We start from the raw sequence: 72,089 nt of genomic DNA on the forward strand, positions 1-72,089 counted from the left end.
TGTATGATGTACTTAGTAGTTGCAGTGGTATTCAAGCTCCACAAGCTTTTTAAGAATTCAAAGTCACCAAGGCAAGTCAGCATGTAGCTACTCTCTAAGGATGAGAAAGCCAAACTTGCTAACAAGACCATCAAGTGTGGCAGAAGCTGGAAGCCCATAAAAGCAGTGAATGAAAAAGGAGAGTCCAGGAAACATCAGGACATTGTTGGAGTGATCTGTCAGGGACAGCTAGAACTTGGAAACTGTAAAGCTAGGACTTGGTAAAAATGCAATGCCAAAAGCAGGCAAGGACTCATGGGGCAAGAGCAACTGCCAAGAACACAGGTTCCATTTTTCAGAGAGAACACAGCTGCTACGCAACGGCAATGTGGGCGGCATCTAGAAGCCACAGGGGCTAACTGCTAGCAGGCGGGTAATTTAATACAGGAAATGTAAAGACATAATAACAGAGGGAAAAGATCAGGCTGTTGGAACATCAACATTTTCCTCAGTGGCATTATTTAAGATATGATGAAAAACTATATGTTTTACAGTACACACAAAATGACAATTTAAAGTCAACAGATTCAATATTACTATCTGCCCATAGTCTCAATAATTCACAGGATTAGGAGGAACAGGAGGAGCGCTGCCAGAGCCCTACAAAATGACCTCCAGCAGGCCACTAATGTGCATGTTTCTGCTCAAACTGTCAGAAACAGACTCCATGAGGACGGTACGAGGGCCCGACGTCCACAAGTGGGGCCTGTGCTTACAGCCCAACACCGTGCGGGGCGATCGGACTTTGCCGGAGAACACCAAGATTGGCAGCTTCTCCGTCGGCGCCCTGCGGTCTTCACGGATGAGAGCAGGTTCACACTGAGCACATGTGACAGACGTGACGGAGTCTGGAGACGCCGTGGAGAACGTTCTGCTGCCTGCAACATCCTCCAGCATGACCAAACCGGTCATGCTGGAGGTTGATTTCCCAGAAGTGTGATTGACTTGGAGTTACATTGCGTTGTTTAAGTGTTCCCTTTATTTTTTTGAGCAATGTAGTTCACTGGAGAGGTGGACTGGCTGACAGGGTGGAGTGTGGGTGTTTCAGGAGGGTAATTAAAGTAAAATGTAAATGTGTTTCATACTTTCTATTATACTCTGTGAGTGTGTGTGATGTACACACTTCCGAAAGGACAGGGTTGGATAGGATTCATGCATTTTATAGCATTATGTTTTGAAATTAAGGAACACGAATCCACTTAAATCTGTTGAGGTACAATTTACACCCTGCGACCCCTTGAACGAGATGCTGCATCCAAGAATTCATTCACAAATATTTAGTGAACAATTTAATTTATGGAACATACAGTACATTCATATAGATGGATAGAGGAGAGGGGAAATATGGCTGTGTGTTTAAGTTTTAGTTATACAATAATTTTTTGGTGCGGAGGATTTTAAGAGCCGAGTGAAAAACACTGTAAATTGTGACCATAGACCTGAACATGGATTCTGAACACATTGCCTTACAGGACTGTTGAAGGGACGCTGAATGCTCAGCAAGGCAGTCTGCAGACATTTTGGTGCTCCAGAGTAGATTTGGGTTTGGAGCCCCCTCCTCCCACTGAACACACCAACACCAATGCCATCACATTATCCCACTAAAACCGTCTCATCACAGCAAATACAACAAACATCAGTGGTTAAAAGACAAAATTATATATATATTCTAATCTAATGAATAAAAAATACTTGTCAAGCAAGTAAATAAAGTTTTAAAGACTAAAGATTAAATAAATTACAATGAATAATGAAAATAAATGAAGAAATGATCACTTTTCACTGGAGGGAGCTGGAGTGCTTGATTCAGTGCTGCATCTTCTTCACCTACACCTGCACTAAAACATACAGTCCATCAATACTGTTCCACCACAGCATTGAGTCCTTTGTTTCAGTATACTGCTTAGTGTCTAAAGTAGCATAGTACAAATAAACTACAAATAAACTTTGATTAATTTGACTATGACCTATATTGAATTAGTAGCAAGATGTAACTGTAACATTGAAGAATAATGCTACAATATCAATAACCCAGGGACCACAAATAATTGGCTGAAGTTTTGTCTCCCTGAGTGGTGTACTGTACAGTACATGGGAGTTCAGATGTACCCTTCTTCAGCAGCTATAGGCGGCTTCTGCAAATGTTTCCCGAGAGCATTATTGTGGCATTATTTAAGATATGATGAAAAACTATATGTTTTACAGTACACACAAAATGACAATTTAAAGTCAACAGATTCAATATTACTATCTGCCCATAGTCTCAATAATTCACAGGATTCTATACTAACACTGCATGCTATGCTCATACACCTAAGTAAGATATCATTCCTATTCTGCTACCTCCAGAGCCTATCCTACTAGCATGACTTGTGCCTTCATACTTTGGCAACATTATCTTTGCTCACAAACCACAAGTACACACCAGCTACACACAAATACCACTACCATTCTTCCTCCACTGAATCCAGGCCCTGCTAGTATGACTTGTGACAATATATTTTGGCAATGTTGTCTTTGCTCAAAGCCACAAGATACTATACAAGACCACCAATACCGTTCTTTCGATAGCACTGTCAGCTCAATGAAATAAACTACTCACTGATTACCTGACTATAATGTCTGGCCTCTGGCTGGTACACCTTATTTCTTGTGGAATTCCAAGCTTTGCACCCAGATCTACCTGCATTTCCCAGTGCCTCCCTTTATTGAACACGCTTTAGCTTACCTATCTGTGCCCTTTCCTCCCCTGATTATCTCTTCTCTCTAACAAAACTAATTGTTGCCTTATTTCCACTCTTCCCTGCTCTTACTTTTCTCGATGGCAGCAACCAAGCACCTTAGTACCTGGTTATGCCTCCATACCTCCCTAAACTACTCTTACAGCCTGACAGAATGTTCTTTACCGTTCCTGCCACCAAACATCCTCGCCTACTAGGGATGAGATGAAAACTCGGCTAAATCGAGTACCCGGTAAGGATAATGTACTTTTGACAAGTACAAGTGTCATCTGAGTAATTGTGTCAAAATCCATGTTGATGAAGGCTTCTAACAGACACTTGCTGTGTCACACACAAGCTCCACACCAAGCCCCACCTCCTCACAGACTGCTGCAGCTCTGCTGAGACACACTCTGTCCAGCAGCTAAAGGAATGAATAACAACTCACAACTCTTCTGGTTATTATCAGGGATCGGATCGTTTCAATTAGGTTTGAATAAAATATCTTCAGTCGAATTACTCTGAGAACTTTGCCCTTACCGGACGAATCGCAAGTTACAGCTCGAAATACTGCTTCTACCAGTTTGTTTTCTATTTGGTTCATCGGCTCGCACTTACCATTTGCATTAATCACCCAGCTTCCCACCATCAGTTTATTTAATAAACCAATAATACCAGACTAACGATCTCCCCACCCCTCTCCCCCGCACACTCACACAGACAGACATACACACACACACATTATTTGCTAAACAAAATACAAAGTAAAGTATATTATTTTCATTGTATATTTTACGATTAGCCAGACATTTTTTCAAACAATAGCTCAACAATAACAATAAATATAGCAACTTTTCTGTAAAAAGAAGTTCTGTAAATAGTTATCTTATTCTTTCAATTAAAAACATTGCTCTGAAGCTGAATTCTAGGGCTGTTCTGTAAATTGTTTTCTTATAAATAATACATTTTGCAATTTTTGATCAACCCATATCAATCTCGCTTAAATAAAGAACTTCTGGTTTCTCCCCTCCCGCTTATGGATTAAGCCCCGCCCCATCCGTGTACGAATACAGATACAGATAATGCTGTACTCGCTCATCCCTATTACTTACCCACTGTTTGCTGTTCTTTGTTGAACCTTCCAACAAAGTCTCTCTTCTCTACACTTTCCCAGTTCACCCACTGTCCCTGATTACCCTGCCCAATTGACCAAACATATCTCTCTGCCTCCTTTACTTATACCTCCTTCTCACAAAGTACCTGATCAATCACTAGCTTCATTCATCACAGCACAAAACCTATATGACTCGCTTCCATGCACCACAGGTTCTTCCAACTAAGGGCCTGATTTACTAAGATCTCATATAAAGGGTACTAAATTGCGAGTTCCTTCCAAAAGTTTGCAAATTTTTTTGCACCCGTTTTGCAGTTGATTTACTAAGAGTAATTGTGTCATTGAAATCAGATGCAAATCACTGTATTTAAATGAAAAACACAGAACGATCGCAAAAGGAAATCTGATCCTATTGAAATTAAGAAATATAAATATAACAAGAAAAAAACGCTTTATAGGAGATTATTAGCAAGAAAGTCAATACTGTGGGGAAAATAAAAAGGCAAAAAAAAGGCTTGGTAATAAAACGCCAGCAAATAAAACAGGATGGATTGTGGATGAGATCCTCTAACAAACACCGATCAGCAGCTCTAGCTCTTTCTGTGATGAGCAGGTAAATTAGTTTCATTCAGTGCCTCGCAAGTGCTCGGGAACCTTATGAAGCTACCTGTTAATTCTGCGGGACACATTCAGTACCTGTGACAGCAAACCTGAATAATGGGACTGGGTGGGATATGCAAGCAGCGATACGCTGGAACGACTCAGAGGCAGGAAAATGCTGAGTTGTAAGAAGTTTTGACATTGCTAGTATTTAGTGGCTCCTTGTTATTGGCTGTCAATCATCATTCAGTTCATTCAATAACTCAGAAATGTAATCGCTGGACAAACGATATGTCTGAATAAATTTATCTCAGCTCAAAAATGTTTCCACGGGTGTAAAACCACATTCTCAACATATTCTTTAGTTTCTCTGCCTCTCCTCACAACAATAAGAGCAGTCGTCTCTCCAGATCTGATTAATACATGCCTTTCAGTCATACTAAAATATACACGCAATCACTTCTCCTATATCTACTTTCAGGTTTAGTAAATATCGTTGCGGGTGCTAAATTGTTCTATTTGTATGTTCCCTCCCAGTATTTTGCACCTTCAAGCTGAAATGCCCAATATTACATATGCATGTAGGCAAAAGCGCAAAATGGACAACGTGTGTTAAATTATACATTTGAATGACGCAATCGTCACTGCACGTCGTTCGTAAATCTGCTTGGAAATTTTTTTGTGGGTGGTGTGGGGTTTGCATGTGATTTGACACATGGAAACCTTTAGTAAATCAGGCCCCAAGTCTTCTCTTCTCTACACTCTCCCAGTTAACTCAATGTCCCTGCTTACCCTGAGCAATAGCCCAAACATATCGCCTTGCTTTCTCCTAATGATGCTCCTGATTAATCACTAGCGTCCCTCTTTCTGCGGGCCAGCCTTATTCTACATTGTGCCCTCTGTGCTCAAACCCAAGCCTACCCTTCCTTACTACACCCTACCCACCACCTCTGCCTGCCTTACTGCTGACTGTGCCTCATGAGGTGCCTGCCTTGCATTCCAATTCCATCCTGAAACTTTGAGCTGGTGCCAACTTTTTCACTACCTCATCTTTGCTTCCTGCCAACTGCAACTCCACTCTTATTTAGCAGACTTAACTTCCTCTGTTAAGCTATACATTTGTAATTGGAGGGTATCCTTCCTATACAATGCAACACTACTGAGGCATTGAGGCCCAACCACTTTCTAATATATTAACTAATCAGTCTCCAGCCTTGCTATCTTAGAAACTAAGCACTCATATACTGTCAGTGGAACCTTCAGAAACGTTTCTTCTAAGCTACCTAACATTGCTCATCTCATTCATGTACTATCTCCCTAGACTCTTAATTGGACACAGAGGAAATTTCTTCCTCACCTACAAAAAACACCACTCGTTTTACTTTCATTTCAGCAATGTGATGCTGCGTGATTTATTCGGCTTAATCAAAAACTTAGCCCAATTTAAATTCTACTACAATTGCTTTGCACAAGCTGCAATTGTGGTCACAAACACCTCCCCCAAACTAGAGCATTTATAGATGTATAAATGCTCTAGTTTGGGGGAGGTGCAGCCTGTCCTGCCAGTACCACACAACCCAGATCATCCTGATGTGCCACCACCCCACATACCTGAGACCTGCTTGTCATACTCTGGCCCCAAAGCAAAGGGTGGAGTCAGATGTGTCTTTGTACTTAATGCCATTTATAATCGGCCAAATGGTGAGGAGCATTTTTTTTTTTCTTTAGTTTAGCTCGGGCTTTGAGTTGCCTTCTTCCCCGCAGCTCATCAGTGTCAGGATCTCTACTTGTCCCTGTGTGTTTTTCCCTCTGTTCCCCCCCCCCTGATCACCTTTTCCTCATGTTCCTGTTTCTTCCCCTGTTTATTTTTGTCTGTCATGTGCTCTGTGTTTTGGTCTGTGTCTGGAGGGTAGTAAGTCCGTTTACTCATTTCTCCATTCTCAGTTCTGACCCCTGCCTGTCTTCTGCCTGCTACAGTTACTACCAGTGTGCCAGACTGATACCCTGTGGTACTTACCGGCCATCCAGAATCAATCCACGGAGATCTGGGTATGGTTCCAACAGCCGGCTTGGACCCGTCTGCTTCAGCTCCTGTTGGTGAGTGCTCCTGATGGCAGCTCCCTGGCTAGGATAACTCACCGAACCCGTCCTCTGTTGCTGGTCATGTCCAGAAATCACAGCCAAAATCTCCAGCTGTATGTTTTCCACACACCAAAGACTCCTCTGGTCCTCGGTCATCCCTGGTTCGCCGAACACAATGTTCACATCGATTGGGCTGGAGGAAAAGTCACAGACTGGACCCCCACCTGTCACTCCTGCTCCCTCAGGTCGGCTGTCCCGCTAGTGGATTCTCCTCCAAGTACGCCTGAGACTGTCCAGTGTCTGTCCTCAGTACCCCAGGAGTATCAGGATCTAAAGGAGGTGTTCAATAAGGAACGCTCTCTCTTGCTTCCTCCTCACTCCTCACTGCTATGACTGCTTCATCAAGCTACTCCCCGGTGCCTTGTTTCCCTCTAGCCGTCTCTATAATCTCTCCCGGCCGGAACGTGAATCTATAGAGAGATACATCTTGGACTCGCTGCCGGAATAATCCATGCCTCTTCTTCGCCTCTTGGAGCGGCCTTTTTCTTTGTGGCCAAGAAGGACAAGAGTCGCTGTCCCTGTATAGACTACAGAGAATTAAATTACATCACTGTCAAAAACAAATACCCTCTTGCCGCTCATCAGTTCTGCCTTTGAGCCGCTGGTGGATGCCACCATATTCGCGAAGTTGGATCTCCGTAATGTTTACCATCTCGTCCGAGTTCGTGAGGGAGACGAATTAAAGACGGCCTGTAACACTCCCTTGGGACATTTCAAATACCTGGTGATGCCTTTTGGATTAACCAATACTCCTGCTGTTTTTCAGGCCCTGGTCAATGGCATTCTCCATGACTTCCTCAACCGCTTTGTCTTTGTCTACCTGAATGACATATTAATCTACTTGTCTGGTATCTAGGAACACTGCCATCATGTCCGTCAAGTCTTGCAACACCTTCCGGAGAACCAGCTATTTGTTAAGGCGGAGAAATGTGAATTCCAAGTTCCATCAGTCCAATTCCTGGGATTCCTTATTGAGAGAATGGATCCGGAGAAGGTCAAGGCGGTGACTGAGTGGCCAATACCCTCAACCCGTAAACAGCTCCAGCAGTTTTTGGGTTTCACCAATTTCTACCGCAGAACCATTCGGGATTACAGCAAGACAGCTGCCCCCCTTACCAGATCCAAAATAGTTTTCATGTGGACTCCAGAAGCTGACCAGGCGTTCTGTTCCCTCAAGGCAATTCATTCTGGAGGTGGATGCCTCAGATACAGGTGTGGTGGCGGTGCTGTCTCAATGCTCTGGTTCAGACTCTAAACTGCGTGCATGCGCCTTTTTCTCTCGCTGGCTCTCTCCCACTGAACGGAACTATGATGTGGGGAACCGTGAGCTGTTGGCTGTCAAGCTAGCCCTTGAAGAGTGGAGGCACTGACTCGATGGGTAGGTGCCCCCTTTCATCCTCTGGATACACCACCATAACCCGGAATATATTCATACAGCCAAGCGTCTCAACTCCCGTCAAGCCCGTTGGGCGCTGTCCTTTGCCCAGTTCAACTACACCATCACCTACCGCCCCAGCCATAAGAACGCCAAACCCGACACCCTTTCCCGTCAGTTTGCTCCAGATCTCAGCCGGATCCTAGAGGTGGACCTCTGAATCGTCTGTTCGTGCTTCTCATAGGCCCCCTGCTTGACTCCTGCAACTCCGAACCGGTACCTCATCGTCTGTGGTCCCATGTTGGTCTGGACTTTATCACTGGGTTTTCCCCATCTGACAACAACACTGTGATCCTAAAGTAAATCCACCAACTTCGTTCCCTTGCCTAAGCTACCCTCTGCCTGTGAGACCGCCGACCTCCTAGTCCTCCACGTTTGCCGCCTCCATGGCATACCAGTGGACATTGTCTCAGACAGTGAAACCCAGTTCACCTCACAGGTCTGGAAAACCTTCTGTCTCACCCTCAGGGCCACAGCCAGTCCCTCCTCTGGCTTCCATCCCCAGTCAAATGGACAGACGGAACGTCTAAATCAGGAATTAGAGGCCATCCTTCGCTGCGTCTCCGCCTCTAACCCATCGCCTTGAAGCTCTCTACTCTTTACTCTTTTCTGCATTCTCAGTTTTGACCCCTGCCTGTCTTTTCCGTGCTGTAGTTACTACCAGTGCTACCAGTGTGCCTGCCAGTCTGATACCCTGTGGTACTTACCTGCCGTCCAGTGTCAATCTACGGAGATCACCAGTCGACGAGTCTTGGCAATCCTGTGTCAGTCCACAGGAAACCACAAAGTCGACCCTGCCCGCTGTCCTGTGTCGGTTCACGAGAAACCACACAGTCGACCCGGCCCGCTGCCCTGCGTCAATCCTCGGAGAGCACCTGCCTGCCCGCTGTCTGTGTGACCCCGTCTGGATCCAAGCTACTCCGGTGTGGAGCGAATTATGGGGACACTCTCACTTTCTGACCATCTCCCCCTCCAGATTCTTCTCAGGTTCCCCTCGGAGGATCCTGGGTAAAACGCACACTAAAGATTTGCAAAACTTTTTTTCAGGGAATGGTTAGAATTGGGTAAAAACAAATTGTCTCAGTTTCAAAAATTGGAAAAACTAAAACAGTTTTCATTTTCTCAGGTTTTAGTTTCAGCTCTTGAACCAAATGATGGTATTCCCAAAATGATTTCCTTGCGTACAAAATTTAATCTCTGACACTAACAATCTCAGATTGAATTCATATTAAACACACACATAACTTTTACCTAGTTAATGGTTACTTTTTTTATTGTTAACCCATGTTTGTATAATTAGGTTGACTCTGTGTGTGTGTGCTCCAGGCTGCTTGCATACTTAACAGCAGATGAACTTCGAGGTTGGCTGTCAGAAACCACCTGTATGTGACGGACATTCGCTGACTGTCTCAATAGATTGCTCATATTTTAGTTTTTACATGCTTAAGAATTACAGCACTTGTTGCAAAGCACATGTCAGCATCGACTGAAGGGAAGAGTAAACACACTTTTGAACGTTTAAGGCCGATATACACATTTGCCAAAACAGCTCCGCTTATTATTCTCTATGTAATAAACCCAAACACCAGTGGTGGCAGCTCCCAGCAACACGTCACACCATTGTCATATTTTTAGCACAGTTCAAATGATTTACTTTATAAGCAGTAAACCTTACCTCTTATATGTACCAATGACCGGCCAATGATGTTCACTGTCCCAGTCTCATTTGTGCTGACAGCTGACAGATTATTTCAAAATGTATTGACTGATTTGTATATTTTTGTGGGATGTAATGATTTCATTTAATTTAAACACAGCATCACAGCATTCTATATATAACTGCAAGTCTAAGTAACCTGTCAGTTCCTCTTCCCTTAGCTATATTGTATTTTGAGAGGCCGTGTAAATAGTCTAGTATGTCCCTTTTCTGAACTCAACTTTTGTACAGAGTTTCGGTATCTATCGGTATCGGCAAAATCAGCCAACAAAATTTTTCTTGGTATCGGAACAGTAATTTGTGGTATCACACATAACTAGTGAGAAGTGAAGTGAAACAGGAGGTGGGCAAGATGAAGCAGGAAGGAGCAGCAGCAGCCTAACCACTAGGGAGTAATGGTCTGTGAGGTTAATATTTCTCCTGTCTCTGCTGAACCCTAAAAAAAAGGGGGGGGGGGCACATTTGTGGTTGGTGTAATGATGGGGGGAGGAGGGTGCAGGAACGGGTCACCTGGAATGGTGGAGTGCTACATTGTGGCCGTTCCACACTCATTACACAATTTACAATTACTGCTACCTATCACCCAACTCCCCAAGAGGCCACCATTAGCACCACGGCTCAAATGAAGTGGATAATTGTATCTCTCTATGGCCTATCATGAGACAAGACAGTCAGACAAGAGGGGAGGAGGGAATAAAGAGAGACGGACCAAAAAAAAGACAATGGGTGAGAAAATATTGAGACAGTGGGAGGTGTGTTGTAAATATTATCCCTTGGACTTTAGTAATGGATAGGTTTGCCATGGAATGTATTTGCTGTACTTTGATATTGGTCAGAATGCCTTAAAGTACACTGCAATGGTAACAGCTACTGTAAGTCAATGACAATTATATTGCAGTCTTCATACATATGTATATGAAAATGCAGGTATAATAATTAAGGGTATTCCCAGTCAACAAATCTTTCTTCAAAGTAATTCAAAATGACATGTTGCAGAATTAGGCTCTGAACACATAATCGGGAGCAGAATTACTTTGCATTGGTGTGTAAAGAAAAAAAATTCTGAACTTCATTATAGAGATAACTTGGGTGTTGCAAACAGCTTGGATGTTATGCCTCGACCATTGCCAACTTCTATTTCTCTTGCGTTGTCTGTCTGTGACCGTTCTGCAACATAACCAGAAAAGCTTTGATACACACAAATCCTTATTGATCATTGAATTTCAAAGGAGCTAGTTATTATTTTAGTAGCTCCTTGTCTTATATAATTTACTGACTAAATGGCACTGCACACCTGAACCTTTTGCCCAACATTTTTGTGCGGACGACTTATACCATTTATCGTGTGTTAAGATCCTTTTGGACTACAATCTGTGTAAATAAAAAAGAACACCGCAAGTCCTCAATCTGCCCACACTTGCAGAAATCCAACTTATCCTGCCCAGATTCTGTGAAACAGTGGCACCATCACCTCAGCAGTGGGAACATGTACAGTAGCCTGCGGGGCCACACTGCACGAGTGAATGCACCCACCCCCAGAGGCAAAGAGCATTTTTCTGGAGAAATGCCCCACTTGTCCTCGAGTGGGCCCCCCTAGCATCCTGTCAGCCCTCACATTGAGGGTCCCTGAATCATGCCAGGTACACAGAGATCCAAGATGGCGCCCCACCCACATCCTCACATCCCCCTGCCCGTTGAGATAAGCTGTGACTGTAGTGTTGTCTGACTAAACCAGGAAGTTGAAGTGACATCCATACTCCGACCACGATCCTCCATCATGTTGTGGCCAAGCATCCTGCCCCATCCAGTCAGGGACTCATCTGTGAACACTTGTGTGTAATGTGGGACACAACCTAGTCTTACCCTGCCGTGAAAAAGACTGTGAGCTCTAATACCTGACATCCTGATGCGCTCAAGGAAGCAGCCATAGTCTGGGTGAGCTGCTAACATCATCCCCAATGGTGTCCCAACTGTCACCGCAACAGCCGCCTGCACACGCAGAGCCAACTGGAGCACCTTGATCGTGGGCTCCTTTGACAGACACGCGTTCATCCTATGAGAGTCCAGAAAAATATTGCATCTGCTAACCCGGCTACAGTGCACTTTCTACAGATTGATCGTGAAATCCAGCTGTGTGATATGCTTGCTGTTTCACCCGCTTCGTAATCTTCTCTAAATACGGGTCAAAGCCAATAATTACCACTATTTTCTGATTATGTGCCCTAACTAAAGGCTAATAATAATAATTTTTTTTTTTAAATAACATTTGTGTTGAGGCTTTTAATGAGGATTTTAAAGTTAAATGGTGTTATAAAACACTATGGTGCCTCATATTCAAATGCAAAGTTTAGAAAATACATCAAAAAAAGTAAAAGTTATTGCTATTAGAGCCACTACCAGATAATGGTGATAGTACAAGGTCCCTCAAGTGTCACAGAGGAAAGGTGCCATCTCTCTGGAGATCGCCATGTAGCTGCTGGGTGTAAGTGTTAAGGAGCCGTGTTGATCACAAGAGCAGCGTCAATGTCCTGATGGGCAAATGACAGTTACCATTTCCACACGAGGCCTGCCACTATGCATGTTCATTCAAAAGAAAACACTTTACACATAGGGGTGGGAAAAAAGAGGTTGTAAATACAAAAGTGAACAAAAATAGAGATTGATCTCATGGCATCTTTTGAATGCTAAATATAAGATGAAGGCCAATGATTTTAGAGCAAGCCCAGAAAGACTTGTCAAACTTTGTGCCATTGCTATCCTTTGTCTTAGCACTGTTGTCATGTAGGGCCTGTACCCACATGAAATATTAATTTTGCATAATAACTTTCAAAGGGGAATAAAGCATAGACTTAATTATTAATAGCATGTGTATTCAAGGCATCTCTCTTTTTTCAGACACACCAAAATATTCCCTGACAGTTGCCACTCCAAGAATAGAGAATTCCCATAATGCCACGCAACAGCAGAAATGGCATTCATTAAACACTGATGCAAGATCCATGAAACATCTAACCTACATTTCACAGGTATCAATGGGAAATTCTTTAATGCTCTGCACTTTCTGTATTTTTCCTCAGCTACAAAAAGTCCCACATGCTCTTGTTATTTAGAGACTATTAAACTGACTCAAATGCAACAGCATTTTTTTTAATAGATGTAACTCCAGGACATATAGGAATCTATCATGAAAATGACCCAAAGAACATATTTTGCCAGCTGTAAACTTTACGGGGTTTATTTCACAAGTTCACGTTTCAAGCTGTAAAGCACAATATTTTTTTTCTTTTATTCAAGCTTAATTATGTATTGATGCTTTTTGGACAGTGGAACATTACTAAGCTACATTCCTTCTTGAAGTTGCATATTTACACATCCAGCAGACACACAGCAACAATAGCATTCATTTGGAGTTGTGTGTCTGATGAAAGTAAGTGGACATAGGAAAGCATTACAGTGTTAAAATGTTCTACACAGGGACATCATAATCTGGGGGAAAGAATGGGACTGAATACCCACGGCCCCTTTGGAGGGGCCCTTTTGAAATCCTGACATGATGCTGGAACAGATTAATGAGTGCCCAATAAAGAGAGGGTGGTACCAAAAAAGAAAAGAAAGAAAGCAAACTGAGAAAAAAAATTACACCTAACTCATCTCTTTCAAAAGAAAGGTGAGATCAACTGACAAAGTTAAAGAATGGTTTATTCTTATATCAGTAGCTGTTTAGATAGAATGCTGTCAATCAGGAATTGAGCTTCGAGCATATTTGCCCAGTGTAATAACTGAATTACTATCATATATCAATCAGCGTCATAGCCACAATATCATTTGACATATTATGGAATCAATCAACATTACCTATCAAGCCTTAACATTAGGAAACACATGGTCCTGAGTTTCAGAAAAGCCACAGAGAGTGGAGCAGCAGCTGGTACCTCATCATCCTAATGGTAAAAGCCTTTACACACCGGGGGCATTATTTTCAATGTATTTTTTTTAACTGTTGTTTTTGTTATATTACTTTCACACAGATAATGATCCCAAGTTCTTGCTGAGGATAATTTTCATTTAAATGCTGCACTTGAAGCTTGAAGCACACATTCCAAGATATTTGCAGGTGAGCAGACAGAGCACACAGCTTTGTCTTTGTTGGTCGGCTCACCTGATCATAAGGGAGCTCGTTTATAACCACTGTGTACACACAAACAGGGCCTGAAAGACACGTGCTCCCCACGCAAGAGTTGACATTTATAAAAACAAGTTTGGCTGGAAAATCTGTCTACCTGTACTCAAACTCTGACCAATGCGTTCACACACATTTTGGATACAGGGAAAATTGGCGACACAGATAGTAAGCTGGTGAATTGAGGCCAGATTGTAGAAATCAAGAGCCCTATTTCTGTCCCCAGCGCAGCTTGGGCACGATCCAGTCGCATTGGTATTTTCGTGCAGCACAAGTGGCTTTTTCCAGCTTGCAAGTTTCAATTTTTGTGGATCAACATTACCCGGCTATGCCGAGATGGAGGGAGTGGCCCAAAATGGGCCATAAAGATGTGCAGGTGCAGTGCAATTTTATTGTCTAAATTGCGCCTTGCACTTCCACCAGCTCAAACCAGGTCTAAGTACAACGCAGCTGACGGAGGGCTATTTTTGTGGCTTCATTAGGCAAGAGCGTACATGAACAGACCTATCCAAAATCACAGACAGGTTTGGTGCATGTTCAACATTTTTAATCCTTCTTAGATTAAATAATTCAAACATGATTTTTTTTTTTTAATACAACCTTCCGATTCAGTTTATCATTTAAAAAATTAGGCAGACTCTTTTCTATTGTCTACAACTACAAATTAACTGCAATTAAATTACACATAAAGGGTAACTATTCAAACGCCTTACATCATAGAAGCGCTTTCTCCACTGGGCAGCGGTTCTCATAACATTAGGGGCAGAGACTTTTATAATATTTATTACCTCTTCTCAAGGCAATTTAACATCATCAGCCCATGCAGGCCAACTCATAGTATCATAAATTTGTTGATTACGAGCCTGAACCTCCCAGAAAAGTACACGAGTTTCCTCTTGCGTAATGTTTGGCTGGCTGTACAGGTCTGCTCCTTCTTCAGCCATTAGAAACTGACAATATGCTGCATCAGCGGATCAAAGGGAATGAGAGGAGCTGATTTGATTGGCCATGATTGAAGTCGGATGTGACAAACCTTCTAATTATCTATTCCTCCTGCTTGACCACTGCACCGCAATGTGGTAGAGAAGCACCAACTTACCAACACCAACACCAACAACGAAAATGGACAAAAATAGGGCCTGAAATATAAGAGGCCTCATTATACATATAACGATGCCACTGAAACGTTTATATACTGTGGCCTTTTCCGCTGTGTGAACATGGCAACCTAATCATCACCCTTCACCAATCACCAATTTCACGAGTATAAGAACTGTAGTGTATACAACTGTGCTGTCAGGTGCACAACGCAATTGAGACTATTGCTGCTATTACTGCAGCGGCAAAACATTGCCACATGTGCTTTATATCCTCCACCTCATCCACAAGCACCTTGATTTCAATTCAATTCAATTTTATCTATATAGTGCCAAATCACAACACAAGTTATTTCATGGCACTTAACACATTATAGTCCTTAAAGCAGAACTTTACAACATTATACAGAGAAACACAACAATTCCCACATAAATTAGGAGGGAAAAACTCCTCTTTAAGGGAGAGAAACCTCCGACAGAGGGAAGGGAAAACCGACCAATTGGCCTTCTGTCTCAGAAAAGTGTATATGTATAAACTTTCATAAGTTGATTTACATTGACCATCTATAATTGGTCTGCACTTGTATTCACACATTGATGGTACACCATCGGAGGCAACTTGGGGTTCAGTGTCTTGCCCAAGGACACTTGGGAGGAGGAGGAGCTGGAGATCGAACGACCAACCTTCCAATTAGTGGGCAACCCACTCCACCATCTGAGCCACAGCCACATGACCATGGTTGCTCATGGTCATGTGGAGGCTTTTCCATGTGTGCACATCTCCACATGGATTGTGATCTATAAAGGGAGTGCATGTGCACGGTTTTATGAATCTGAATATTTTTTTGCGTACGCCATTTTCAGCTTTTGTGGGTACATACACTTTTAACATGGATCCTATGCAGTGTTTTGTTAATGAGGCCCCTGTCAAAACAAAACTCCTTCTGTCTCAGATCGTGTGTCTGCCTGTTGGTCCAGCTGCCTGCATCATGCCTGACTGATGTGCCCTACAATGCATCACGTTAAAATATCTATCTGTTAAGTATTTTTGCATTTAAGTGTTGTTTATTTGTCATGGCCCCAGTGTGTAAAGACCCTAAAACATGAGTGAAGTCTTTTGTTAAGGCTTTTATTACGCAGTAATGCAACAGTAATGTTGAGGTTAGAAAACTAAGATGTTTTTTTTTTTTAGCTTTGTCTTAGTCTGATACTCAGAGCAAACCTTATGTAACTATAGTAAAGCAATAGCAATTGTAGGCTGCAGTATGTTGAGAAAGGAGGGATGTGCAAACTTAAGATCGTGACAGAATATCACTACTTGTTTAAATGTGCTATGAAAAGTTCAGTAGTGGCTGCCCTAACAACCACTACTTATTATTTGTACAACTCAGTATTTGTAAGAAAAAAGAGGATGTCTGTCATGGATTGAAAAGAAGCGGGCCAACAGAGGCTGCGAATGTATAGGGCCAGAATTTTGTAATTCGTCCCTGTTCCACAAAACTGTGATTACAGAGCTGGATTAAAACCCTATTAACTCCTAGCTACTTCTTGTTTTTGTCAACATTTTTATTTTTTTTCAGGTACTGTGTGTGTGTGTGTGTGTGTGTGTGTGTGTGTGTGTGTGTGTGTGTGTGTGTGTGTGTGTGTGTGTGTGTGTGTGTGTGTGTGTGTGTGTGTGTGTGTGTGTGTGTAGACAGAAAGGCCAAGGTCAGTTAATTTGAGGAAATCAAGTGAGGCACTCTGATGAGAAGAAATGCTATCTGCTATACAATGCATATCTTATTTACTGCATTTCTGTCCCATTTCAGCATGTTTTGCCCAGAGCCTGTTAATATGCATGCTATCTGACTGCACTAACGGGCTGTGGAGAGTTGCTGAGGGTGAGCAGGCAGAGCAGGGTAAGGGGAGTAGCCACGGCTAGACAGACCATTTTCAGTGTCAATTTAAGAAATTCCCGCTGTCAAAATGAGAGGTGAAAAGTGAGTGTACTTCCCATTTTCTCTCAAGATCTTTTAGTTTAATTCAATTGGACCTTTCAGTACCATATTATGACACACAGGATGCATTCACCCTATTGCATTATTGGAAGAGTGGAAAGATGAGGATGCTGATTCTTTAAAGCTATTCGGCACAAAAGAAGATAAAATCAGATAAAAAGCAGAGTGTGTTTTTTATTGTGTTCTGCTCTGTAAGAGAGGAAAGGATTAAGTCGCTTCATATTGCTGCCTGTCTGTGTTCAGGGGACAAAACACAAGCTAACACATTTAACTTAACTCAAATTACACCTATATTTAACTTAACTCAAATTACACCTATATTTAACTTAACTCAAATTAGACCTATATTTGACTTCTCTTCGTGCTCTCGAATTGATGACACATCAAACTTCCCCCAGGAAGTTACCAGAAACAGTTTTTCAGCCGCACCAACCACCAGGGCTTATTAGGGCCCGAGCACCGAATGACGCGAAAGCCCTATTTAATGCCAGGAATTATTCTTTTTTTTTTTGTTCTGGCAAATCAAATACCTTTTTGGCAGATTTAAAATGGTCAAAAACTCATGAAACCTTGCACAAAATTCAGCCCCAGTGAAAATGTAAGTATTTCATGGGTTTTGGCCATAGGCGTCTCAAAATAGCTCGCTAGCACCCTCTAACGTGAGAGCTCAAGACTGCTTTCACTGATATTAACGAAATTCGGTGCACATGTGTATAACACCTCTCTTGGGACCATGACCTTAACTCAACAGGAGGTCTGCCAATTTGAATTTAGTGGCCATTTTGGCAATTCGCACGTGTTGTATTTTAACAAACTCCTCCTACAGACTTTGATGTACCAACCTGTCATTTTGTCTGTTCTATCTTAAGACTTCTGGGATGAAAAGTTATATAAAAGAATTTGTTTTCATTGAGCGGTGCGCCCGTGGTGTGGCGGCCATTTTGAGCATCTCACCAAGACATTAAAGTTGTTGTAAATCTTATGTGCATGGACTGACCTCCTCCTCCAAACTTTACATGTTTGATAACAGTGAACCTGAAGCCATAGTGAACCTGAAGACATCTGCATAGTAATATTTGCTTATTGTCATAGCGTCCCTTGCTGGCAACAGGAAATTACACTTTTTATACTTTTACATCGTTTTTTTGAGCTTGTTGACCAGATCCATATCAAATTGGATCAGAATGGCCTTAACATGTTGATGATGATATATTGAGAAGTTTGTGCATTTTCGTTAAAGTGCATTGCCTTGGCGATGCGACAAAGTTTGATGTTTCACCATGACACAGGAAGTTGATATTTAAGGTCAAAGGATGCCCCAAACCTAATGAAACTCTGCACATAAGTCAGGCACCAAATTTGTTCACATTTTTGAGAATGTTAAAGCTGCCAAAAAGGCAATATATTTTTATGAAGAATAAGGAACGAGAACAATAATTTTTTTTCAACTACAAGCAGTGATCTGTTGCATGGCCCCAGCCCGCTGGCTCCCCGACGTGCAGCATGCGAGGGCCTGCATATAACTGCTTGCAGTTTTAATTGTTTGCTATTTCTCTATGCTGTTCTTTTGTCTCTCCGCTCTACCCTCATGCCAATAGGTAATGGCAGATGGCCAACCAAACATGAGCTGTTGGTGGGGCCGACAATCACAGAGCAGAGACATGACTTGTTGTTGTGATTTAGCTCTATAAAAATAAAAATAAATTGAAAATTATTATATTTTTGGCCCTTCCGCTGTAGATATATGAAGTTTCATATGAAAGCCTTTTCCTCAACATATATTTAAATGGTAGGCCATCTAACGGCCATGTTTTTTGACTGAAAATGTGAATCCCCAAAAATGTGGAATGTTGAAAATCACGGCAAGACAAAAGCATCAACTCGAGTTAGCCACATATGAATAATAGGTCAGAAGTAATCAAAACCCCTTCAGTACCAGCAATGGCAAACCAGCGAATATCTTCTTTCACAGGAATTGTAATCATTAGGCAGTCTCTAATTCCTTTACAATTAGAGACTGAAGTTACATTCCTTTAATGATTTACCTTTTTGCCAGAGATTTGTAGCGACTGTGTAAAAAAAAACAAGTCTTCCAAGATAGCTACCCCTGTGCACTCCTCACACGGGCTTTCCACACAGAAAAAAACAGAGATGCCAGGGGAAAGATAATAAAATGACACATTCCCTTACTTAGTAGCACCACATGATGGCTCCAGGCACTACCTTTGTCTCAATCACAGCAATGACTAAAATCAAGCATTGTAACGTGACACCCTTGATTTCATGCAATGCAGCAGATTATGGATATGAGCTGAACGCTCAGCTCTTTTCGGTGTTCCAATTTCCCAATTACAATTTTCTGCTTTCATAATGACACAAAGTATTCTCTTAGTCAAATCAGTGACAGTTATTTATATGAGCAGTAATCACTCACCCTGCACTGAAGTGCCAGAAAAGAGAAATGTTTTTTAAAGTAATGCTGAAAAACTGAAGGAAATACTAAACAAATGTAATTTGTCTTGTCTGGCTTTCAGACTGTCCATCTCTAAGAATATGGTTCAGCTGGCACGGAAGAGGAAACAAAAGAGCTGTTTCAGACAGCTAATTTGGTAAATAATCCATAACACTATGTTCACTACCAGTTACACTTAGAATGAAACGTTCAAATAATCACCCCTCCCCCTACAACCAGCAGCTCATTCCTTTCTGTCTTACATTTCAACAAAACAGGACATGAATGTCTGACAAGTAGGCTGTCATCCAAGAGATCATTAAGCACAAGGGTCGAAGTGCCATCTTCAGTGCCATGGCAACAGGGTTGCGAGATGAGATAAAAACAATGCAAGGCAGGAGGCAGGAGACAAGGGTGTGTGTGTGTGTGGGGGGGGGGGGGTCTCAACGATTGCTATTGATTAATGGATCATTCTTTTCCTTCAGAGGCCAGGAAGAGGAAAAGGAGGCTATAACGGGGAGGACAGTGAGACAGTGGGGTGGGTGGTGGGGTACAAGCAGCTTTAGGGGGTTCCTGGCTACACTAATAGTGGGAACTATCTCTCTTCAAAACACTGACTTATTTCTACACAAGGCTTTAATTGAGCATGTCAAACAGTGCAGTTATTATTTTGACTTTGTTATTAAGCTTAGCCAGAAGTCTCGCAACTGTATTAAAGAGGATGCAGCTCAGCATTCACACAGGGCGTAGAGGATTAGATGTGGATATGCGATCACTCCTGCGTGTCACACCAATATGGCTGATTATTTTACTGCTGTTTTTAAAAATGGTTCCTGCTAGGACTGTGTGCCCAACTTCAATACTTTTATGACACAGACCAAATTGCTACAATACAATCTAGTTTTGAAAGAGGTCTTGTCTTTTGCTAACCCATTTTGCTAACCAGGCTGCATCCACACTGATACGTTTAAAACGTTTGAAAGGCTTAACCGTACTACATTTATGCAGGAGTAAATCTCATCAGCTGCAGTGAGACAGCATTTCCCACACATAGGTTTTACATGGGCAGTCCACACACTCAGATAAGATCATTCTCGATTTCAAATAATCGACTAACACATTTTTGGCCACAACAATTTGTTGTGTGTGCTGCAGTAACTGGTGGCAAATATTGGTCTACCAATTGCACACAGCTAATGCTATCAATAGCACACAGTATGTATTTACCTCTTTTCTCCCAACATTACAGCTGCTTTGAGTATCATAGAGGTGAACCAAGAGGAGTGAGTGTATTATCTTCTGCAGCTGTCTGCACTGTTCGTGGTTTTGTGCCAAAGCTTCACAGAGCTCCCACTTAATGCTTAGAAGGTTACAATGGTGGTTGTTTACTTTTTTTTTTTAATTATAGCAGGAATGCCTTTTGAAGCATGCGATAAGCATTGAACAACTCCCCATCACTCGGAGGTTGAATGCACACACAGCATTACCACAGTGCCCCCACAAACACACATGCAGAAATGCAAAATATATTAAAACCCAGTTTGGGAAGTTGTTGCTCTCACAACATCTGCAAATCAATCTATTGATGGCAATCTCTCAGGAAATCTTTAGCTTTAAACAATCCAGTGAAAATAGGGAAGAGGCCTTTTTTGTGGGGCAGGGAACTGCAGGGATTTACCAATAGCTGTCTTTACGCATCCCTGAGTGTCAATAAGGATTATGAGAGCGAGCTTTTATCTCTTCCAACACACAGACCAGTCACTCATTTAAATGGATGAACAATTCAGGTCTGCTCAATAAATAAAAAAAAATAATATACTTCCATAAATACATTCAAATCCCAACTTCATTCAAATTCCAGTACAATATGCTTAATTTAAGATCTAATCTCCCCTTTTCTATTTCCTCAAATTCACAGAAGGCAAATCTTTGTACACATAGTTGTTTAAGACCTCAAAGGATAAACACTGACTACCTATTGTTGATGGCAATGCACCTTTATCCTCAACTTAAGACCCACAGTTCCTTTGAAAGTGCTCTTGGCAGATGCTGTATGCAAAGCAGGTGCACTCTGGGAAACATGCCTAACAAAAGAGACATTATTGCATTTCACAACCTCCCAAAGCGATGAGCAGAATATTAAAGGTGACACAACTGTATTTACACATCATTTCAACAGACCTAAAATAACCTCATTCCTATCTTGCTCTATCAAATAAAAGGAGGCAATAAAATCTGCCAAGAGAACAAATAAAAGCAAATTTTGACATTTTGGTTTTTGACGCCTTCCATTTATAGGTCAGAGGAAACACCAGCCAACCTCTCATTGTTTTTTAAATGCCATTTTGTAAGGCTAGGAAACAGAAATTAATTAATGCGTGGGTAGCTGCCACTGTCAAGAGGCAGCACATTAAAATCAATGATTAATAAATTCAAAACACACAACAAACTCAGCTGGGAGATGAAAATAGTATTGTGCGCTTCATAGGAAGCAGCTCCAGTGCACGTTCTCACACTGAACGAAGCGTCCACTCAGAAGGCTAATGGAAAGTAGCCTGCGCCGGTTGTGTGCCTGTGAATAAAATTACTTTAATTAAAGGAATTACAATGGAAATGGAACTGGGGATGTGTGGAGTAGTATCGACAGGAAATGGTGTCTCTCTCTCACACACACACACACACACACATATGTACACACATTATGAAATCCCATAAAGACTTAAAATAACAGAATGTCTTTGTGATAGATAGGCCTAATCCACATATACTCTATTGTACTAAAAAGCTTCCAGATTTACAAACATGTCCCTCTCGGTGTACATTATAATGGAAGATATAGATACTTAAGCAATGGCTGGAAGCGTGACACCTATTGAAACAAAAACAATAGTGTTCTGGGCAAAATAAAAAAAAATGCCTTAATGCATACTAATAAGGGATTTGTTTGTTTAAGCAAGGACAACAAAATTAATGAGCTGTTAAAGGAGATGTTAGGAGGAAAAGCCGTGGTGGCTGGTAAAAACTATTGTTGGTGGGGCTGTGGCATATTTAGTCATTTTTGGTAACATATATTTAGTACTTTTAGGTAACATCATCACCATAATCATTATTATGGTGTTGATGGTACATGTATATTTTTGTATAATAGTGTATCAACACTATGTAAAATTGATGGACCATATAACCTCCATACCATCTACTGCAATCTCTAATGCTTTTGCAATATTTTAACCTAAAATTCATGCCAATAAAGCAAATTGAATTTGATTGAAATTGAGAGAGAGAGAGAGAGAGAGAGAGAGAGAGAAAACTGTCAAATTAAATTATTGACATACACTTTGAATAATTATAACACTGGGTTGTTCTATACTGAGTTCCGGTTATACTGTATAAGACAAACCATTGTCTCCACATGCAGTGGTAGAATGGTAAAATATATAATATCTGTTTTCAGATATAGCTCTGACATTGAAAATAAAATGAAAGGTGTCAGTTTATTGTAATGTTGCTGCTAAGTCCATGTCAATATCCCTATTTACAGATCTTTTTTCTGTTTCTTTTTGATGGGAATACCACAAAAATAGGCAAGATGCCAAAACTCTATGACATGCTTATAGAGCAAGGCGTCACACATGTCTCACGCTGGGTGGCGGCTCTAACCCTTTAACATGGGTGCTGAAATGAGAACCACGACTGCCACGAACACACAACGCAGCAGTAAAATTTGATGTGGACTCTGTGCTCAAATCAATGACTATATTGAGGAGAGTGTCCCTTAAAGCTGTACTTTTAGATGAGGTAGGAGAATGAAACCAAGATTTTATTTTCAAGAAAAATTTCAGCAATGTGATGCCTTTCTTAGTCGAAGTGCCAAAGTAAGGTGGTGTCTTGCAAATTTGAAAATGTGGGATATTCCACATTGGTGTAGAGTGCTGAGAAAAACAATAGTTTATTGAAGGAAAAAGGTTACCCAATATCAAGGAGTTATTGCCCCCCATTAAATGAATAGCTGTTCCACCTTTAGTGACAACAACCGCAACTAAATACTTCTGATATTTGTAGGTCAGTCTTTGACAAAGTTGTGGTGGACAGTTGGCCTATTCTTCTATGCAGACCTGTTTTAGAGCCACCTCATTGGAGAGTTTGCGTACATAAACTGCTTATCTCAGGACATGCAACAGGATTTTGCCTCTGGACTTTGATGACAAATTGTATTCCTTTTAGCCCATTTACAGATGGACTTACTTCTTTGCTTGAGATCATTTTCTTGCAACCCAGTTGAACTTGAGCTTCAATGTACAGAATGATGACCGGATGTCCTCTTCAGAATTTTAGGTCAGAGAGCAGCATTCATTTTTCTCTAAACTGTCTCTTAAAACAGTGCATTTCCACCTCTGCCACCTCCTTCTGTGTATAATGTTGCTGTTGTGGAAATCTATGTTTGGTATATTCCAGATGTAATAGGACTTCTATGTTCCAAACAGTTCAACTTTCAACTTTTCACTCCATAGAACATTCTCTCAAAGGTCATTTTTTTCCCAGTTTGTTTTAAATAGTACAGTCATAAAGACTGAATTGTATTGAGGTGAGAAAGGCCTGCACAGATTTTGGAGGTGAAATCACCACTCTGTAATTTGCATACCCGCCTCGTGGTAGTGAACGACACCATCATCTACCTGCTGCAACAAGCACCGTCCCGTGGATGGCGCTAATGCCACTGTGATAATCATATGGGTCTGATTTCTCTTGCGCATTCAACAGCATACAACCACTGCTGCTGAGGAAAAAGCTGCAGGTAGCCAGGGAGATGGTGATAGACTTCAGTGTTTAAAATTAAGGAGAAAAATGTATGAAAAAACATGGTCATCTGTGTTTGGGCTGTAACATTATCAATCGTGATGAGGCTATTGTTGATTGATATATTTATAATGAAAAAATTTCCTCCTGGATCAGTTTCTCTGTATAATATTGTCAGGATCCCTGTCTGACCCTGGTGTGTCTCCCTCTGTTTGGTCCCCAGTCACTTCTCCTCATGTGTGCTGTCAGTCCCCTGTCTGTTTGTTATTGTTTCCCCATGTGTTCTGTGTCCTCCTCTCCCCGCCTCCTGTCACCTCCCATGGCCACACCCCTCACAGGTCTCAGCAGCTGCCACCACTCTCCCCAATCACCACCTGCAGGTTGCTCATTTCCCTGATCACCTCCCTGGACTATATTTACCCTGCCCCTGCAGTCATCTAGGGTCAGTCTATACTGCGAGTTCCTGCCAGAGTCTGTCCAGTTTTGACCAGATGCTGCATGTTACTGCCAGTCTCCCACCATCTGTCGCCAGTGAGTCTGACCGTACGTCCATCCCTCCCTCCCTCCCTCCTCGGTCCTGTTCCAGGTCCTGCTCCAGTACCAGCCAGCGCTACCGGACAACACTCCTGTCAGCTGTCCTACCGGCTGTCCCGTCAGCTGTCCTACCGGCTGTCCCGTCAGCTGTCCTACCAGCTGTCCGTCCAGCGGTCCTGCCAGCTTTGCCCCCTCCCCCGGTGAGAGTCGGTTGAGTTGCCCTCCCGACTTGGGGGGGAATAAGAAGATTTTGACTTTAGGTACCGTACCCTTGTGTTCAATAAAGACTGTGTTTTGAACTTTTACCCAAGTCTGTGTGCCTGCCTTTGGGTCCTGTTACACCTCACCACATAACAAATATTGTAAAGTCTTGCTGTAAGGACTTTAATGTGTTAAGTGCCATGAAATAACCTGTGTTGTAATTTGGCGCTATATAAATAAAATTGAATTAATGGTGGAGTAATGGGCAAATGAAACATTTTCCTTATTGGGATACATACCCATTATTGTTTTGTGTTGTAGTGGGCTGAAAACAGATTACTGAATTGCGATGATTTTAATTTATTGTTGTCTAATTCTGATTGCTTAGTTTCTTATAATAAGCATATGTGTGCTAGTTTGGCTAAGTCATTAAAAACAGTTTATGAATGTCAAACTGCAAATGTTGGGTTCATTTAGAAAAGCTATGGCGTTTTGTTCTTATCTCAGCCCATCTACGCAAAGTATAGTCAGTGAAATGACTACTTTTTTTCTTTTTGCCAAGAACTATTTCTGTATTGGTTATATTTTCTTGCATCTATCTATTTATTTTGGATACTGATCATTAAGTCTGTCGTCTGTATCTTTTAGTTGTCTCCCTCCCAGATATTGTTGTTTGTACTGTTCAAATCTTGCTTTAATCAGTCATGGTAGGTTGTTGTTGTGTCTTCAGATCCAGGTGGAATACACTGTGGATTGTGATATCGTTGACTGTTGCTTAAAGTAGTTTGAGCTGTGTAGCCATGAATTCTTTGATTTATCTTTTTAAGAATCTTCGAGGACTTGTTTGGAAATGCCGGAGTCAACAAAAGCGCCTTTTCCACTGCCAGTAGCAGCTCTACATTACTTGACTGTACTCGCTTTTGGCACCATGGATTTATCTGGATTTTTTTTTTTGGTCCTCTCCAGATAGTACCCCCTCAATGTGTCATTGTTACGATAACAACACTTCATTAAACTGGCGTGACACAATCTTCAATGCAACACACACACTCATTGAATCCTTTCGTGTGTAACCAGACATCTCATTGGCCATAGTGTGGGTTTGTGGGTTGGTATTAGTAGCTCATTAAATAAATAAAAAAAACTGTCGCCACTGTAGTAGCTTGGCTAGTTAATAATGGTGGGGTAGAGTTAAGCAGAGCCAGTCACAGCAGTGGAAAAGGAACTTGAATTGTCTCTCATGCTTTGTACTTTTAAATCCAGATCTCTTCTAGGATTTGGTTTGGGTGATTACAAAGGTGAGCTAGGTAGTAAGAGTGTTAGCATAGTGTTGTAGTGTCTTGTTTTCTCTGGTGTAAGTAACCGGGATGAGTTAGTACAGCATTATCTGTATCTGTAGCTGTACTTGGATTAACCCGCAAGTGGGCGGTACTTAGACCTGACGTGGGTGGGAAGTAACTGTAAATTACTCATTTAAGTCTAAGATTGATATGGATTGATCAAAAATTGCAAAATGTATTATTTATTAGAAAACGATTTACAGATCAGCCCCAGAATTGAGCTTGAGAGCAATGTTTTTTTAGCACAAGAATAAGAAAACTATTTACAGAACAAGTTTTTATTTTATAAACATTGCTATATTTATTGTTATTGTTGAGCCACAGTGAGAAAAAATGTCAGGCTAGTCATCAAAATGAAAATAATAATATACTTTACTTTGTATTTTGTTGAGCAAATAATGTGTGTGTGTGTGTGTGTGTGTGTGTGTGTGTGTGTGTGTGTGTGTGTGTGTGGGTGGCAGGGGGGGGTTAAAGTTCTGAATAACTCGGCTGACGATATTTTCTATAAAACTGATTGAAACGAGCTGATGACAGAAATTAACCTGAAGAGTCATAACTTGTAGTTGATCGCTGTGGAGACTGAACAGGCTGACAGAGCGTGTCTCAGAGCTACACTCTGTGTGAGGCTGTGCGCACACAGCTAGTGTCTGTTAGAAGCCTTCATCAACACGGATATTGACGCAAGTATCGGATATTCGTTTCAGCCGAGTACTCGTCAAGTTTTTACCTTCTAAAAGCCAATTATCTTTTTTTGTAATGCAAAATCATCTTGAACAAGAGCAGGATGATCTTTCTGAATAAATCTGTGTAGATGTGAGATGCGTGGGTGATAACTCGTTTGTTGTGCTCATCCATTGTGCTCAGCCCATAGGCTGCTGGTCAACCTTTGAATTTCATATTGCCAAAAAAGGCAAAGCTGATATCGATCATTTTTGGTAAATTCAATCAACATACATATTCTTCATACCATAAATCTGCAGCCTCTGATCACCACACCAGAACACATTCAGCACAACCATCAACTTACTTGACATCATATGCAAATGGATGCTATATTATATCAACACACGTCAACAAGCAGTCATAAGTCATTACCTTTGCATTTTTTTAAGCATTTCATTTATTTACACTGCTTCATTCATCTCCGGGGCCTGTATTACAAAACAGGTTCAATGTACCAGGGATCTTTCTGTTATTTGGCTTGCTAAACTTGACTTCATGCTAAGAAGTCAACAAGGGTGGTTATCAACTCAGTAAATCAACCAAGGGTTTCCCAGTCAAGTCCAAAAAACATGTATATATAACCCAAGCAACACAACTGCAGCTTCCAAATGCAGAAATGACAATTGTGTATGTGGAATTAAAAAGGCTTATAATATCAATTGCCCTTTATTAGTAGATCTGACTATAATTATATTTGTGTATTCCATTAAATAATGTGTGGCAATGTATTGTTATGGCAAGTAGATCATTTCAGGCTCATTCTTTCAGCTGCAACCTTGGCAATGCCAATAGGATTTGGGAGGAAATAAGAAATAATACAAAAACATAATTCAAAGCGTAAAGGCTTCATATCTTACTATACAAGTCAAATAAGGCTTTAGAGCTTCAATTAATCTCCTTAGTCTTTGTTGTAGGATGATATCGGTGTAACACCCCAATTAAATGGGATCTATATCTCTCATATAAAACATTAATAGGGAAAGCCAAAGGGTTCCGTTGGTCTCTCAACACTCACTCCCCATCAATTTACTGAGCTCCACGGGATATTCCAGGAATGGTGATGACATGCCTGGTTATGCCTGCGTGTGCACCTACCCTGTGCTGCCTGTGCCTCAAGAGCTGCCTGCCTTGCATTTCACTTTCTTTGCGTCCTAAGCGCTGCTTCTTGCCAACTGCAACTCTACTCTTACCTTAGCATATTTAAATTGCTCTGTTAGGTTAGAAAGCGGTAATTGAAAAAAGACTCTTCCATACTTCATATCCCACAGGCTGCGCCACGGCCTGTCTCACCAGCCTCCTAGAAGCAGCGAGCTGCACTGCTCTGCTAAAGATAGGCTTTTTCTGACTGAAGCCGCTCGGAGACCCAACAGAGAAGGTTGGCCGGCAGGAAGTTTGTCAAGAAACAAAATGAAATTCCGTAAAAATGTTGAAATAAAACACCCATGAGCAAACTCCCGTTCATAAAAATCTTCACTACATCACCGTCTGCACCCGCAGCCTTTCAATTTGGACAAGAAATGCATTCTCCCCCCTCTACAGACATGGTATGAGATATAGTTACACAATAAATAGGAGGATTAATGTATTTAAATACTAAAACACAGCAGGCTGTTGTCTGTAGACTGCAGCACAAAGTAGGAAATGACAATAATAACAAAACCGACAAAAAAGAAACCATTTGACAATGTTTTCAGTGGAATATGAGGTTAATTATTAACTCTGCCCGATTTAAAATTAACTTCAGTTTCCGTAACAATTGCCTCGCACAAGCAGTCACTAACGTCAAGTCCTCGATGTCATTTCTTTGTTCCATACTGACCTAAAGAGCTTCCACAAGAACCTAAGTACAGCAGGTGCAATCTTACATACCCGGTAGGGGACCCCATTTGGCCCAGGGGCCGATGAAGCCTTTGTGTGCCTTACAACTATCTGTAGCTCACTCCACATTGGCGGTCTAATGTCTATCTTATGTTCTATCTTACCTAATGTCTAATGTTGGCATATCTGATGCCAGACTCATGTTTCAGTCTTCTCCTACATCTGTGTAGGATTTTCTTAGGTATTCCTCAAGCTCTTCCCTTAATGCTTTTAGCAGTTCACTTCCTTCCTGATTAAACAACCTCTTAACAAAGCTAAATGGGTCCCTAAAAAAGGAGGCGCTAACGCTTTCCTTTTTCCTGAGTACTGCTAATTGATCTAAGTTCTTGCAGCAACACAGATACAAATTCCCTGTCTTTCCTTTTCAGTTACCTTCCTTCACGGCTTCTTAACTGCTGCATTTTCTTTCCTAAACTCTGTCTTTCTTTTCTGTCTTTAACTACCTCTTTAACCTGTGCTTTCCTTTTCATTAATACTCCAAATCATTCAACACCATACTGGTAGATAACATCTCCTAATTTCTCTAACTTATCCCTTTCAAAGGGCCTCATTCAGCAATATCTTCTTAAGCTTGTTCTTAAATTCGTTCTCAGGAAATGTCCGAAGTAAAATATTATGTCAGATTCATGACGTGTTCTTAAACCCCAGATTTGTTGGCACCTGTGTTCTTATATTGATGAATCCCATGGTCCTCTTAAGGTAAAAGCCTGTGCCAGTTGGTCCTAATTAGTATAGATAAGCACCCTGCCAATGCCCAAAAAAGGGCATGAGAAGGCTGTGAGTACACAGAGTCACAGAAAGTGAGGGAGAAAAGAGAAGTTGAGAGAAACGTAAATAATACTGACAGACGGTGGAGCAGCAGACTCCAAGAGGGATAACAACTCCAGTAATTCTGAAGCGGAGGTGCTGCTGCAGGAAGTGAACAGAAAAAAGCGCTGTCATATTTAATAGTATAGTGTAAGTACTGGAGGTAAAATTAAAAAAAAAAAATAGATGCATGTGATGGGGTTATTCGTTCAGTGAATGCTGTATCAGGAGAATAGCGCAAAACCAATTATGTAAAAATAACCAGCAGCTTGCAGCCTGTACCCTCCCTGCAGCAGAACCTACATACAGTACCTACAGCCACATCCTGTTTGACTGCCCCATAATTAATCTCAGAGGGCACTGGACATCCAGGAACGGACGGCTCAAATGCTGACACTGGGTACAATCTCAGAAATACTTTAAGAAATGAATAAAAATTTGGAAAAAAAAAATAAGGAAACACTGAACCCTCTTTGTTTTGTTAGTGATGTGTTTCCTTCTTGAGGTTAATTGTAATATGTCAAGAATCACTCTGTAAAAGTCAAATTACTTCACTGCTGTCAAACTTGGACAGCAGAGCTGTTGCCCGGTCCTCGGTGTGTTAGTGTTGTGTTTATTCAAAAACATAATGCTTTGTAAAGTAATGAAAATAATCATTAAAATTATGAATTATAAAAAAATCAAAAAATCATTATAGATGACATACTATAATAATATACAACTGTAGAATTGAAGAAAATGCATAATGACCAATTATTTTGCACAAATATGAGAGGAGTCAGATGTGCTTGAGTATGTTTAGATTTTGTTCTTCCCTCAGAAAGAAATCCCAAATAAGAAAAGAATAGAATTAAAAATTCTCCTGCTGATTTACAAAGTTCGTCCATGACCAGGCTCAAACTTATAGATCTTATAGAACCATATCATTCTAACAGAACACTTGATTCTTGCATGCTGACCGGCTTGTGGTTGTGAGTTTCCAAAAGTAGAATGAGGCAGAGCCTTCAATTTTCAGGTTCCTCTCCTGTAGAACCAGCTCCATGTTTGTGTAGGGGGGCAGAAACCCTCTCTAGCTTTAAGGTTAGACTCAAAACTTTCCTTTTTTATAAAGCTTACAGTTAGGGCTGGCTCAGGTGGCCCTGAACCAACCCTTGGTTATGCTGTTATAGGCCGAGGCTGTTCGGGGACCTCACAGAGCTTCTTTTCTCTGTCTTTCACTCTCTATGCATTTACATGGCATCATAACATCTCATTAACGTCATGCTTTCTCTCTGTCAAAGCTTTTGTTTATTGTTTGTTTCCACTCCATACAGTTCCCTCGCTTGCATAGTTTCTGTGCATTCTTTTGCAGATACCGCTGTCCATGGAGCTGCATATCTCTGCTCTGTGATTATTGGCCCCACCAACAGTTCATGTTTTGGATCTCTATGTTGTCCTTTTCTCTCTCTGCTCTCCTCTCACCCCAACCCATCAAGGCAGATGGCTGCCCACCTCTGAGCCTGGTTCTGTTAACAGATGTTCTCCACCTCTGAGCCTGGTTCTGTTAACAGATGTTCTCCACCTCTGAGCCTGGTTCTGTCGGAGGTTTCTTCCTGTTAAAAGGGAGTTTTTCTTCCCTCTGTTGGAGGTTTTTCTCCCTTAAAGAGGAGTTTTTTCCCTCCTAGCTTATGTGGGAATTGTTGAATTGTTGGTTTCTCTGTATAAAGCTGTAAAGTTCTGTTGGAAGGACTTTAATGTGTTAAGTGCCATGAAATACCCTGTGTTGTGATTTGGCGCTATATAAATCAAATTGAATGGAATTGAATTAAAAACATTGGTGAATGCCAAAATATTTGTAAAAAGTTCAGAAGCGGGTTTTAAGAAGAAATGTCTTCTTAGGAATGGTTGGTGAATGAGTCCCAATCTCTCTAACACATCTATTAAATGTATATTCACTGACTGCCACACTTAACTCTCGTCTACTTTGGGCCACCTGACTCTATCTCTAATCTCACAACTCTGCTTACTACTAGGCTGGGCCTCATTCACACCACTCTCTTCAGTCCTTGACCACTTCTATTGATATCCTGTGAACTGTGGCTTTCTACCTGTCACTGGACTTCAGTCGACTGATTTGACTTACTTCTCAAGAAGTACTGATCAATGCAACCCCCTTGCATACCCTTTGACAAGCTCTTTTTTTCCTTGATGTGTTTTGAGCCCCTTTAGGTGTAAACACCTTCTACCAAACACAACAACAAACCTGCACTTCCCCTCCTTCCCCCACTGAGCTCTTGCCCTCCCTTGTTGTACTCATCTTTCTCTTGATCATTTCTGTGCCAATGATCAACAGGTTAATCCTTTTCTTGATCATTTCAGTTTCATGGTCTGTAGCCAAGAGATCTGCCTGTTAGTCTCCTTCCAACCCTGCTGTCGCAGACTCCCAAGGTATTGTTCTATTCTCTGTAGGTGTAGCTTGGTTGGGATACAGTGGGACTCCTTGCAGGCCACCCTACAGCTGCTATGTGGTGCCAGCTCATAGTAGCCCTGGTGGGGTCTATTCCCTTCTGTCCACTGTCTCTCTGTGCTGTCACTAGGACGTCCCTTAGTTGTCAGCTGCTCTATTCACAGCAGTCACCGGCCGGGCTGGTCATTCGTTTTACAGTACACAAAGTGCCAAATTTATGTGGAATAGGCAAGGGTCAACTGACTCAATATTACTATCTGCCAAATGTCTCACTCATCCACAGGCTTCTATACTAACACGATGAATGCTATGCTCATTTACTAAAGTAAGAAACCACCTAGTACAAAGCTTCAGCAACAAGGTGAGATTTTGCACTGTCTTGCTGGGGTTTTCATGTCGGCACCTCCCTTCACCAGTGTTACATCAAGTAAGACCCACTACACCGCGTGAAGACTCGATATGGGGTATGAGTGTGTGTTTGACATGCCAATCAAAGACCTGTTTGACTAATACTGGGAAATAAGAGGGGAAACTCTATGTAAACCATATGTTTTTATCACAAAACATTCTTGTAGTTTGGACATAAAAACATTGCCAAAGTTTCTGCATTTCAAACCTTAAATGATTTTTCTGGGGAGGAGTCCCATGTTTTATCCATCAGGCAACCTCGTCTATGCCACATTGTAGACTTTGTCATTCTTTATTCTCCATCACCTGTCTTTCTTCCACAAACTGAGTGGTGAAAAACTAACTCCTCAAAGCCACCTTGTACGAATCTCTGTGACACCAGCGGCTTTGAAATGAGAATGGGAGGACATTAATCACATGATTTGTAATCTCAATTTTAAATATTGTGCTTAACAAGGTTCTGCCCAGACCAACCAACATGAGTGTGATTCCCAAACAGCTTGTCTTGTACATGAACAGCCTCCAATCCTATGCAAATTTAATAGTTTTCATCATTCTGTGTCCTTTCAGAGCAATAAGCGTGAGCCTTCAGTGCTTTGAGGGAAATATGTGGTTCAATCAGAGGCCCTGTATTTAATTAGAGCCGCCACAAGAGGGAAGCAGATACACATTTAAAACAGCATGACAGAAAGTCCAGCATTTAATGTTATCTGGAGTCCCGGAGACTTTAAAACACAGGGAAACCCTGCAGGCCGCACTCATTGGTGCTGCAGAAATTTAAATTGATTAATTCAAAGTCACTCTGGATTTTTCTGCATTATGTGCTGCTGCCATGTTTGTGATTACTATACATAAATTTATCCCTTTGATTTTTTTTTTTTAAAACAGCAGTCGTACCCCATACTAGAGTCAACATCTCACTCTGCTGTTTTAAAAAGGCCTAAATAAATCAAATATTTAAGGGCAAAAGAAGAGAAACTAAGTCAGCTTGTAACATCAAATTCTCTTCTAACATACACTGGAGAAAGTTGTTTACAGGGGATGCTGTCGTGGCCCAAAGGGAGGTCTGGCCTGGTTCTAACTCTGCTCAGCTAGATACAACAACACAGTGTCAGTGTCAACATACAGAGAATAAACTAACCACAGGAGACAAAAATGTCTGGATCTATGCAGTAATTGACAAAAACACCAGTGTTTCTGCAATCAATGAGCAGATTTTGAATGGTCACAGAAAAATAGACGGCAAAGCTGGTTCCACTGTGGCAGCTGACAATGACCAGTTGGGTGTTTCATTAAGGTGGCTCACAAATTTCTATGAAATTATAAATTATCAGAATTATTATGAAAAGTTTGTCTTGAATTAGCCTAAGAAACTGAACCATGATTACTTTGGTTCAAAAAGCCAACTCAGATCATGTCACAAAACAGACTTGATGGACATTATCTCGGAGACAAAAAGCACTGATCACATCAATTTACAGAGAAGAAAAGTGACATGTAAATATAAAACTGTGATGTTTACAGCCACAAAGTATAATATAATACTGTCCTACAGCTTTATGTCATATAAAGAATGGTATATTATTGCAAAACCGTAGAAGAAACCCACAGAAATCCACATTTATCACCTCAGTGTGTAGCAGTATTCTGTTCATATTAAATAGGACCCCAGTCAGGTAAGTTTGGTTGTGCAAATTGGGTAAATCCAGATTTGCTATAGCCCCCTTTGGATTTGCAATAAATAGATATCAGGATGCATGTCCTTAATTTTATTTAAATGACATTTAAAGTTCCCCTTAACTTAAAGATGTATTTTTGTATTCTTTCCTTGAAAGTTGAAAGGTTGAGCTTCTCGATGAAAGGAGAAAGTTTCTCTGTGCTCACTGAGAATCTGATCGTGTGAGGCATGCCTGTAAGCATGATTTGTGACATCAGAAATAGTTTGGATACAAATAATTTGGCCAATACTGGTCCAATTTAATTTACACAAGTAAGTGGAGTAAGTAAGGGGTGGAGGTGGGGGTGGGGGTGGAGGGGTCATGCTCTTTCCCTGAGAAAGTAAAGAACATGATCATGTTAAGGATGGTATCATCCACTTCTATAGGTTCCCAGTATGCAAACTGTAGGGGGCCAAGGGCGTGTTCTACATGTGGTCTGGGTCTTCATGATGTGTGACGTGAGAGCCATTGCTCTGTCGTTGCAGCCTGTACTTTTGGAAACCGGCACAAAGCATTGTTTTCCAAAGAACTAGACTCAGGATTAAGATCTTTTGGAGAGGCTCAGCCAGTTGGGCTACTCGGACCTGAAGCAGTCAACATTTGGGCTGGCTGCTTTTCCAGCAGCTTCTTAAGCTCCGCCCTCATCTCATCTGCCAAGAACAACAGGGTGGGGGTCCCTGGTGTGAGGAGGGTTACAGCAGCAGTTTGGGGAGAATACCAGTTTGGGGTAGGTGGTAAAGGGGAAGCTGCAGCTGAAGTGGAGAGAGAGAGAACTTTTGGGGCTGTACCAGTTGGAGTAGGGTGGACACTGACCGCCGTGTCAAACTTTTTAATGACCCAGTTGAACTCAATGGCCTCGTCTTACATCGCCTACTGTTCCCTGGCTGTTCTCTTTTTAGCCAAGGGGGGTCCTCATTCCCCTCCACACCTCTCTGCTGTTGTTGTCCTGCAGCTTTTTCTCGAGCTTAATCTCGTGGTCCTCCTTTGCCTGCTTTAATCTCCTCTTCAGCTCATGTTGCACAAAACTTGAGCTCCTCCTTGTCTTCATCCTTAAAAGCTTGCATTTTCTGGTTGAGGAGTAGCTTCAGGTTACTGGTGAGCCAGGGTTTGATATTTTGAAAGCAGCGTACGCTCCTTACTAGTACAATGATGTCCCGACAGAAATTAGTGCAGTCGCCCGTTCTGTCAGTTTCGGTGTCTACTTCCAGAATGTGCGGGTGGTTGCACACCGCCTCAGTACACAGGTGGCGTGCTGATAGCTGAGGAGACTGAGGATACTGACTGTGATCTAATCTAAGTAGTGGTAGAGCTGAACACTATAGGACTACTTCACATGGGCGGCACGGTGGTGCAGTGGTTAGCACTGTCACCTCACAGCAAAAAAGGTTCCGGGTTCGAATCCGGTCCTGGGCCTTTCTGTGCGGAGTTTGCATGTTCTCCCTGTGCTTGCGTGGGTTCTCTCCGGGTTCTCCGGCTTTCTCCCATCATCCAAAAACATGCACCTCAGGTCAGGTTACCTGGCGCCGCACTAGTGGCAGCCTGCTGCAGCATCTCCCCCCTGAGAGCCCCCCTGCTGTAGTAAAGAAATTTCCCCTCGGGGATTAATAAAGTGTATAAAATACTAAAAAAATAAAATAAAAAAAAATTTGCATACCGTGTTATTTTTTTCTAATGGGACAGTCCACATACTGTACAATGGTGAATGGCCTGCAGTTATACAGTGCTTTATCACTTTAGTGGTCTCAATGTGCACACTCAGTTTGCCTCCCATTCCCCCATTCACACCCAAACGGTGGCAGTTCCCATGCAAGGAGCTTGCCTGCCATTGGGAGTAACTTTGGTTTTGGCGACTTTCCCAAGGACACTTTGGAATGTGGACAGGAGGAACCAGGGATGGAACCACCAATGAAGGATGCCCTGTGAAGTTTGATCCCACAGAAGAGCTATTTGTTGCACAAATTTCTGGAAAAAAAACTAAATAATAGTCAAAAATTGATTAATAGATAAGTGATTCATGCACATAATGATGCAAGGTGATGTGGCTGCTGTGTTCCAATTTAGAGTAATAGTACAGTAGGATAAAGATTTTTGAGAAATTAATTTTAAATGTTTTGTAAATTATTAGAGTGCTTTTTTGGGGGGGGGTAGCGCTAGCTGGTTAGCATGCTAATTTCAGTAGATATCTCTAACTATACTTGGACATCTCTGACAACATCAACACTGCTATTTCTACATACTGTCGATGAGGTGAAGTAAATCTTTTAACCTTTTAAAATAAATATCTTACAGATTGCCTATTTAAGGAGTAAAGGAAAAGAGTGAGTTGTTCATGTTGCATATTAACATCAAGATTTAATTAAAATATTTGACAGAATGGTTTTGTGCACTGCTACTTTAAAAGAGGCATGTCACACAATGAATTAAAAGAGTCTTCCTAAACTAATGAAAAATATGTAGCAGCATTTTATTTTAAAAAGTCCAACAAAAATCTTACATTTTGGTGGTGGGCAATGAAACTGCTGGTTGGGATGAAAATAAAAATTAAATACAAACAATATTTTAGCTTATGAAGCCTGGCTGGTTCACTTGTCTAGTATGGTAGTCAAGCTACTGCTTCCCCAACTAACCACCACCATGTTTTGTCCAATAAAATGGCAAAAGTAAAAGCAAAAACAAGAGCAACACAGTATTTCTTGGCGCACACACACACAAACACAAACACACACACACTTCTCATCATGCAAAGCCCAATTTATAGCAGCACAAAGAGCCAAATATGACCCCAGAAATCATTTTTGGGCGAAAGAGGCCAAAAGATTAAAACAAAACAAAACAAAAAAGATTAATATTAAAACACACAACACACACACACACACACACACACACACACACACACACACACACACACACACACACACACGATCCAAGTAGTGACTTCATAAAATGTCCACTCAATTTGGCCTCTGCATAGAACATAAAAATGGCCACCACTAAGCTCAAGGGTGGTCTGTAGTTATTGCATGCATTTGGGTGCAATGCCATTTTTTTTTTTAAATCTCCAAGTGTGCCGTCCTATCCCCAACAGCCCTTTGCTTGTTTTAATCAAAACTGAAGGGTTAAATAAGTTCCTATGGGGATAAGGGCAAAACCATCTCCTCTCTGTCTCAGTGATCCCCAATTTAGCTAAACTTAGTGTGTGCACCAACTTCAGAGACATTGAAAAGCATCCTGATCCAAGTAATAAGCATGACTTTGAGGAGGAGATACTTTTTCCATCGTTTCCCCACTGAAAATCCATTGTATCCATATGCACTGCAGAGACGTCCCCGTTAGAGTCCACACATCAGTTTCCCTTTGTCCATTTAGAAATAAAATCTATAAAACTCTAAAATGATTTGGCTTGCCTTGTCAGTTTCAGTGCTTTGCTACTTTGGGAGGTGTCTTTGTGGTGATGGGGTGCCCATCCTCTGCCTTATTTTCAGTACTGTAGGATGCACTTGAACAAACTCTTCAGTTTTCTCACTGCTCAGTGGCGGTGTCAGGACGCATGAAGGCACAGGACATTTGTCGTGGCATTTCAACTCCACATCTCGGTAAGAGCAGGCCTTGTCCTGTACACAACAAAAATACACATCAACAGTGATGTCACCTGTAAGCACAATTATGTGCTTATTTTTCACAACTGGAAGCAACTTAAGTCCATTGTGAAAATTATACCAGCATACTGTCACACTGAAATTTGAAAGCTCCACTATGCATTGATGACAATCCTGAAATTATAAAATGTGAACATGAATATATTTCCATACATTACTATGAATATATATTTTATATCCTATATATAAAGTTATTTTTACACATCTTAGTATGTGGGAATGTCCATTGTACTGTTAACAATGATATTATATGCAGTTGTGTTAAATTGTATTTCAATACAACTCACTTTCTTGGTAAATAATTATTTTCATGGACAGCAGATTATTTTTGTTTACTTATTCCATTTTATTTTCCCATTATTATTATTAAAACACTTTCCCTTACCAGCCATGTAAGATAGGCAGCATGGGTCTGAATGTTGTGCATGTCATCTGCAGGGATTCCTGTGAATGTTTTCATAGGCGACCCCCCAACCTCTCTGAGAGCCATGGCAAATGGCGCCATCCACCTCACACACTCCTCTACCTCCACCCTCTTTAGAGCTGCATGGACAGAAGGAAGAGGTACAATGCAATACGTTTGTGAGATACAAGGGTCAAACCAGCATCAGAGATGAAAAAATTGTGTATATGGGTTCTTTTGTTCCGTTTCTTTTTTTACCCGAGACATTTTCCACCAGCTCCAAAGAGGAAAAGTGAAATAGCGCTGAAGCAGCAAGGATGCCATTGGAAAACTCAAGGCAACGCATATCTAGCATACACAGGTCCAACAACTAGAAAAGAGCAAAGGAATCATTAGAGCACATCTCAAAAGGAGTATGGAACTGAAAATGATTATAAAAGACAAACCATGAGTTAAAGTCAAACTCTCCAAATACGTAAACTGTAACAGAATAATCTAATAAACACAATTTCCATAATTAAATATAATATAGCTTTGTCTGAAATCAGTCACAGAGCGCTAGATATGAATAAAGGACATAAGTCGCTGGTGAATAAAAAGTATATTTCATTTTAAATACTGGTTTGGAACTCAAGAAAGCAACAGAACGCAGTTGGAAATAGTGTAAATTTTGTAAAATAGGGGTCAAACCTGACAACTAACATAGCTCATCACATAACAGCAATCAGCCACAAAATAAAACCATCTGCCTGATATTGTGGAGGTTCTAATCATATCTTTACTTAAGTTATGGAAATCCCTAAAAGATTTCACACATCGAGTACATCACCTTTACTATTAGGCACCATTGTAAACAGGATCAAATGTTTCCTTGTACAAATTTGTCAACAAAGCCAAGATTTTCCACGGGAGGTGCTCTTTCATATGACTGTACTTAAATCCTTCTACTTCTATTCCTGTCATTGTTAATTTAGTACATTACCCAACAGATACATCACATAGTATGGAAAAAAACAAACACACATACAAAATACCTCTGCGATCTGTATGAAGGTAGCCTGGGGGTATCTGCGGATGAGCAGCTCATCTGTCTCTGTCAGGTAGGCCACCTGCATGTAAACATTGAGCCAGGAGATGGGAGTCTGTGGGCTGAGACTCCACTTCAGCTCCTGTGTTAGAAGAGAAAGACAAGAGTGCACATGTGCAGTGTTAGAGAACAACGACCACAAACCTTGAACATCAGCAATACAATGACTTAAAATTTAAATCTAAAGGAAGGATTTTTGTGACAACGTAACACAAACTCTTAACATTTCCAGTAATAACAGAAACAGAAGAAGCCCACTGTGTACAATTAGAAATTCAGGTAACTAAGGATTCATAGCATTACACATTTTTTAATTTAAATACTCCAGTCTCATTAAATCTAACTCACAGTTGTCTTTTTTTTTTGCTGCTAAGTGTTACAAAAGCCCTCCGTCATCACTTCATAACCATACTACTTTACACATACACGGTTGAAGATATTTAGTGAAATCATATCATGGTTAATATGGTGCCTCGGGTTTGTGGAAATATGAAACATCTGTGATGTGTAAAACAAAAAATGTATAAGAAAATAAGAAAAATGATTTGATTCCCACCTATGGGCAAGTTTGGATGACCTTTAAGCTACAAATAAATGCTCTTTACACATGTTCCTTTTTATATTGTCATTTTGCATTTACTGTATATTTTATATCAGCTTGTTCTTGAATAATGTAATGTAATAATAACCAATAAAAATACATACAAATTTTGTTTTTGTTTACATTTTACACAGTGTTGAAACTTTTTTGGAAATGGGCTTTGCATATATCACGTTTTTAATGAGGTTCAGTTTCATGATATCTTGCTGTAATTTGTACTGTATACAAAAGACTTTTCTCATCCAAAAAAATATTTGACATCTTCAGAACGATGTGATTTCTTTTCAGAAATGTATCACCAACATTTGACTGGCGTCTCTAAGAGCATCAACTTAATGGGCCTTTATAGTGGAACAATGTGATGTGTATAACCCAAGGCCTCTTTATCCACAAAAAAACCAGCCAAATCTGAGTTACTTCTGCTGACATTTTACTGTAACAGATGCAATACCATAGCATGGGTATGTGTACAAATTTTAACCAATTCATACTGATATATCATGGAATGATGTGTGTGTTCTTTACCTTCATAATAATGATTTCCATACTAAGAATCTCATCTTCTGAGCAGGCTTCATCTGTAACATAGGCAAATTGGTGGACCTTGGGAGGATACATCTCCTATGAGAAACATAAACAAAGGAGAGGTGCATTTTATCAACCAATCACAACACTAACATGTGGGGGGGGGGAAATGCAGAAAGGGGAAATTAGCAATTAGGATGTATCTAAAATAAACCCACCACAAAGACAAGTAACAACAAGAAGACTACTTAACAATCAGAGATTGTTTTTATTCCACTACTACAGGATATAATTCTGTAAAGTCCAAACCATCTTACCTCTACTTTGGCACTGATGAAAAGACAAGTAATGCCTATGAGCTGAAGTGTTGATTTGAAGACGTTTCTCTGTGTGGCCATGAAGCGATCAAAGTAGTCCTGCGCGAGGTGGTACGTCTCCCTGTGCAGTTTGTACACCTCACTCACCTAAAACATGCACGCAAAAAGAACATTACTACATTTATGTAGCATCTGTGTATTAGTACAAATAACTGCATTTGTTTGTGGGTGTGTGGTGGGTTCCCATTTAATTCATACGAGCCCAAATCTGGTGTGCGCGGTTTAGACTATTGTCTAATAGTCAACCATGTGAAAATTGGTGGTGGTCCTCCCTCCCAAGATAATGTTAAGGGAAACACTGATAATACAGAGAATGAAACATGTCAATGGGATTAAAGGAACTACATTAGGTAGTTTTAAATCGCGTTTATCATATTCATTTTAAATTGTTCATGTGAATGTTGACTCTTTCATGTACAAAAATGTTCGTCATCGAGTTTCAGGTATCTGGATTTCAACTGATACTTTTCTTGTTATGCATTTTTCCCTTGGGCGATATCATCAGGAAACAATTCCATTGCTTTGCAGGAAAAATAAAAAGCAGCTATTTTTATGAAGCCAGATCAAACAAATTAGTCAGTGAACTTCAAGCCTTTTTTTTTAAATAAAGGCCAGGATGACCTGTAATTTTTTACTTCTGAAAACTGAAGTTATGGTATTTGGCCCTTAACACCTCAGGGACTCGACATCAAAACATACACGGTAGGTAAAAATGGTCTGCATTGTAGTGCTTCTCGGTTGTGCAAATAGTGTCCCTCTGGTGCTCTTCAGTTTGGGGTGTTTTCCCGATCATGTGACTTTACCTGCTCCCATGTATAGTGGGGATGTGTCATTTAACTCACACATTAAGCAAGTGTCTAAGACTGCCTTCCTTCACCTGAGCAATACTGTCTAGCCTGGACTATTGTGAATCCTTACTATCAGGATGTCACACTTGGTGATTTTTGAATCACGCTACAGCAAGTGTACTGACAGAATTCAGTAAGCGATCACATTTCTCTCAATATTAGCTTCTCTTCATTTCCCCCAGTAAAACCATGAATAGAATTCTAAAACCTTCTCCTTAGACACAAAGCCCTTAAAGATGCTGTAAAGCAAATTCCAAGATTTGCTTCTCAGTACATTATATACATGTGAAATGAGTTGCTGAAACTTTGTCGCACTGAAATGTGGAGTTAGACTGTTGAACAGTTTCTCACCAGTCTTCAGCTCAGGTTTTGTTTAGGCGGGGCTAAAACCCAACCTATCTACGTCACAACAACCTATCTACAGTATGTCAGCTCACAGCCAGTTTCTATAACCTTCTGCATGGCTCCTCCTCTCAGGGTGAAACGCTATAAAAAACTGGAGCTCATTTGCATAAGAGGTCATCCCACTGGACTTCAGTTCTACTCCTGATCTATTCCTAATCTCAGATTGTTATTGTACATCAGCTAGCTGCTACAGGACGTCTCCCTCCACCTGCTGCAGGACGTCTCCCTCCACCTGCTACAGGACGTCTCCCTCCACCTGCTACAGGACGTCTCCCTCCACCTGCTGCAGGACGTCTCCCTCCACCTGCTGCAGGACGTCTCCCTCCACCTGCTACAGGACGTCTCCCTCCACCTGCAAGTGCATCTTTCCTGGAAGCAAGACCCTCCAAAGCAGCGCTGCATCGCTGTTTAAATGTCCGACTGATGAAGGATAAAGAGGTGGATTGATTTTGTCAAGAGCCTCGCTGATGGAGAGCTTCGCATCAACAACAGCTGCCTGTGCAGGGACCATTCATTTCACGGCGGATAGTTTCACCAACTTCCACCGGAGACAGACGGAGTTCACGGACACACCGCTCCTCCTGCAGCGGAGCCGAACCGAGCTTCACCCTCACGGCCGTTCGTCTCTCGGGGCGCCGGCACCGTCCGCTGCCGCAGTAGCGGTGGACGCCGCCGCCGGCCGGGTCCCCCGCTGCCCCCGGCGGTCCACCACTCAGTGTAAGTTCTGTGCTTGTTATAATTATACTAGATAACTTGTCCACAGTAACTCTGCTGTATTTAGTCCTCGGTTCAAACCGTTAACGTGATTTTATTCGGTGTAGAAGAACTTTATTTTGGTGAAATGGGAGCTAACGTGTTAATTATCTTGTATTGAGCTCGTAGCAGAGTTCAGAGGAAAATGTTCCGATAACCGCGGATTGTTTTATGTCTCAATAAAGCTCCGATAAGAACTATAATACATGTAACTCTGTATTTTACATGTCGGGGTGATGGTGAACATGGACCAGAGGACATCTAGTCCTCACATTAATGAGGCTTGTTGTTGTTGTACTCCGGTGTAACGTTACAATCAGCGACCCTCTCGGTTACATGTACCGATACCGGTCCGGATAAACGAGCATGTGGAGGAGGTGGAGGAGGAGGAGGTGGAGGTGGAGGAGAAAGACTGTCAGCTCGACCTGGAACCTGCAGGTTCAAAGTTTGAATTGACATGTGATGTAATGAATTAACATGTGATGTAATGAATTGACATGTGATGTAATGAATTAACATGTGATGTAATGAATTGGCATGTGATGTAATGAATTAACATGTGATGTAATGAATTGACATGTGATGTAATGAATTGATGTGATGTAATGAATTAACATGTGATGTAATGAATTGACATGTGATGTAATGAATTAACATGTGATGTAATGAATTAACATGTGATGTAATAAATTGATGCGATGTAATGAATTGACATGTGATGTAATGAATTAACATGTGATGTAATGAATTAACATGTGATGTAATGAATTGATGCGATGTAATGAATTAACATGTGATGTAATGAATTGATGCGATGTAATGAATTAGCATGTGATGTAATGAATTGATGTGATGTAATGAATTGATGTGATGTAATGAATTAACATGTGATGTAATGAATTGATGTGATGTAATGAATTAACATGTGATGTAATGAATTGATGCGATGTAATGAATTGATGTGATGTAATGAATTAACATGTGATATAATGCAGCGTTGTTCATGTTTCAGTCGTTACAGAACTAAATCAACTCCTCCTCTCTTATTATCTCCACTATTGTAATGCAGGTGTGTTAGAAGTAGTTGGAGACTCACTGTCTTCTGTCTCTGGTGTCCAGTTTTACTCCTGTGTTACAGCTCAGGGGGACAAGCTTCATTTATATGCATCTGTATGTTTCACTCATTGGACAAATAAATTCTGATTCTATTCTGTTTTCATAAAGCAGGCTGCTCCGTCCACCAGAGAGACAGAGGACCAGTGGGACATCATGCATAAAGTCACCGAGAGGTTGGATGTCAGATGGACCGCTTAGTGGGGGAAAGAACTGCAGCCACAGGACTGTCATACACAACACTGAACACCTTCCAGCGAGGGGGCGGAGCTTCAGCTCCTTCAGGACACACCCCCTTCCTTCCCCCCAGTCTCAGAGCAAAGAAGACTGCTGATTTTGCCTAATTTAATTTAACATACTTGTCTGTGGGTTTTTTTTCATCCAAATTTGGATGGGTAGTTAACAACCCATACTTCTGTGGTGTGATGAACTTAAAACTCATTTTCATTTCTACTTTACAGCATCTTTAATGATCAAGCTCCATCATATCTTAAAGATCTCATAGTGCAGGCTTACTTTTGGTACTACAGTTTCCAAAAGTCAAATGGGAGACAGCTTTTAGCATTCAGGCTCCTCTTGTATGGAACCAACACTACTTTTAAGATTAGGCTTAAAATTTTCCTTTTGGAGAAAGCTTTTAGGAAAGGTCTTGGGTGAAGCTAAACCATCCCTTAGTTAGCCTAAGCCTATAGCACAATGATGCACTGAGGTCCTTCCCTCTACTCTCTCTTTCACTCTCCAAGGCATGTCATTTTTTTTCTGCAGGTATCAGTAAAGACTTCTGATGTTTCATAGACCAAACAATTAATCGATAAACAAATCTGCAGCTGAATTGATGATAGAAATATTTTTAGAAGCAGCCCTAAACCCATCATTTAAAATGATTGAACTTTCTTAATGCAAACTTGCATTGTTAATTGCTTGCGCTTCGCATAACCAATGGCAACATGAAAACGACAATATTCATGTTCAGTGCGTAGGTTTATAGAAGGAAAAAAAGAGCATATATATATCTAGATAGATATATATCCATATAGATATATCTATATATATCTATCTATCTAGATATATATATATTGTTTTTTTTCCTTTATCGATATCTCTATCTATCTATCTATCTATCTATCTATCTATCTATCTATCTATCTATCTATCTATCTATCTATCTATCTATCTATCTATCTATCTATCTATCTAGCAGATCTGAACAGCTTGTAAACAGCTGAGGGATCAGCGAGGAAGTCTCTAAAAGAAGGAGAGAACTTTTAAATGACAGCAATTGTGATGTATTTTCATCCAGGACATCAGCTCCATCAAAACAATTGCGCCCACTCTGTCCTCAACCAATAACAATGCAGCGTTACACCATGTGATGCAGAGCAGCAGAAACCGCAGCTGTGCAGAACTAGAGATAGAGCAAGTGAGCGACACCAGTGAAAAGACAACGCTCAGAAAAATACTGGTTCAAAGGTTTAAGAGACGACAAGACAATAAAGCTGATGGTCTTTTGTAAATGTTCAGTTATTCATTCACCTTCCCTGTGTGTTGTCCAGAGTTGATATGCACGTATCATAACAGGTATCATGCCTGCTGATAGTTCAATGCACCTTGCAGGACTGCTCACAAACCTTGATAGAATAGTGATCTCAATTCTAAGCAAAAAACAAAACGTGATTCTCATCTTAACCAGAATCGTGCAGCCCTAATCCATGCTCTTATCAGTCCAGTCCTTTATCAATGCTCTTATTGGCTCTTTTGTATTACTAAACCTTTTTTTTTTTTTTGATAATTTAAAAAAAATTATTAAATAAAGCATTTATATTTGACATGACAAATTATTCTTTTCAGAAGAGTAACTGTAATGTTTAGAACGAAAAAGCCATTATATCAATGATATCTCCCTGTAAATAGGTTGTTTTTTAAACGTCCATACAATAAATACTCGTAACATCAACATCTCTTTAGGAATTTGACTAGTTCTACTATACATTACAAACTGAGATGAACTCAGCAGGCAAAAAAATCTCTCTCTCTCGCTCTTTCGCTGAAAACCCTGCTGATGGACAGCACATAGTTCTCAAAAACTGCTCAAGTGCATGTCTGGACAGTGATCATTCTCATGTTAAAACATGGATGTAACCTAGGACATACTACAGACCTCCATTAGCCAGTCCAGGAGAACCGCCCTCATCTTCGGCTGCAGATGAGGATGCTTCTTCATCATGTGGACATCCCTCGTGTAGGTCTTGTCCTTCTCCAACATATTGTTCCATACTGTATCCTTACTAGCCCAGCTGAGACAGATGGACACATTGGTACAAATAATTACATTCAACTGTCGTACTTATTGTGAAATATGTGCAATACAGTATCACAGGTATGATTTTCCTTGGATAAAGACAACTACTGTGCAAAAACTTCTCAACTTAGTTCTTACATGGCTTTAAATGGATGCATTTTAGCCTATTTCCAAAAAAGTTGGGACACTGTAAAAATTAAACAAAAACACAATGCAAATACTTGAAAATCATGTAAACGCATATTTAATTGAAAATGTAGCAAAGATAACATATCAGACGTTCAAAACTGAGAAATGGTATTTTTTTATGAAAATGTGTGCTCATCTGGAATTTTATGACAGCAATACTGTTAAAAAAAAAAAAAAGGTGGGACATGGATATGTTTACCACTGTGTTATATCACCTCTTCTTTTTACAATACTCTGTAAACGTTTAGGAAATGAGAGCAGTTGCTTAAGTTTTGAAAGTGAAATATTTCTCTATTCTTGCCTTTTATAGGATTTCAGTTCAGGGTCTCCTTTGCCTTATTTTTCATTTCATGATGCACCACTTATTTTCAATTCAGTGTTTACCCTACCACTGTCTTGGGAGGGCAGAAATACAAACATACTCACAGAGCTGCAGTTATGTCCAGTAATTACTATTTACTTACCTAGGTCCTGTGTACCCGTTTCATTTCAACTCCATACGAGTGTCGCTTATGCATTTTTCTGTCACTGAAAGTTGTGCTAATTTGTCTGTTTCTCTGTTCTGCTAAGTGTCTGTTTCATGAAGGGCTTTGCATTTTGCATTGACGAACATTAAAAAATTGTCCCAACTTTTCTGGAACTTGTTACTACCATCAAATTCAAAATGATCATATATTTTTCATAAAGCAATAAAATGTCTTAGTTTCATCATTTTATATGTTGTCTTTGGTCTATTTTTAATTATGTTTAGGTTTGATTGCAAATCACTGAATTATGCATTACAACCCCGTTTCCAAAAATGTTGGAACGCTGTGTAAAATGTAAATTAAAACGGAATGTAATGATTTGCAAATCCCATACTTAATTGCAAATAGACCAAAGACACCATATCAAATGTTGAAACTGAGCAATTTGTATTGTTTTATGAAAAATGTGATTATTTTCAATTTAATGCTAGCAACAAAAAGTTAGGCCAGGGTCAACAAAAGACAAAGCTGTGTAAAGATAAAAAAAACAAAAACATTTCAACTAATTAGGTTAACTGGCAACAGATCAGTAACATGACAGTATAAAAACAGCATTTCAGAGAGGCAGAGTCTCAGCAGTAAAGATGGTGAGTGGTTCACCAACTTTGTGAAAAATTGGGGCATTATTAAAATGAAAAATATGATAAGGAGACCCTGAACTGTTGAGCAGCTAAAATGATATCTTTAGCAATAATAGGACAACTTTTTACTTCCAAAACTCCAGAAATTGGTCTCCTCAGTTCCCAAACATTTAAAAAGAAGAAATGAGGCAACACGAGTAAACATGCCCCTGTCCAAACCTTTTCGAGACGTGTTGCTGGCATCAAATTCAAAATAAGCATATATTTTTTATAAAACAATAACATTTCTCAGTTTCAACATTTGATATGTTGTCTTTAGTCCATCTGCAATAAGACATTGGTTTATGTGATTTTCAAATTATTGCATTCTCTTTTTATTTACATTTTACACAGCATCCAAACTTTTTTTAGAATTGGGGCTATATATTTTACATTGCATCACACCTTTTTTTGAAAGTGGGTGGTAGAGGTAGTGATTAAAGTTGAGGAGGAGAAATTAGCTGTAAACAAAGAAAAAAATTCCAATATGAAGGAAGACATACAAGCTAAGCAGCTGCCTTAATCATTACAGATGGGAAACACCTTAAAGGAAAAACAATTTCACTGGGCCGGCTATGTTACTTAGATTCCACCATCAGCCTCCATCAGTGCTCCTAGCCGTTGATTTGGACATTGCTAGGGGGATGAACAGCATTATTCCCAAAAGATATGCCCTCCTTTTGGTTTTGATGATCATGGAGGACAGCGCTGTCCAACACATCACTCCAAAATTCCTCATCGGTGTTGAACTCATTTATGTAGGCTTAGCTTTTGAATTGTTACCCATCTGTATGTGCATTAATACAAGAGTGATCACGTATAGTAACAGGATATGGAGTCAAAACTGAGATTCCTCAGGCACACGACAACAGTACTCACCACAGTGCAGGAAGCGGGGCACAATGCACAGGGGTCACAAATATGTTGTCAAAGTTGTAGTAGGAGAAGCCCACATTTATCAGGGAAACTGGTTGGTACTCTTCCTGATCAGGTGTGAGGATCCACCTGTGCGGACTTGTGTAACCAGCCTCACGACTCCACCCCGGCTTAACAGGAAAAAATGTGGAAAATGTGAGGTTAAGATCATTGGAAAGAAACATGTTGCCGATTTGACTGTAGACGATTACAAACAAATTCTGAAACAGATCAGCCAATATGTACTTGAGCAATGAGCAACCAAGCCTTACTACCGGCAGAGTTCCATTGATATAACAGCCAATTTTGTGTGAGCAATAAGGCTGCAAATAACTATTTTCATTATTGGTGAATGGATCAGCCGTTTAAAAACATGACAAAAACAACTGATAACCAAAATACTTGGCACTAATTATCTAATCATTGCAGTTCTAGTGGGGAGCGCATATATTAATAAAACTGATAGGTAGAATGAGGCACATGTTTCTACACTAAATTCAGAAAGATAACCACACTCACCTCACACACACGCTGCTTCTTCTTCTTTGTCATCTCTGCTACCTCCTCATCCAGATCTTGTAAATACTGACAATCAAAAATGGAAAGAACGGGGTCTGATCAGATCAATTTCCACTCCCCCCACAGCATATTGTGAACTTGTGAAAGGTACACTGAATCCGGAGAGGGCTTTTATTTGTAATAATACTAAAATAAATAGAAAAACAATAATAAATTCAACCAAGGTGATAAGCATCTATCACACACATATTTAACAGCTTAAAATGTAGTTTAGACCAGTTATGGACTAGTCTGTAAACCTTTCAGACAACTTACTATGGCAACATCTGCCTTCCTCTTTCGCGGTCTTACTGTGTTTTCCTTGGGCGCCTCGGGAGCGACACACTTCGGTTCTGTCTCTTCCCTATTACGACACAAAACAAAACGTGCTTTCAGTATCTAGTGTTAGCGTAAAACGTAAAAAGCTTTAATAGACGTGCCATTATAGTCAAAATAATGTCCTATTACAACAGGCTAACTAGCCGGATGGCTGAAGCTCCATCAACATAAGTTTATTTCTGTCGTCGCACACTTTGATTGAAGCGGTAGATAGAGTCGTGAAGGAAATCACTGCGAAACTCACCGTTTTCCTCGCATTATACTTTGGTGGTTCGATGCTGTTCTGAGCAAACCTAAGAATGATAAATGCTTTTAAGTTGTACATATGGGGACTTAAAACAAACACATTCATTCACTCCCAACCCCCACTCTTAACTCCCTCCTTCTGACAAAGCCCAACTCAGACTTGCGCGGGGAAATTGGTACAGGATGCAGTACGAAAGTCGTCAAAAAGTACCACATCATTCAAGGATGTTCATGAAATGTGTCCCGTATACAGTCTGTGTTACGTGGTCCTGTTGATTATTTATCAGGGGACCTCGTTTTTCCCCCCACTAACATTGGACAGCTGGCTTTCCATATAATGGCCGAAGGACCAGGGCGCAGCAGGGACGCTTGAAGTCTCAGTTTACGACAGTAGCACCAGCACCGTGGACGCATCTAACACTAACTACAGATCAGCAGCCATACAAACTTTCCCCCATTAGCCGTTTTGTAACTTGTTGCAGTTTAGTTGCCATTAATGTAGCTCAACGACGTTACAAATGTCGACCTGAAAGAACTAACTCGTGCGATAAAGCTTCATTTTGATCACTTACCTCAAGATCCTACCCTTGAAGTTCACTCTTATCAGCGTCGAAGAAGAAATACGGATGTTGCGTTCAAACTTTCAGTGCCTGTTGTTCAGCCTGTTGCTCCTATTTGTGAGTCGAGGCCGGGTTAGCTTCTCTACACTGGCGTCTGGTAAAAGCAGAGATGAGTTCAAGCAGCGACGTCAGGGGGGGAGTCGATATAATGTGGCGCTAAACCTCCAAAATCCCCGCCTCTTTATACTGTCATTTTGACTGCGTACACCACAGTCTCACAATATACACAACACATGTATTCGCTGAAGTAAGTTGCAATTGTGCTAAAGAAAAGGAAAACATATATTTGTATTATTTTGCTGGCAAACAGGAGGTGGGACCTGCTGTGGTGACAGCTGCAGGGGCGGTGCTTCCAAACAGGAAGTGCCCAGGCACCGCGTGGCTCCTCTGCCAGATGTAAACAAAGCCGTCGTCCTTTAGAGTTAACCTGAGGTAGAATGCACCGCGGCCAAAATATTGGGAGGCACACGAGCATTTGCGTTCAATGAATGCCTCATATGTCACTGTCATCCTTGGCGCATCTGTTGTTTAGGGGAGGATGACACAATATACCATGCGGAAGCTCCAGCCTGTGCTGCAGGTTCCCATCGAGAGACTGCGAGATAACAAATTGCTAGTTGGTGTGTCATTTCGTGGAAATCGGTACTTAGCGATTCCCAACTGGCAATTATTGATCTCGGTGCTACTGTTTCGATGCCTATTTCTACCCCTTGCAACCAACGGCATGAAGACTTTTGTCCGTTTGGCTCCGTAAAAATAACCTTTCTGCACTGCTTAAGCATTTTTAATGCAGTGTCATGTAATGTAAACAATTGTTTCCTTAGTCCGATTTTGAGGACAGTTTGTTTTTAAAGATTTTGTTTGATTAACAGAATTGACCTTCGGCCCCTCACGTGATCCCCCATGCTTTAAAGGACACAAACCAAGATATGCTCTCTGCTCCCTGGTCGCTTCACAAAAACAGGAGAATGAAGTTTTTGGAACTTTTCGGGCGCCTAAAATCCGTAGTTATTGGAATGATTCATGTTAAGTCCTTACCAGGTGAAGTAACATTGCACTGACCTATCCCCTTTAATGTTCCCATGTTAAATTGTTGTTACTTTAAAGAGTTGTACAAGATACACTTAAAATATAAAAAAGTAGTTCTCAATTTAGAATGTCCCCTGTCAGTGTTGTACGATTAAATATTAATTTATATGAACCAATGTTTAAGTATTATTTTATGTTGTAGTTGGTTAAGGTGAAACAAAATTTGAGTTCATTATTGTTGAAAAAAATATTATTCATGAAGTAACAGATTTGCGATAGTTTAACAGTTATAACTGTCAAATTAACATTGTTGAGTAAAACATACAATATTTTTCTCTGGAGTGGAGTAGAAGCGTAATGTGGAATGAAATACAAATAATGTAGGTACTTCAAATGCTTACTGTAGATGGTTACATTGCATCAGTGCAAAATATTGCAGTTATAACTTGTGTTATCATACTTTATCCATCAAGTTTCTTGTCTATCTCAGGTACCCCACTAGGATGTTTTAAAATGTCACAAATCATTGAAGAAGCATGCACGGAGGCAGCAATCTACCGGGATGCAGGGGTTGTACGTTTTTTTCACATTGTTTGATGTCCTTACACATCTGAAGTCTGCAGGCAAGCCAGTAACTATCATTTGTAAACCCCTCTTTAGGATGGCATGATCATTGAAAACATGCACGATGTCCCCTACTCGTTCTGTGTGGGACCCGAGGTGTGTGCCTGTATGACTGCAGTCTGCACTGCTGTGAGAGGTGTCTGTCCAGCCATGCCGCTCGGAGTGCAAATACTTTCCTCTGTTAACCAGCAGGCACTGGCTGTAGCTCTGGCTTCAGGTTCAGTAAATCATTAATTTATTTTTCTATATTTAAGGCTATATGTGCTACCAAAGCTTTTAGAACAGATCAAGACAGAGGTCTTCAATCATGTGTTGTCATGGCAAAATTATAAACATATTTTCCCATACTCAACACTACAGCAGCAGATTTCCCTGTCTGACCATCCTTTTTATATTAAGTTGTGTTTATCGGTAAAGTAAGGTGAAGTGTTTGGTCTTAAGTGAGTAACTGCATATTTTCTAAGCTACCTGTGTGTCAGCCAAAACATACCTCTGTTTAATATTGATTGAATTTGATTACCAATAGGAACGGATATAATGTAACTGTTTGGTTACAGGTCTTGATTTCATCAGGGCTGAAGGTTTTGTCTTTTCCCACGTGGCGGATGAGGGCCTCCTGAATGCTTGCGCTGGAAACTTACTGAGATATCGAAAGCAGATTGGAGCTGACCATGTGCAGGTCTTCACTGACATCAAAAAGAAGCATAGGTGAGATCACTCTCCTACAATTTGATTAGTAAGTAGAACCCAATAAGCCACTGATATGCACAAAGATATAAAAGCATATTAACACTTTCTGTCTCTGGATACAGGTAGTCATTTACATAGAACTACATTTTCTCTAATGGTACTGTATGTAATGTACCAATAGTAGGACAGTCAAATTCAGTTATCAGGTATTTAACCTCTTCCATTCCATAACCATTCCTGTTCACACCGTACACAGCAGACAACTCTGAGTCATGTCACATCCAGAAATATTCTGATAACACGGATATTTAGACGTGTACCTGGAATGTGCTAGAAGGAGAATACAGGGACCTGACTAGTGCCTTTACTGACTGGAGTGACAAAAACAGTCACCTTCTGAACACCACAAAGACAAAGTAGATTGTGGATTTTCAAAGGCCTAAGCAAGGCGTTCCCCATCCGAGTGGAGGACATTGAGGTGCTGCTGTCAGGAGTCCGGTTTTCCTCGGTTTTGCCCCCGATCACCTCTCCTCCTGTGTCCCCTCAGTCCCCTGTCTACTTGTTCTGTGTCCTCCTCTTCCTCACCTCCTGTGGCCACGCCCCTCACCACTCACAGCAGATGCAGCCACTCACCCCTGATCACCACCTGCAGGTGTGCTGCATCTCCCTGATCACCTCCCCAGACTATATGTACCCTGCCCCTGCACTCCTCTGGTTGTCGGTTCATTTGTTAGCCACCCGTCCGTCCTCTGTCCCGTTCCCGTTCCTCCGGCTTCTGTTCCTCCTGCAGAGCTACCTGTCGGAGTCACCAGTCGGTGGAGTTGCCCTCCCGACTCGGAGGATTATTGACTCCATTTCTTCCAGCGGTCCTGTCCGCTGGTCTGCCGGCTGTCCTGCCAGCCGTGTCTCCCCGGATCTGTTGGTTGAGTTGCCCTCCCGACTGGAAGCAAGTGGACACAATAGGTGCCACCTTTTGGTTTGTTTGTTTTTGTGTTGATTGGAATAAAGACTGTATTTTGGAACCGATACCTAAGTCTGTGAGCCTGCATTTGGGTCCCGGTAAACACCACCTCATGACAGGTGCAGACCTACAAATACTTAGGTGTGCATCTGGATAAAAAACTGGACTGGTCCCTAAACACAAATGCAATTCACAGAAAGTGGCAGAGACAGCTATTTTCCCGAAGGAGGCTTTGGTCCTTTGATGTCTGCAATGAAATCCTCTATGTTCTACAAATCAGTGGTGGCATGTGCTATTTTTTATGGTCCACTATGCTGGGGTGGCAGTATGACTGACAAAAACACTCGGCAACTGGACAGGTTGGTTTAAAAAAGCTGGCTCAGTACTTGGTAACAGTGTGGACTCACTGGGGTGTAGAGGCGAATAAGGAGCAAGGTACTGGCTATAATGGACGATACCAGCCAGAGGGCCTACACAACATCCTGGCAGGCCAGAGGAGCAGATCAGAGGAGCAGTTGCAGCTGGCGGCTCACTGAAGGTTTCAGATCTTTTTTTCCCCACAGCCCTCAGGCTTTACAACACCTCAGCCAGGGGCAGTGGTTCATGACCGAGACTGTTACTTTTCCCCCATCCTGTTTCCATTCTCGTTCCACATTCTTTGCACATAAAAAATAATGTAGCCGATAAGGATGTAATAACTTCTTGTCTAAAATACGTATACTTTTTCATGTGATTACTGAGAGTGCCTTATAAATGTTACTCAGAGGTGCTAAATAAATGTCTTGGAAGCATTTTTGAATTGATACAGATTTCAGAAAAGCATTTCCTCAGTACTGATGATTTAGTAACCTTTGTCTAATATTCTGTCTCATCAGTGAAGGTTCCCAAAGAACTTACATTTGCATAGTACTTTAACTTTGTATTTTCTAATTTCTGACATGCTTCTGCTCCTCGTTCCTGTTTTAAATTTATTTTAGATTATACTGTTTTATATCAATGTGTTCTCAGCTCCCATGTTCTGACATCAGACTTGACCATTGAAGAGATAGCGCGTGCCGCTGAGTTCTTCCTTTCAGATGGACTCATCATCACAGGAGCAGCCACTGGTTTGCAGGCTGACCCGTGGGAGCTCAGAGGTACTCGCACAAAAACTCCATACTTCCTGCAGCCAAGAGACATATGGGGTAGCACCGAATATTAACTTTGACTGCATGGCTTTAACCATTGTAATTACTTTGGATAGCTAAATTGAGCATTAATTAAACCATAAAAAAAATACAAAGAAAAGCCAATAACTCCCAGGTTAGTGCATCATAATGAATTATGATTTATTAAGCATGATCATGATGTATTCTTTGCAAAATAGATGTTGGACCACTGAACCAAACTCTGCAGCATAGTGCACATCATGAAATCAGAATTAACGAAGCAATAGTTAGTCAGTTTGTAGCCCCTAAAGAGAAGTTGTGAACCGTTTCATCTGGGCTACCATTAAGCTTGCTGCACAGTCCACATAACAACGGATTACTTGCACGGGACATACGTAAAGGCACTTGTAAAGGCATATGTAAAGGGTCAAGAACCCTCAAGCGGATCACCCTGGAAATGAAGGAGGAGGTAATGACCTCTGGCGAAAAGAATGGTTTAACGGCAGCTTCCCCCACCCCCCACCCCTCCGTCGTCTGTGAAAATCATGCATAGGGGAGGCACTGACAAGGCTGAAGCAAGCGCTAATGAGAGGGCTGTCTTAACCAACACCGCCACCAGGTCCACCTGCTCCAAGGGTTCAAACGGCAGGACCGTCAAACCATCCAACATGAACTGCAAGTCCCACTGAGGGACAAGATGCCTTGCCAGAGGTCTGGCTGCGAACCCCCAGGGGTTTCACCAAAGGGTGGCCCCTGGCTGTTGGGCCAGCTGTTATTGCCCACAGGACCAACGCCAAATGGCCCTTACACTTACACAAACTCCAAGACATCCTGCGGAGGACAAGAGCACGGTTCATGCCTCTGTCCCCGCACAACATCCGCCATTGTGTTCTATGATTTAATGGTGGAGGGAGCCTGAGCGTTCTGTATGGTGGAGACCGCTGCCGATGACAGGCCAAGTTTGGTACGTTTCTTCCTTTTAACTGCCAAACCATGAGGCGCCGTCACAGAACTGCACCTGCACGAATGGTCCCCTCACCTGAACCAAGGTAGTGGGCCAGTCTGGAACTGGCCACGGGGCACGGAGCACAGAGGGGGCACAGAGCATTTTTCTTGCTCGTAAACAGGTCGGCCATAGGTCCGCTGAAGCACTGTCATATCAGCGCAGCTACTTCTCGAGAGAAGCCTCACTCATTCAAGAGCTGGTCCTCCCGGGACATTTTGTCAGCCCCCACATTGAGGTTCCTCAAAACATGATGGGCCCTCAGAGATCCAAAAAGCTTCTGTCTAAGTCAGGATGTCTCTAATGAACCTGTGCAGGCTGGGGGTTCTGACACATCCCCCCCTGCCTGTTGAGATAATCTATGACCGTGGTGTTGTCTGTCCTCACTTGTGTTGCAGCTGCTGTGCAAAATGATGCAACACCCTCTGGACCACACTAGATGATCTAGAAGACGAGATGAGCTCCAATACTAGACATCCGGACATGCTAGGAGGGGCAACAGGAGCCTGCCGGATCTCGACTTTGGTCCAGCCCAAGCCTGGAGAATGACCGCAGCAGATGAACTGCTGACATCATTCCTAGCGAAGACATCAACCTCCCAGCTGTCACCGTGACAGCTGTCTTAACATGCTGAGCTAGCTGCAGCAGCACTATCATGCATTCCTCTGGCAGACGGGCAAGCATCCTGAGAGTCCAGACATAGCCCCAAATATTGCATCTGCTGACTTGGTTGCAGTGCACTGTTCTCTAGCTTGAAAGTGAAACCCAGCTCCTTGATATGCTGAATCACTAGCTCAGTGTGGGCCCCGTATTTGGCCTGAGACAGAGCAAGGATCAGCCATTAATCCTAGTATGTCAAAATCCTCACATTTCTCTATCTCAGAGGACACAGCACTTTCTCCACACATTTGGAGAAGGTGCTCGCAGCCAATGAATATCCAAATGGGGGACGGGTGTACTGTTACACTCCCTCTCCCACAGCAAAATGTAGATATTTCCTGTGGCGGCAAAATAAGGACGTGGAAAAATGCGTCCGTCACATCTATGGATGTGATCCAGTCGCCTGTTTGACTGTCAGCATGCAGAAAGGATGTGTGATGTAACTAATTAATATGCGGCTTCCAATGTTTTAGGAAATTGGAAATAATGGAAGAAAATTCCTTTTCTTCCGCCGACTGAGGGACCACTATTATTGCTGCCTTCCTCAGGGTCAAGACTTTCTCCTCTCCACAAGATGCCGTTGAAAGGTGGAGGTTGTTGGCAAAACCATAATGCATACTTCCCTCCACAGTGTTTTGTCCAGCCAGGATGGGAAAGGTCAACACAGATACACCCACTCTGGATAACGATCCGTGCGCAGGCGAGCAGAGAGACCGCTGCCTGGCAGAGAGAACAGACAACCCGACATCTTCTTCCCACCATGGAAAGCGGTTTGAGGGAGCTCAGAAGGCCTCTGTGACGGCAAAAGTTCAGTGGGCGTGTTGGTTTCCATACGAACGTCACGCGTGATGTTATTGATGTTTAAGGTAGCAGCTGGTGTAGACCTGTAGCTACCGCAGTTGCTCATAGTCATTACAATGTAAGAACTGTGGCTCCTCTCTCCCACTTTTCTTTGGAGAACTGACAGAAAGAGGAATTGGCGCGGTTTGCTTTTCCAATGTAGCACAAACACATTGTTAGCTGATTGCCTAGCTGTAGCCTTAACTTCATGACAGATGTGTGGTCTTAATAGCACGGCTAATCTGTGTATAAGCACTCAGAGCAGAGTGTGAGGTGTTTGAGAAGCCGCTGAGGAAGGATGGGTCTTGCGCACTGACCGTTCTCAAGAAGCTGTCGGAGGCTGTCGGAAGAAGGCGTCATGCTCCTCTCAAAGTAGCGCTTCTTCGCCCTCATATCTAGCTAACATTACTGCTCACCTGTGTGTTAGCGTTAGTGCAGGGATGAAGCTCTCTAAAGAGGATGTATACTTTGACACGATGCCCTTTAATGAAAATCACGCATCTGACATTTCTCCTGCCTGAGACAGAGGCTTCGGGAGGGCCAATGGAACTGCCCTGCCCGGTCTCTCGATTCAGCAAAGGATCACACTCTTGGGTTGCCAGTGGGTGCTCTACAATGAGAACAGTCCTTACGTCAAAACTTTTGTTGTTGCTGCTGAGGATGAGGCTGCTGAGGATGAAGATGGGAACCCAGCTGCTCGGAGGCCTTCCGCACCATCTCCACTCTGTTGATCATAGGCTTAATGTTTTTGCCAAAGCGTGAGTCAAGGGAAAGGGGCAGGTTTATAAGCTGGCATCACTTGGCTTTCCTTCAGGGATGACAGTGACAGCTGACTGCTCTGCACGAGCACATCTGTACCTGGGGCACACGTGGAGCAGCTGCCATTACTTGTGGCCGCTGCTGCATGCAGCCATTACTATAGAGACTTTTTGGTATACAGAAAAGTCACTATAAACTCTACAATAATAAGTGAAGTTTAGAAAACTCGCAGCAAAAGTAAGTAAAACATCAACAGACGTTTGACCATGTCCGTCCTAATGCGCAGTGGAACTGCAACTGCGCCCTTTTATTTACATTTATGAATGTCAAACATGTTGCAAATATCTACCTATTCAATAAACTACTCCAGTAAAGGACAGAACGCACACTTTCAGGAGTCTGCACCTCTGAAAAGAGACCATGGCCATCACACTGTTGTAGCTCCTTGCCTGCAGTGTTTTGATGTCAACTTTTAATATTGGTTTAGCTCACTTGGAAACCCAACAGCAGTGATACTAAAATAGTAGCAGGTGCCACATACCATCCACGGACAATGGAAAACAAAAAATGCGATTAGATTTGAGCTGAGCCAAGCTGAGCCAGTACAGTTGGAAGAGAAGCAGATTATGTCAGCAGAGAAGGGTCTGCTGCTGTTGAACTGCTGCTTTACGGCGAGGTTCCATCCACCCTACTTCACAGAGCTATAGTTGCCAGTTCCCCCTTTTTATCAAAGTTAATTACAACCCCGTTTCCCAAAAAAGTTGAACTCTGTGTAGAATGTAAATTTAAACAGAAGGCGATGATTTACTAATTGTATAAACACATTTAATTAAAACTGGTTTAAAGACAACGTACCAAATGTTGAAGACGTATTATTGTTTTATGTAATATATATATGCTTATTTTGAATTTGAAGCTGGAAACTACTACTACAGTCTTTTGTTGCCCATGTCCCAACTTTTTTGAGACATGTTGCTGGAAACAAATTCAAAATAAGCATTTGTTTTTCATAAAACAATGAAATTTCTCCTTTTCACATGTTGTTTTTGGTGTATTTTCAGTTAAATCTGGGTTTATGGGATTTGCAAATCAGTGCATTCTGTTTTATTTACATTTTACACAGCATCCCAACTTTTGGGGAAACGGGGTTTTAATATCAAACATGTCTCATGTCCAAAAGGCACGAAAATTGCCAATGCACACCCTTGAGTCCCCAGCAACACACCCACCAAGTTTGAAGCAGATGGCACACAAGATATGTGAGGCGCAAACACATAAACATGCATACATACGTATATACAGAGATTACTTGAATTATAATATAGATTTTCATTTTGGATGCCACTGTTCTGCTGTTTCCTTGTTTTTGCAGCGGTTTCCCGGTCTGTGAAAATCCCGGTGTTGGTAGGTTCTGGAGTGACCTATGACAACATTGAAAACTACCTTGATGCAAATGGCATGATCATCAGTTCTCATTTTAAGTATGGTGGCAACTGGGCCAGTGCAGTAGACCCGGACCAAGTCAAGAGAATAATAGGAAAAATACGTGACCTTCGAAAATGAAAGGTTTTCTGTAATCACCTCAATGCTTTAAACATGTTTGTATTTCCACAATAAAGAAATGCAGACATCTTCTTTGGAAAACAAGTTTTATTAGAGTTTGTTGTACATTTTATGAATAGACATCCACTTGGATTTAATTTTGAACAAAGTATTCTACAGGTTTGCATTTTTCATGTTTTGAACAATATCACACATTATAATAAAAACAGCGCTGTGAGAATAACTTTCACACTGCTCCAACTTCCTGTAGGCCCTATCTACTCATATCGATCTACACGTCAAACAAGTCAGCCTGTTATCAGCTGATAGTTTACATCAGCAACCTTTGTGTCCACACAGCTACACACCGAGCCTCGCCTCCTCACTAACACAGACTGCTGCAGTTTGAGACACAGACACACACGCCCTTGTCAGTATCCAACGTTCACAGGAATTAACAATGCGTGACTCTTGTTAATTTCGGGCATCGGCTCGTTTCAATCAAGTTTGTATAAAATATCTTCACCCGAGTTACTCAGGAAACTTTGCTCTCACCGGACACATCGCAAGTTACAGCTCATCACTCTACTGGTTTTCCTCAATCAGCTCTCTCCTACCTCATTAAGATATCCCCCCCCCCCCCCACACACACACACACACACACACACACACACACACACACACACACACACACACACACACACACAGTCCACACACATACATAAAGTCAGATAGACACACACCAACATTATTTTCTGAACAAAATACAAAGTAAAGTATTTTTTTTATTTATTTTCTTTCATATGACTAGCCTAACATTATTCTCAATAGCTCAACAATAAATATTTAAGAATAAAACTTTTATAAACAAAAGAAAAAACTTGTTCTGTAAATAGTTCTCTTTCCCTTGTGATCAAAAACATTGCTCTGAAGCTCAATTCTGGGGTTGTTCTGTAAATAGTTTTCAAATAAATTATAAATTTACCAATTTTTTTATCAATCCATATCAATCTCAGGCTTAGTTGACCAACTTCCGATTACGTCACACACTTCCGGTCTAAGCACCACACACTTTAGGATTAAGCCCCACCCACCGAGTACAGATATGGATACAGATCATTTAGTTGTTTCAACAGATACAGAGACAGATAATGGTGTACTTGCTCGTCTCTATTAGCCAGGTTCTGTCCACAGAGGGCGCTGCAGTTCAGTTTATTCCACTAATCTTGGGTCCTTGCCCTATGGGCAGCCAGCAGTTCCAGCTTGCATGGCAGAGGGGTCCCCCAGGCAGCAACACACCAGGATATGTCGTTCCTCACTGCCAGTGGTTTTAAAAATGTGTGTAACTCAGGTAGTGAAGTTGACCAAGCTACTAAACTTGGAAGGGTATAGAGCAGGGGTGTCAAACATACGGCCCGCGGGCCGGATCCGGCCCGCCAGGGGGTCCGGCTCGGCCCGCCGGATGACTTTGCTAAGTGTGAAAATTACAGAAAGACATAGATTGCATTTCTATGAGAATATGGAGGTTTATGAGTACAAACATTTTGTAATTTTTTAATCAATCCAGTAATTGCGTAAAACAGCGCAAATGCGATGTCTGCTCCGGAGGCAGAAGCGCTCATTGCCACAGGCAGCAGCGCTCGCTGCTAGGGAATCTGCAGAGGAGAGCCCAGGCAGATAAACAGTGGGCTGATGTCTGAGTTTTTGGTCTTTATGTTTCTGATTTATTGTAGAAAGACCTTAAAATAGGGTTTAACATCCAAAAACCTTCACCAATGATTTAAACATAGAGAAATGTTGTCGTTATGTATGCGTTATTATGCTATGAATTTACTGGTCTGGCCCACTTGAGATGAAAGTGGGCAGTATGTAGCCCCTTAACTAAAATGAGTTTGACACCCCTGGTACAGAGGGTATAGTCCCCCCCCTGCTCTGCTCACATGTTTGGACTGTTTACCATTCATGCAAAACACAAGCAGTCTGGGAACTTTTTGATCTGCCTTTGTAAAAATGGCATAGCTTACAGGTCTGAAAAATAAAGCCCAATGCAGAAGTGCTTCTGGGCTATTGAGGGCCACTCGGGGATTTTTCAGAAAACCTTCTGGCTCAGAGATTCCCATTACAACCTCTGTCATGAAACACAAAGTCAATACATTTTTACAGCTACAACAGGTAGCCGACAGCCGACCTCAAAAGACGCTTCATCTTTCCCCTTGTGGTCCATTGAACTGGTCGAAAAGCACAAGGAAAATCTTGAGATGATGGTTTGATGGAAAAAAAAAAAAAAAAAAAAAAAGGGGGTGATAAAGATGGGGACAGCATAAGGCAGGGGTTTTATTCAGAGAGTTATTGGGACATTCTGCTAATAATATTTAACAATAGTCTAGTCTGGAAGTGACAATGGCATGGACTAGCTTTTCCAGCTTTTCCTAATTTTAACAATATTGCACAGGTGAAAAGAAGAATTCCTAGAGACTTAATTTATGTGAGTTAAATGACATATTCTGGTCAAAAATAGCCCCAAAATGACAGTCGGTGATTGCTGTGAATAGAGCAGCTGTCAACTAAGGAAATTAGTGATGGCAGCATGGAGCAACAGCTGATGGGAGGGAATAAACCCCACCAGTGCAAGCAGTTCCACTGCCCCCAAACAAGCCACATCTACAGAGATCCCTAGATACACCCCTGGAGTCTGGAAAAGTAGGGGTGGAGGACTCAGACAGATCACTCAGCTACAGGCCATGGAACGGAAATGACCAAGAGAAGGATCGACCCATGGGTAAGGATTAGCACATCAAGGGAAGACAATGGCTCAGTGGGGAAAAGATGGGAACTGCAGGTTTGTTGTTTCGGTTAGCAGGTGACAACAGCTCAGGGCCCTAAAATACAACAAGAGAGGAAAAAGAGCTTGCAATGGTTACTACTTCCTAAGTTCAACATCCTAAGTAAATTAAGATATTCGACTGCAGTCCAGCAGCAGGTAGAAAGTCACAGTTTGCTGGATATCAAAAGTACCCAATACACAGAGGACAGTGGTGCAAGCACTGAAGAGGGGGCATGTGAATGAGGCCCAGCCCAGTAGTTAGAGTAGCAGTGAGGGTAAAGCTTGTCACTCGGCCAAGAGCAGATGAGAGCAAAGTGTGGCAGTCAGTAGGCTAAATATAGATGTGGTGGAGGTGTCAGAGAGTTTGAAAGGGACAGCAGAGGCTAAGTGAAATTTGGAGATGTTATTTACCATTATTGTGCTGATGGATATACGGTACTAATTAAAAGAAAGCACAGGTTCAAGAAGTAGTTAAATCCAGAAGACAGAAAGAAATAGAGAGGTTTGTCGGAGTTTTCTTCCTGTTAAGAGGGAATTTTTCCTTCCCTCCGTTGGAGGGTTTTCTCCCTTAAAGAGGAGTTTTTCCCTCCTAGTTTACGTGGGAATTGTTGAATTGTTGGGCTTCTCTGTATAATATTGTAAAGTTCTGCTGTAAGGACTTTGATGTGTCTAGTGCCATGAAATAACTTCTGTTGTGATTTGGCGCTATATAAATAAAATTGAATTGAATTGAATTGAGGTTGGTAAAGGAAAGACAGCAGCTAACTACCTGCAACTGAAGAGGAAAGACATAGAATTGAGGTGTTGCAGCAAAAACTTAGAAATTGACTAACAGTACTGAGGAAGGCAGAACATTAGACGAGAAAAAGAGTTAGGGCTTCCTTTTTAGGGATCCATTTTGCTTTGTTAAGAGGTTGTTTAATCAGAATAGAAGTGGACCGATATAGAACATAAAAGCTTTCATTGTCCCCATTGGCCAAATAGGGTATATACTACATATATACACTGCTCAAAAAAATAAAGGGAACACTTAAACAACACAATGTAACTCCAAGTCAATCACACTTCTGGGAAATCAAGCTGTCCAGTTAGGAAGCAACACTGATTGTGAATCAATTTCACCTGCTGTTGTGTAAATGGAACAGACAACAGGTGGAAATGAGGCAATTATCAAGACAACCCTATAAAGGAACGGTTCTGCAGGTGGTGACCACAGACCGTTTCTCTGTCCTCGTCCTTTCTGGTGGATTTTTGGTCCCTTTTGCATTTTGCCAGTGTCCTCACCACTAGAGGTAGCATGAGGTGTCTACAACCCACAGAAGTTGATCAGGTAGTGCAGCTCATCCAGGATGGCACATCAATGCACGCTGTGGCAAGAAGGTTTGCTGTGTCTGTCAGCACAGTGTCAAGAGGACGGAGGACATACCGGGAGACGGGCCGGTCCACCAGGAGACGTGGAGGGGGCCGTAGGAGGACAACAACCCGGCAGCGGGACCGCTATCTGCTCCTTTGTGCAAGGAGGAACAGGAGGATCACTGCCAGAGCCCTACAAAATGACCTCCAGCAGGCCACTAATGTGCATGTTTATGCTCAAACTGTCAGAAACAGACTCCATGAGGGTGGTACGAGGGCCCAACGTCCACAAGTGGGGTCTGTGCTTACAGCCCAACACCGTGCAGGGAGATTGGCATTTGCCGGAGAACACCGAGATCGGCAGCTTCTCCGTCGGCGCCCTGCGGTCTTCACGGATGAGAGCAGGTTCACACTGAGCACATGTGACAGACGTGATGGAGTCTGGAGACGCCGTGGAGAACGTTCTGCTGCCTGCAACATCCTCCAGCGGGACCGGTTTGGCGGTGGGTCAGCGACGGTCTGGGGAGGCGTTTCTTTGGAGGGCCTCACAGCCCTCCATGTGCTAGCCAGAGGTACCCTGACTGCCATTAGGTCCCGGGATGAGATCCTCAGACCCATTGAAGACCATATGCTGGTGCAGTGGACCCTGGGTTCCTTCTAACGCATGACAATGCTTGGCCTCATGTGGCTGGAGTGTGTCAGCAGTTCCTGCATGATGAAGGCATTGATGCTATGGACCGGCCCGCCCGTTCCCCAGACCTGAATCTGGCAGCACATCTGGGACATCGCGTCTCGTTCCATCCACCGATGCCATGTCGCACCACAGACTGTCCAGGAGTTGACTGATGCTTTGATCCAGGTCTGGGAGGAGATCCCTCAGGAGAACATCCGTGGTCTCATCAGGAGCATGCCCAGGCGTTGTAAAGAGTGCATACAAGCATGTGGAGGACACACACTACTAGCCACATGAGACTAGCCACATGAGACTCATTTGGACTTGTCTTCAGGAATTTCCACAGAAGTTGGATCAGCCTGTGATCTGATTTTTCCACTTTTATTTGGAATATGATTCTGAATCCAGACCTCCATGGATAATGATTTTGATTTCCATTGATCATTCTTATGTTATTTTGTTCTCAACACATTCCACTATGTAATGAATCAAGATTTGAACTGGAATATTTCATTCATTGAGATCTGGGATGTGTTGTTTAAGTGGTTCCTTTATTTTTTTGAGCAGTGTATAAAAATTCTCCTGATGTACTTAGATTCTTGTGGAGGCTCTTCAGGATAGTATGGAAAACAATAAGTGATACCAAAAGCATGGCAGGTGGAATACCTACACCACAAAAACCTGGAGAGCAATAAGCTAATTGACACTTCTATGAAAAAAGCTGGAATTCCAGGTTTTGCAGGTTGCATAGAGCATGTTAGTGTAATGTAGGATCAGATTCAAGTAGCTTAACAAGAGAAAAGGGATGTGCATGTCGGTTTTTTTTTAGATCGAGAGAACACCTTATCTGTAGTGTGTCTGACTTCTTTAGGGTGTCAGGAGTAAGACTTACTAAAGGTGTACTTTTGGTATGTCAGAATGTGTTTCTCCACAACTGATGTTACCGCAGCATGCCAGAGATTGGAGATAGGAATCATGGCAGGTTGTACTAGTGCTATGTCATTACTACCCAATCACTGTATGTGCGCACCGTTTAAAGGCCGCTAGTGGTCCTCTGAGCTCTTCCCTGACATCAAACACATGTCCCGATTTCGGTTTACCCAACTCCCACAACCGTCGCAGGTATGGAGCAGTGTCTGCATGATTTGTGTCCCTGTAAATCACTGCTATACTGTGTTTACATTATATTCCTTAAATTTTGTAGACATCATCTTGGACTCCCTTCTTCCAGTAAAGGTGACTCACTCACAGATTGCTAACAGTAGGTCTCCTCCACTCCTTTTTTTGTTGTCATTGTATGTTGTAGCAGTGTTTTGTTTTACATAGGTGCCGGTAGTACTCTATCCACCTCCGCAGGAACGCGATGCACTGCACCTGTAACCAGGCTGTAATATAGTAATCTTCAATACAACCTATTAAATTTGAAGTTGTATTACCGGCAAACAAAGCAACACTACGAACACTCAAAAGTGTGACAACAACCTCTGTAATTAGAAATTAACTTGTTAAAAAAGCAGACTGACAACAGTCTTATCTGTGCAGTTGTCATTGTTAATACTTTGGTACACAGACGCCTACACTAGATAAGGTCGTCCACATCACTAGCAGCGATCAAATCTTGATTGAAAAGATCTATTTTTGCTGGCATTTCCATAGCAGACCCTATTACCATTTGGATGTAGTATCACTTCTCCTGTGTGTCTTCAGGTGTTGTTTTGGCTTAATTTTTTTCTAGTCTTTCTTTTGAGCATCATGTATTTGTAGACAGCACAAAAAACATTAGATTGGCCTGGTTTGCACAGAGCCCTGCAATAGGTGTTCACATACTTTTTTGCGAAAAGACTATAGTCATTAACATTTACACTGTAGCAACCAAACAAGTAAACAATAATCTCTTAAACACAAAATATAAATAACACGTAGGTAAGTGAAATATAAAATTAAAAGTAATTTCACTCCCTCAAACCACAGAGTTGGAAACAATTGGGAATGGATTTTCTCAGCTGGCAGGCTCACCTGCGTTCTCCAAAGTTGTGAGAAGTATTGGTGGCTGCCAAGTCCGTATCAAACCACACTTGCAGGATGCAGCCTGCTACTTAAATATGAAGCTATCTTTTTTCTAATCAGCTACAGGCTGCGTGTGAACACAAGGGGTGGTTCCTGGACTGTGCATGATGCCCGGGTGTTAAGGAACAGTCCCATCTGTGTCCAACAATTTTACCCACCGCAGGGATACAACCTGCTTGGAGACAGTCGTTACCCCTGCACTCCCAACATCGTCACACCATACCAGGAACCTGTTGTGAGAGCAGTGGAGAGACGATTTAGCTATCCCCATGCCAAAGCCCACTATATAATTGAACAGGCTTTTTTAATGAGAGATAGATTTAGACTTTATTAATCCCACAGTGGGGAAATTTCGTAAGCCAAGGCGGAGGGCAATATGTTTTTTAAAGCCCTGAAGGTCGAACCCACCTCTGCTGCAGAGGTTGTGGCTTGTTGTGCAATTCTGCAAAACATTGCATCGACCTCGGTGTACTGGATCCCTCATAGGAGTCTGATACGGAGGACAACAATTATGAGCCCCCTAACAGCAACAGCATCATCCCAATGGGGAGAGAGAGTGACTGTGTTTAGACAAAACATTAAGTAAATTGTTGCCTTATGTGGGCGGGCAGATACCAGTCTAGCACTAGGACCCAGACAGGAAGGGAGGAGAGAGGCTATAAAGTTCACTTTGGCCTCTTTCCTGTACACCTGAGCTCAATCTGAGGCCTGCCTTTGTTTGGTGGTGATTTTGGTAGGCTCCTTTTGTTTTAAAAGATTTGTTGAAAAACATGGTTTTAGTCGTGAAGAAATATAAAGATGAACTGTGTCTTTTAGCTTTTAAGACAAAATAAAAAATGCGTTAATCAATTGTTCTTTTTAACATATTAACTTGGCCTTTTTTTTTTTAAATAAATAGTCTCTAGGCACCTGTGTGTTTCCAACTGAGGGGAAGGGGTTTGTTTCAGGCCTGGAAGGTATTTGCTTTTGTTTCCACTCTGCATATAGTTTGTAAAATGTTGTTGTAAAGTTTCTTTTGTATAATAATATATTTTTTTTGTTTCCTTAATTTTATTACCAGATACTTATAGAAGCCAGCCACTGTTCTTTTTCCACCATTTGTTAGGTTTTAGTTTGTTTTAATACAGAGTTGTTTGGGCTGTTTTTCTGTTTCATTTCCTTCCAGTGTGGCTGTAGTTGGGTTTTCAGGGAGAACAAAATGGTGGCAGTCTTTATGCATGTTTTGTTTGAGTTTCTTTAAGTTCCAACATATTGTAGTGCTGTTAAATAGTTTGGTTTAGCTCCAATTAGTTTGTTTGCAGTGGTGTTTAATTGTTCTACACCTTACTTTCCACCAGCCTCCCTGACAGTGCAGTTTGGACCCACATTCTTTGGTTATAAATGTATGGTTGATTTGATTTTTGTATTAAACGTAGTTATTTCAACCTCTTCATTATTCCCTGTGTTTAGTTGGATTATCCAGTCAACTAGAGATACGTTTTATTTTTTATAATGTAATAAAGCTCACATCTTTGTCGACATCGGTCTCAAGTTCCAGTTTATTCTGGCTCCTGTGTATTATCACTTGGTCACACTTACATTATTTGCGCCAGTACAGCTGCTCAAGTTAAATATTTTCAACTCGCGTCCTTTCGCGTTGCCCAGTATGAATTTGCGGACTTTTGCTATTTTCGCTTTGACTTTGTATGTAATTGCTTCACAGGATTAATTTACTTTGCGTTTAGTCTGAACACGCCATGAGAGGGCTGCTGGCAGCTGCTGTCTGCTCCAGAGGTGCTCTTGCAGCACTGGACAAAAGAGACATTCACTCCCTGCCAGTAGAGATAGACTCTACCCCCATTTACTGTCCTTTCTAATTCAAGTTGGATTATTTGTCATTTTGATACTTCAGTAATTAGGGCCCAAGCACCAAAGGTACGAAAGCCCTATTGTTATTGGGGCCGGAGCACCAAAGGTGTGAAATCCATATTGTTATTAGGGCCCAAGCACCAATGGTGCGAAAGCCCTATTGTTATCTAAGGAATTATTTTTCCCGTTCCTTATTCTTCATACAAATGAACTGCCTTTTTGGAGGCTTTATCATATTCAAAAGCTGGTATTTTGTATTCTAGTGGAGTTGCGAGTGGGCGTGGCCAAATGGCTCGCGAGCACCCCCAAAAGAGATGCCCCGGTGGCTACATTTACCTACATGCACGAAATTCGGTGGACATGTGTATCACACCTAGACGTACAAAAAAGTTACATTGCACCATTACGTCAACTCAACAGGAAGTCCACCATTTTTAATTTAGTCGCAATTTTTGGCGGTTCGCACATTTTGTCGGCCCGACTTGAAATTGAGTCAATTCACTCTTAACATGTTTGGGATTAAAAGTTATCAAAATAATTTGTTTTTGTTGATGGGTGTGCCCGTGGCATGGCGGCCATTTTAAGTGTCTCGCCGTGAAACTACAAGTTTCATTAACTTCAGTTCTCTCGCTCACGTAGTTTCTGTGCTTTCTTCTGCAGATGTCCCCGGTCATGGAGCTGCATGTCTCTGCTCTGTGATTGTCGGCCCCACCAACAGTTCAGACGGCCGTCCACCTCTGAGCCTGGTTCTCCATGTTAAGAGGGAGTATTTCCTTCCCTCTGCTGGAGGTTTTTCTCCCTTAAAGAGGAGTTTTTCCCTCCTAGCTTATGTGAGAATTGTTGAATTGTTAGGTTTCTCTATAATGCTCAAAAGTTATGTTGTAAGGACTTTAATGTTAAGTGCCATGAAATAACCTGTGTTGTGATTTGCTGCTATATAAATAAAAAAAGAATTGAATTGAAAATCAGCTTGACATTGGTTTATGGCACACACAATATACACATAACTAAGGTATATGGTATAGAAAGGTATCTTTTAGTATATCATAACCTAAACAATGACAGCTGTCAGACTGTATCTCAATAGCACCTGCTGATAACTAAGTTTATATGAAAGTAGTTTGCTTAGGTAGGAAATCCGGTATATTTTTAAAATATGAAAATGCTGGTATGGGAGTTGTACATAGAACAAAAATATGAGCAGCTGTTTTGACGCACGCCCTGCTGCCCTTGTGTTTTTTGACCCGGAATCAGCGGAAGAATTTAGAATTCTACTCTTAATTTAATGGGATGCCAATGAAGAGAAGATTATAAAGGAGAAATATGGTATATGACCTCTCTTGCAGTCGGCCTGACAGCGAAAGGATTTTGGGTTCGAACCTTGGCCAGGGCCTTTCTGTGTGGAGTTTTCATGTTCTTCCTGTGCCTGCAAATACATGCAGGTCAGGTTCATTGGTGATTCTACAAATTGCCCTTAGGTATGAATGAGAGCGCAAATGGGCTTTGTTTCTGACTGTCTCTGTGTTGGCCCTGTGATGGACTGGCGACTTGTCCAGGTGTACCCTGCCTTTGCTCTAAGTGAGCTGGGATAGGCTCCAGCCCTCCTGTGACCCTGTTCAGGAAAAAGCAGATTTAGATGGACGGACTGACGGGCGGATGGACAGTCGGATGGATGGATGGATCTCAGCAGGAGGAAGACCAGTGAGTTTGGGAAGGATTAATGCAGCAAAATACAATAAGGTGCTTGAAGAAAAGCTGCTCCAGAGTGCATCTGACCTGAGACTGGGGCAATGGGTCACCTTTCAGCATGTCAACATCAAAGCATACAGCCAAAACAATAATGGAGTTTGCTTCAAAACAAGCAACTGTCCTTGACAGTTTTTGACTTGCCCAGTTAAAGCCTAGATTTACATCACGTACAACCTTAATGGAGAAAGCTGAACGGGGCTGTCGCAGACTCTTCCCATCTAGTCTAGTAAAGCTTAACATGATCTGATATGTGATAAACTGTCCAAATTACAGTGTGCAAAGCTTGTAGGGATTTTACATAGATGACTAAGGCCTGTCTGCCCAGTGTGTCTATTACCTTTCACATGCTGCTCACCTGCTGCTCAGTTGCATGGGTGTATTCATACCGGTGGCTGCGTGTTAGCTGCAGTGCTGCAGCTCCTCCCATTGAATCAACGTGTTTCTCTTTGATAATGGCTAGCATTGGATTTTTGAGGTCTGACAAGTAATGAGCTGTCACCAAAAAAGGTCACATGATTTTAGTTTATCCTTGTTCATAGCTAGACACACAGACTCTCACCAAAACAGAGGAGCAATACAGAAAGGGAGTGAGAGAGCAGCAGGGAGAGCCCCACCCTTACCTCGAAAAGTGTTGCCATGATATAATTAGAGCCTACACTGGGTTTTTGCCACGATTATAAAGTACAAATGTGATCACAGATTGTTTCCCTGTATATTTTAGCTTTGAATCATATGCACCTCGAGTGAAAAATAAACATTCATTCTATTTTATAAAAGACGCACCATACAAGCAAGGTGTGTGTGAGATGCAAGTGAGACGTGCATCTCACGCAGGCCATGTGGCTTCTCTAATCCGTTAACATGGACACCAAAATTAAATGAAGCCACACAGCACAGTAGTGTGTTCCAGGCCTTAGGTAATTCCAGTCAAAGGCCTTCTACAAAATACTTACTGAAGGGCAATATTTTTGTAGATGAAATTCTTTAATTTTAGATTTTCAATATATTGGAAAAAAAATCTTCACAAAAAAATCCTGAAACATGCATTGACTTTGATAGATGGAGTTACAGATACTTAACCTAAAAATACCAACCAATTCTGGCCAGTCAGCATAACAAAGCAGCTGATGACTATGCGAAGAAGAAAATATTTTTACAGCTACTATAAAGCCGTTGATGTTTGTTAGACTGCTGTAGAGAAACAAGTCTCTCATTTCCTACCAGATCTGACAGTCCCTGACGCTATACAACATATTGCAAAAAGGGTCAGATATATGCAAAAATGTAATTCCAACATAATTACAGGTATAATATGTAAACATTCATAATGCCATGCTGTGATAACCCTTTAAATGGGAAGTGGCAGCAACTGGTATGGTCCTGTGGCTCATGCACGAGAATTATCAGGTTTTAAAAATCTCAATAAGAACTGTATTAATAATTATCTATACACACACAATGGTACATAGTAAACTGGAACTAGTAATAGATTATTAGTGAATTTAAATTTCGGATTTATACTGGAAAAGTGAGCCTTCAGTTTAGCTCACTGAATCTGTGGCAACATTAGAGTTTCTTCCCATTTCTTTTAAACAAACATTGTTCTTGTCATGAGGTGGTGTTTACCAGGACCCAAATGCAGGCTCACAGACTCAGGTATCGGTTCCAAAATACAGTCTTTATTCCAATCAACACAAAAACAAACAAACCAAAAGGTGGCACCTATTGTGTCCACTTGCTTCCAGTCGGGAGGGCAACTCAACCAACAGATCCGGGGAGACACGGCTGGCAAGAACCGCAACAGGACCGCTGGAAGAAACGGAGTCAATAATCCTCCGAGTCAGGAGGGCAACTCCACCGACTGGTGACTTCGACAGGGAGCTCCCCAGGAGG

General features: G+C 41.6%; 2 protein-coding genes across 4 annotated transcripts; one reads left to right on the forward strand and one right to left on the reverse strand.

Moving 5' to 3' along the window:
- Positions 1–36,788: 36,788 nt before the first annotated feature.
- Positions 36,789–50,537, reverse strand: ccne1 (cyclin E1). Its single transcript, XM_069709870.1, has 12 exons — positions 50,379–50,537; positions 49,805–49,853; positions 49,498–49,585; positions 49,183–49,248; positions 48,628–48,794; positions 46,272–46,407; positions 40,935–41,081; positions 40,618–40,713; positions 39,439–39,573; positions 38,663–38,774; positions 38,387–38,544; positions 36,789–37,956 (listed from the first exon to the last, which is right to left on the reverse strand). Exons 2-12 carry the CDS (start codon positions 49,816–49,818, stop codon positions 37,771–37,773), a joined length of 1,305 nt encoding a protein of 434 aa, XP_069565971.1. The 5' UTR covers positions 49,819–49,853; positions 50,379–50,537; the 3' UTR covers positions 36,789–37,770.
- A 625-nt stretch (positions 50,538–51,162) lies between these two features.
- Positions 51,163–59,770, forward strand: LOC138627484 (uncharacterized protein F13E9.13, mitochondrial). Of its 3 annotated transcripts, XR_011311388.1 has the most exons (7): positions 51,163–51,467; positions 51,946–52,028; positions 52,116–52,296; positions 52,637–52,787; positions 54,739–54,866; positions 59,321–59,399; positions 59,513–59,594. XR_011311388.1 is itself a non-coding variant. In XM_069709837.1 (6 exons), the coding sequence occupies exons 1-6, from the start codon at positions 51,356–51,358 to the stop codon at positions 59,347–59,349; spliced, it is 684 nt and encodes a 227-aa protein (XP_069565938.1). In that variant the 5' UTR covers positions 51,163–51,355; the 3' UTR covers positions 59,350–59,505. The 3 variants fall into 3 exon arrangements, 2 of the variants coding, with proteins under 2 accessions (XP_069565938.1, XP_069565937.1); XM_069709837.1 differs by lacking the exon at positions 59,513–59,594 and having other exon boundaries at positions 59,321–59,505; XM_069709836.1 differs by lacking the exon at positions 59,321–59,399 and having other exon boundaries at positions 51,164–51,467; positions 59,513–59,770.
- The last annotated feature ends 12,319 nt before the right edge of the window (positions 59,771–72,089 follow it).

Source organism: Brachyistius frenatus, unplaced genomic scaffold (genome assembly GCF_029030835.1).
Source record: "Brachyistius frenatus isolate BFR_SWC_R1_liver_20210118 unplaced genomic scaffold, ASM2903083v1 Contig_86, whole genome shotgun sequence".
Lineage (NCBI taxonomy): Eukaryota > Metazoa > Chordata > Actinopteri > Embiotocidae > Brachyistius > Brachyistius frenatus.

Excerpts from the sequence above, each read along its gene's own strand:
- ccne1 (XM_069709870.1), bottom strand. Across the intron at positions 41,082-46,271 it reads TCCTGGACTGGCTAATGGAG|GTGAGTGAGGTGTACAAACT; the intron begins GTCTGTAGTATG and ends TGCATGTTTTAG. Across the intron at positions 37,957-38,386 it reads CTGCCTATCTTACATGGCTG|GACAAGGCCTGCTCTTACCG; the intron begins GTAAGGGAAAGT and ends TGTTGTGTACAG.
- LOC138627484 (XM_069709836.1), top strand. The coding sequence starts at position 51,356 with ATGCTCTCTGCTCCCTGGTCGCTTCACAAAAACAGGAGAATGAAGTTT. Across the intron at positions 52,788-54,738 it reads GACATCAAAAAGAAGCATAG|CTCCCATGTTCTGACATCAG; the intron begins GTGAGATCACTC and ends ATGTGTTCTCAG. Across the intron at positions 54,867-59,512 it reads TGACCCGTGGGAGCTCAGAG|CGGTTTCCCGGTCTGTGAAA; the intron begins GTACTCGCACAA and ends TTGTTTTTGCAG.